This window comes from Crocuta crocuta, unplaced genomic scaffold (assembly GCF_008692635.1).
Source record: "Crocuta crocuta isolate KB4526 unplaced genomic scaffold, BGI_CrCroc_1.0 scaffold246, whole genome shotgun sequence".
NCBI lineage: Eukaryota > Metazoa > Chordata > Mammalia > Carnivora > Hyaenidae > Crocuta > Crocuta crocuta.
In genome coordinates, this window is record NW_027531902.1 from 518,869 (window position 1) to 587,988 (window position 69,120).

The following is a 69,120-nucleotide window of genomic DNA, read 5'->3' on the forward strand; positions in this document are numbered from 1 at the left end:
CTCTGCCTTTTAACCACCCTTAACATGTAATTATTGGTATACTTGGATTTATGTCTATTTTTTGTGTGTTTATCCATTGCTCCCTCATTATTGACTTTTTTTGATTACTTGAATATGTATGTTTTAGTACCACAGTTTAACTTATATATTGTCTTTTTGGGGCAATATCTCTTTTTATTATTTTGTTAGTGGTTGCATAGAGATTATAATACACTGACTCAAACTTCCTGATTCTATTGTACCACTTCATGTGGTACATGTGGTTCATACAGAACACTTGCAGCCCTTTGGCTCCCTTTAATTCCCTTCTACTGTTCCTTATGTTATAGTGGTCATATGAATGATATCTTCATACTTTGAAACTTCTCCACATAATGTTATCATTTTTGCTTTAAACACATACATGTATTTTAAAGATTAAGAGGAAAAAAAGTCTTGCATATTTACTCATATATTTACTATATACCATTCCTGCAAATTCAGTTTTCTCTCTTATTATTGCCTAGCAATTTGAAAAAACTTTATCATTTCTTTTGGAGCATGTCCTTGAATGATGAATTGCCTTAGTTTTTGTTCATCTGAAATAGCTTTATTTCACTATTATTGCTGACATGTATTTTCACTAGACACAGAATTCTGTGCTAACATCTCTTTCTTTCAGAAACTTTAAAGTTATTCCACTGTTTTCCATCCTCCATGGCTTCTCGTGACAAATCTGTAGTCCTTGCATCATGGCTCCCTTCAATTTCACATGTTATTTTTCTCTAGCTCTTTCAAACAGTTTTTCTTTATCTTTGGTTTCCAACAGCTTGATTATGATGTGCCTAGGCATGGTTTCTTGACTTTTCAAGCTTCTTTGATTCAAAGGTTTGCTTCCAAGTTTGGGAAGAATTTGACCATTTCTACAAAAAACTTTTTCTGCTCTACCATCTTGATCCTCTCCTTCCAGGCCTCCAGTTACGCATAAATCACACCTATAGGTATTGTAGCACATGTCCATCTAAGGCTCTGTTCTTAGTCTTTTCTTTCTTTCTTTCTTTCTTTCTTTCTTTCTTTCTTTCTTTCTTTCTTTCTTTCTTTCTTTCTTTTTTCAGTTGGATACTTTATCTTCTTTGCTCTTATTTCACTTACTCTTTCTTCTGTCATCTTCATTCTGCTCATAAGTCTACCCAGTGAATTTTTTTGTGTCACACTTTGTATTTTGCAACTCTAAAGTTTCCATTTGTTTATTTTTTATAGCTCCCATTTCTCCCTTGAGGTTGCCTATCTTCTCATTTATTTCAAGTATCCTTTCCTTTATTTTATAATAGCTGCTTTAAATTTTTTTTTTCTGATTCTGTATCTAGATCATTGCAAAGTTGTCACCTGCCAATTGTGTTTTCTCTTGAGAATGGTTATATTATCATAGTTCTTTAATTTGAGTAGTTGATTATATCCTGGACAAAGTCAATGTTATGTTGTGTAGACTTTTTGCTCTATTATAATTTTCTGGAGAACATTGACTTAAAAAAAAAAAGCAGGAATCAACCCAATTAAATTCAGACTATGCATTTGAACTCACCTTCGATGAGGTGCTAAGTGCTTAGAAAACTTTCTCAGGATCATGTGGCTAGTAAGGGGCAGAATGAGGACTTGAGTTGGGATCTTCTGAAGTCATTTAACTTTTTGCATCTTTCCCATATGTTAATAGGACTGTTCCAAAAAAAATATTTAATTGTCATATTTATATGAAACCCTGAAAGCAAACTTAAATAAGTGTTTTTACTTGTTTGTTTTTTGAAGACTTCTTAGAAGAAGCTTTTGTGAATCTCCATAAGGACTATTTGATATGAAATATTCTCCAAACCACCTTCTGATCTGTTCTTTATGGATACTTCTGCTCCACAGAACACACTTGAAAATAGCTGATGTGTGGCATTCATTCCACCAACACTTACAAGAATTTTATAGAATACCCACTGTGCCAAGCCTGGCACTAGGTGCTGGCAGACCAAAGATACTATCATCTAAGACATTTCTGCCATTCAGGAGCCCTTATCTTTCCATGAATTTGAATAATATTTATATACTCAGTGCTGTTGGGTCATTTTCACTTGTGTTTACTGCCATCCTTCACCTAATCCCTGATATGCTCTCCCTTTCCTCATTGATTGCACACTGCCTAAAATATGCACCCAGGGGCAGAGAGTTGTTGTGACAGCCTGGGGTTAGTCATGACTATGAACTGAATTGTGTTCCCCCAAATTCATATAGTGAAGCCCTAACCCCCACTGTGACTATGTCTAGAGGTAGGACCTTTAAGGAGATGATTAAGGTTAAATGAGGTCATAAGAGGAAAGCCCTAATCCATGGTTACTATGACCTTATAAGGCAAGGGAGAGAGAGCATGCACTCTCTCTGTCATATGAGGACACATCAAAAAGGTGGTTGTCTGTAGAGCAGAGAGTTCTCACCAGAACCTAACTGTGTTGGCATCCTGATCTTAGACTCTCAGCCTCCACAACTGTGAGGAAATAAATGTCTATTGCTCAAGCTCCCACCCTGCAGTATTCTCTTACAAGCTTGACAGACCCAAGACAGTCACCCAACTCAGCAGAGAACACAGAAAGGACTGAATGAAACTTACTTCATAGACACTGAGGGGAGCAGACCAGGTTTTATAGCCACCAAGTGCATTTCTTGCCTGCTTCTCACCCTAGAAGCAGATTCATTCATTGTGAGCTTGATTCATTAGCTCACCGTCTCTCACATTAAGAACCTTATATAAACTCTTTGTCATTTTTCTAGCTCGTCTTGTGCCATTTTACTTGCTAGACTCAAGAGAGTACCCAGAAATAAGACAAATTTTTGTCCTGACTAGCAGGTAGAACTTCTGTCTCTCTCTCTTTTTTTTTAAATTAAGCCAGCTGAGTCTTCTCCTGCCTTTGTTTACCGTTCATGGTGAAGCAAGATGGAAATATAAAAGAAATAAGCCCAAAAAATTCCTCCCTAAAATGACAGGAGAAGAGAGTTGGATGGCTTTTTCTGCTGCACACAAATGTGAATCGTCAAGTTCTATAGACCCTTCCTGCCTGAGAAAATGAGTCTGCAGGCTATTCCCTGGCAAAACCATAAGCAACCCAGGGGGTAACAGGGTGAACCTGGTAGGTGTAAAGTCTCTGCCTGCCTGCCTTCTCTTCTTCCCCATCAGAGTTCTCTTCTCTCCCAGAGCAGTGGACCACCGTCTCCACCAGCAGACACCTAGGCCTGTTGCCTGTCCCCCAGAATCTTTCTTTTCCTTCCTGGGCTCTCAGTTGGTGGGGGCAGAGCAGTAGCAAAGCTAAGCATAAGTATGTGATGCCTCACCCCTGCAGGCTCCTCTGAGACTAGCTATCATTCATAAGAGCAATCCTCATCTCCAAAGGTGTGGGGCTCTCTGCACAGAGCTTTCATAATTGAAATTATCATAATAATCATGCTAAAAACCACTATTTATTGATCACTTTCTGTTTACCAATCACAGTGCTAAGTACTTGACAAGCACAGATTCATCTGAGTCTTAATTCTATAACATGCACATTGTCATTATTTCATGAATGAGGAAAGTGAGGCTTACACAGGGATCCCTAAAGTCAACCAGTCCACTATGCAATAGTGAGCAGTGGGCGCCCCACAGATGGCCTGGGAACTGATCCCTAAACATAAGGCCTTGGCAAGATTCTGGTGAAGAAATCAAGACAAATTCTTTAGATTCACTTTTACATGCAATTAAAGTCTGTCCCATAATTGTGTTATTAAGAGTAACTACTATTTGTGTTTCCTAAACTAAAATCTGCTCAATACTGGAGTTTATGACACAATCTCATTCAATATTTTACTGAGAGGTAGGTGTCCTGGCGATGCTGTCTTGGTTCTCCTGTCGCCGAGAATGTGTGGAGCTGAAAGACCCATAATTTTCACAACTCTCCATTATCAGGTGTCATTGCCTTTGTCTTGAATTGGCAATCAATTTCTATTACCGTTTTCTTGCTCTTGAATGATACCTTACTGTTATTTCAGCTTTTTATATAATCTGTGGTGGGCTCTCCTCTTAACCCTGTGGTGAGTGGTGAGGCATATTGACCTATTTTCACCTGTTATTTTCCAAGAACTTGATTGAAGAAAAGTGTGTAACATATTGGGCTAAACCAAATGAAACATTTTTTACCTTAGGTGAAACCATATAAAATGGACTATATTCAATAAATTTTTTTAAGTTTGTTTATTTATTTTGAGAGAGAGACTGTGTGTGCATGAGAGCAGGGAGAGGGATAGAGAGGGAGAGACAGAATCCCAAGCAAGTGCTACACTGTCAGCACACAGCACAACATGGGGATGGACTTCAACTCATGAACTCACAAACCTTGAGATCATGACCTGAGCTGAGATCAAGTGTTGGATGCTTAACCAACTGAACTACCCAGGCACCCCTCAACAATTTTTCACCTAAAAAATGGCTGTTTCCTATTGTCTAACCTAATAGTTCAAATATAAATTATTTTTACTTCATTTGCTAGACATTTGTATGCATAATTCCCTCTGCATATGCATGTACAGTGACACTTTATAGATGAATTCTGCCTATGAATTTGTATTCTCTAAATAATTTACAACATGTTATTATTATATGTTAACTGTAAGAACATTGCTAAGTTATTTTAAGTTTGTACGGGTTTTTTTGGGGGGGGTATGATCCAAGATCTTGAATGTAAGATCATATTCTTCATGAATTGTTTATTTATTTCCCTCTTTAGTTCTTTATCTTCACTTGATTCCTTTTCCACTGTGAAGCAGGAATGGATAGGTCCATAGGTCTTGTGGTCTTGAGGTCTTCTGTGCCCTGCTCAAAAAAGTTTGGAAAGCACTACTTCAGTGGTCAAGGAGATTTTTCAAGTCCCACAGCCAGTAGATGTGTATTCAGAATTGAGATTCAAGTCAGCTTCCCTCATAAATGAAGGATGTGATACACATTTTGGTCAATGGAATCAGTCACACCCCTATGGCTTCCTGAATAAGAAATCCCAGATTTCCTTAACATATCTTTAGGGAAATTGGGAGGCCAACATTTATTGTGTGCCTACTCTATGCCAGCCATTCTGCTCCTACATTAGTTTGAACCTCATTGAATTCCACAACAAACCCTATGAGATTGGTATCATTGATCTGTACAGATGGAGAAATAGGTCTGCAGGCTTGAATTCTAACTCCATATTGTGGAACTGGTAGGTAGGTGGTGAAAGCAGAAAGCAAACTTTAATACCCATTTAATTGTTCATCAGTCTGGCTTTTCTTTCTCCTGCCCCACATCCCCTTCCTCTAACTCTGTATTCGATTCATCACGGAATCCTATTTGTTCTGCCTATAAAATGACTCTGGGATCTATTTCTCCACCATTTTCACTACTAATGCTCTAACCCTGTCCCTCTCATGAACACATGCAGCAGCCTCCTAACCTCCTCCTTGCCTCAGTCCCTATTCATCCCTTCTATGTGGCCTGCAACTCACTCCCCAGTCCTTTACAGAGATCTGATCATGGCCTACCTTTTCAATGGCCCCGAAGTGCTTGCAGAGCATAAAACGTGTCATACTCATACTCCAGCTTTCCAGTTTACTTTCCTGACCTCCTCTGCCAACATTCCTTATCCCCAGCCCCTACCCCCACTGACTCCGCCAGACTGCCCACCCCTCCATTCTCTCTAACACCCATGACCTTTCCAGCCTAACTCCTGGGCCTCCGTGCACTTGCTACTCTAAATTAGAGAGAGAATAATTTACACACACACACACACACACACACACACACACACACACACACACACACACCTCTCCACCTNACACACACACACACACACACACACACACACACACACAGTTCTCCACCTGGCACAGTCTGCTTCCTTCAAGGCCCTATTCAAATGTCACTGCCTATGGGAGAGTCATCTCAGACTTTCTCCAGTAGTTCATAGCCCCTCCTCTTTATATCCACAGGATTTTGTACACATTTTTAATTAGACAGTTTCTGTTGAATGATAGCTAGTTGTTGAAATGTCTTATCTATTTTTCTCACTTGATAATGAGCCCCTAAGGGAGAAAGATCATGTCGTATTTATCTTTGGATTGCCAGCATGCAGAAAAGTGCCTGGCACCAGGTCAGCACTCAATAAATGTTCATTAATGTACAAACACCCCCTGTAGTCTCTCCTGCACATAAGAGCATACTGAGTAGCTCTTCAGTACAGCGGTTTGAAAATTGGAGTGGGAAGAGATTGCTGGAATTCTAGTCTGGGATCACCCACCAACTAGTTGTGTCACTGGGGACTGAACATTTCGGGGTCTCAGTCCTCTTGCTTGTAAAGTGGGGAGAGGGACACCTGAGTGTACTTTCCAAGGACACCTTTCCAAGGCTAACATCTAATGATGCAAAGGACTTGACAGCTTATCCCTAAAAATATCTCTTTCTTACCAGAAGGAAAAGACTTTAGGTATCTTCTAAGGAGAGTCATGGCACACAACCAGGAGACTCAAGCCAAGACCCCTGTCATCAAATTCAAGGGCCAAGACTTCAACTTCTTGCAGGATCATTGCCTAAGCAGAGGTCTGCTGTTTGAGGACAAGACCTTCCCTGCAGAGACTTCTTCCATAGGTCTACAGCTGCTCCAGGGAAAAGATCTCTCCAGCCTGAGGTGGAAACGGCCAAAGGTGAGTGAGCCCCTCAGAAACACACCCAGCTTCTGGGCCCTCTCAGCTACCTGCCATAGTACCTCCCACTGAAAGAAGGTTAGGCCCATGACCTGTTTTTCAAGGATGGCCCACACCAAACAGGAAGGAGAATGAAATTTATCTGGTCTCTCAAGTATGATATTTTATCTTCAGTGGGATGGAATCGTCCTGTACCAGGAACCAGGATCCCAGAGTTCTAACCCAGTTCTAACATTGAGCATATCACTAGATTGCATGCCTCAGTGTTCTCATCTGAGAAATGGGAAACCGTGGGTATGATGATTGTAGTAGTTAGTCTCTCAGGTCTCTTCCATCTCCACAATTGATCCCATTTGCCAGTCTTCATTACTCCTTATTCTCTTCAGGTATCACTGTCTTTATTTTTCTTTTCGTTTGTGAGAATTTAGTCAAAGGGAAGATATCATGTCAGTCACTGATACAATAGGATGAATTTAAATAATTGTCTCACCTCTCTCCTTTATATTTGTATTGTCAGTCTTGCAAAGGCTTGATTACTTATAAAAGAATTTTACCCATCAAAATTAGAAGATCTTTCAGGGCAATGTTCAAACCCTCCCCTCTCCTACACCAGCAGTTGGTCACTAACTCAACCTTGTGGTGAGATGAACCCTGTTGGGTTTTCTTTTTTTTTTTTTTTTTTTTTTTTTTTTTTTTTTTATATATTTTTATTTATTTCTAGGAGAGAGAGAGAGACAGCGTGAGCAGGGGAGGGTCAGAGAGAGAGGGAGTCACAGACTGAAACAGGCTCCAGGCTCTGAGCTGGCAGTCAGCACAGAGCCCGACGCGGGGCTCGAACCCACGAACCGCGAGATCATGACCTAAGCGAAAGTCGGACGCTTAACCGACTAAGCCACCCAGGCGCCCCCCCTGTTGGGTTTTCTAAATTATATTCACTCCCAAGAAATACTTCTCAGCCCACTGACCATTCTTATAATCTCTTTTTTTTTTTTTTTAATTTTTTTAATGTTTATTTCTGAGAGAGAGAGAGAGACAGCGTGAGCAGGGGAGGGTCAGAGAGAGAGGGAGTCACAGACTGAAACAGGCTCCAGGCTCTGAGCTGGCAGTCAGCACAGAGCCCGACGCAGGGCTCGAACCCACGAACCGTGAGATCATGACCTGAACCGAAGCCGGATGCTTAACCGACTGAGCCACCCAGGCGCCCCATCTTATAATCTCTTTAGGGCTACTTTGATGCCAAGAATCTAGGTGAGGACCACTCTGAGGATTCTGATGCCCAACCCTCCTGTTCTTGCTCCCAAAAGCAACCAGCAGAACTTAGAACAAGAGAAAAAAAAAGATACTGGCTAGTAAGCTAATGATTACGATATCAGCAAGTGTTATCAAGCACCGATTAAATGCCACTCTACTGAGCACTTTCGATAAAGCCAGGTTAGGTTATACAAAAAGTGTATTTTCTGATAACCTAGAATAAGACATTAAGCTCTGGAGGTGCCAACTCTTGCCCTCACGTGGGGCAGATTTGTAGTTTTGGAGAGGGAAGGGTGAGCAGGGAGCAGGTGGGGCTCAGGATCAGATGGTGGTGCTTCTAGGATCCATCTCACCAGCCAAAGGCAGTAAGTCCCCAGAAATGATCCTTTTCTTCTGGCCTTCCCCTCTGATGGGAGCAGAACAGAGAACTCTATTTAAAGTTTGGAAGGGTTATATTTTTTTCCCTTATTATTTTTAGAAGCAGAGATTCTTTTAGAAACTTTTTTTTACAAGGTGCTGAGCAATAGATGCGAGGCCATATTTATAGTGTTGAAGAATTTATAACATTTCTATTTAGGAAGGGTTGAGAGTCTCTTATTATCTGATTCTGGCAACATCTCAAATTTTGTCTTTTGGGGGCAAGGAGAAACTGAGGCAAACAGAAGTAAGATACTTCCACAGAATCCTGCCAGGAACCTGAAATAGAGGCAGCTAGAGGCAGATACATGTTATTCCCATTCTTCTCCTCCTCCAAAAGCCGAGACAAATGTCTTTGTGTCCCCCATCACAAGTTCACATTTTCCTGGGTTTTCTGTGTGTCCTGTTTTACTTTGTCTCCTTTGTTCTTTCCCAGTTGTATATAGAAGAAAACAGATTCAGACAGGGAATATGACTTGCATAGGTAACAGTCCAGCCTCCATATGCTGCACTTTCCTTCACATAGGATTGTGTGCCCAACAGCACTGTTAGGATTTGAATGAACAACCGAGTGAGTGGATGGATGAAGGAATAACTTTATCTACAAGCCCCTGACATGAGTTTCAAGTTCCATATGTGCAACTGAGATTCCGTAGATTGACTGGTTCAACAGGTAGGATGGTAGACAAGAAGACCACTGGATTTACCTCTTCAACATGGTGACATCCTCAACTGCCACAGCTTATAGTTGTGCCTGAGAAGAGCCTTGGAAGAGGAACCATGGCCAGTGTGGCTCAATCCTAGTTGGAATGGCCAACACTTAGAAGGTGCTGACTCTATGGTAGGCCCAACTTTAGGTGCTTTGACTCATTGAGTCCTCTCAGTAATGCTATAAGGAGGTACTATTATTAGCCCCATTTTACAGATGAGAAATATAAACAGAGTTAAGTAACATGCCCAAAATGGTAGAGCTGGGATTTGAACCCCGGAGTCTATCTCCAAGACCTGTACTCCTATCACCACACTATATTGTCTCCCTAAGACCTTATCATAAGCTCATGTTGTGTTCTGGGTTTCTATTTACCACAAATAATATTTTGTGCACCAATAGACTCCTAGCTCATCTGGATAACCAGGAATCAATCTCTATGTTGTGTTCTCATTCCATTTTTTAGGAGAAAAAGAATGAGGATAAGAATGAAATGTTGTACCTGTACCTCATTATTTTAAGGAATAAATGAAGACAATATTTAGAGTCTAGCACATTGGAAACACTTACAAAACACTAGCTATTGTTGCTATAATTAATTTGGGAGGGATGGCATAGGGTAGCAGTCTCAGGAGCTGTCCTTTTGGATGCATGGGCTTTCACAGTCCAGCCAGCATCAGCCCTCAGCTGATTTCAGCAAACACGTTGAGGGAGAAATGTAGGTCAGGTGAAACCATTTGAGATCCTAGGGGAGACTGTCAAGGAGTGTGGAGAGAATTTCTTCTCATGTTCCACTGCCTGTCACCACTTTCAGAAGGTTGCTTTCCACTCTAGAGTTTGCCCAGTCACTGTCCAGAGGTCTGGCTGACACTCCTTATATTAAGTTCACCTGCATAATGGCTGAGGTGGCACCAAGGCTCCTGAGACAATTTCCACATTCAAGGCTTGGAAGGACAATGGGGAAGCTCCATGCATTAAGCAACACCTGAACCATCATGGATATCATTCCACTTTGAATACTCACCTGGGCTTGGTAGATTCACTAACAGCCCAAGAGTCAGGGCATAAAACTAAACTATGCCTGGCACAGAAAAGTTGTTTAATGTCCCATAATGTCTTTTTTTTTTTGCCCATAATGTCTTCATATCTCTTCTCTTCCTCCCTCCCTCCCTCTCTCTCTCTCCGTCTCTCTCTCTCTCCCCTTCCCTCCCTCTCTCCTTCTTGTTCTCCCTCCCTGTAACAGTCAACCTAATCCATTTGCTGTTGGAACTTTGAAGTAGAAACTCCTTCATATCCTGCTTCATTCAGTTTCTCTTTGTTTAAGAAATTTATACCCCACCTCTCACATTCCTCCCCCACCCCCAGTGACAGCCAGTCGGGTTCTGCAACAGCCTGTGACCCTGCACTGAGCAAACGGCACTGATGGGACCCAAATGGCACTGATGGGACCCATGAACCTCAGCACCACCTACTACCTAACCCCCTCCTCATGTCAGCAAGAGACGTTGCTGAGAATTAAACTTGTACATGGAATATTATTTGATATTTCCCTGAATGAAAGTTGATGCTAGAGTGACTTCCTTTTAGAATTTTAATTTCATAAATAATGATAAATCCCATTAATCAAGTATGTACATGCATTAAGTATGAATCTAAGCACTTTATATATGACATTTCATTTAATTATAGTCCTGTGAGGTAGATCCTATTATTTGTTCAGTAGTGATCACTGTCCAAAAGAACCTTTCTATCATCATAGAAAGGTTCTTTTGGTGTTGTTCAGTACAACAGCCATTAGTTATATGTGACTATTGGGTACTTCAAATGTAACCAATGCCACTGAGGGATCGAAATTTTAAACTTATTTATTTTTTTAAGTTTTTGAAAGTTTATTTATTTATTTTGAGAGAGAGAACATGACAGTGAGCAGAGCACGGGAAGAGAGAGAGGGATAGCGAGAATCCCAAGCAGACTCTGTGCTGTCAGCACAGAGCCAAATGCAGGGCTGGAATCCATGAATCAGGAAATCATGACCCAAGCCAAAACCAAGAGTTGGACGCTTAACCACCTGAGCCACCCAGGTGCCCCTTAATCTCATTTAAAGTAGCTACATGTGACTTGTGGCTATCATATTGGCCAGCACAGAAATATAGATTCAGATCTTCATAGCAGGGTCACCAATGTGTGTCAGATTGAGAGATTGCAATTTCATCTCTGACCCCATACTTTGTATGAATCATTTCACTTCTCAACTGAAAATTGGCTGTGGGCCCAAAACATGCTCTCTGATGGGTGCTCAGAGCTCAGAACCCAGCCCCATTGTGGATCCTGGCCTGTGGCCATCCCAAAATGAAGTATCACCTCCCCAGATAACAACTTTCATCTTTTAAGTAGCCAGAGTGGAGTTTCTGAAAGGATTGTTTGCTACAGATGGTTCACCTTGGGATCCAGAGGAGTTCTTCAGGAAAGGAAAGTGTTAACAAAGTAGACACAGGAGTGTAGGTTATGAAGGCAACAGGTGACAGAAGGTGACAAAGTGAACATGCCAGCAAACAAATGTTATTGAGCCAAAGAACTTTGATGCCAATAAAACAAAGCTCTCTAGCAAAAATAGTAAAGGAGTGACTGCCACCTGTGCCAGCCTGAACTCTGGCCACCCTCTGAATGATATATTTAGTCCATATCTGAATGCCAAGATGCTAAACCTGGTGTTCCCTCATCTAAGAGCAGCCTTCAAAATGATGGAAGAATCACTCCAAAATATACCAAGTGATGTCACATTGGAAGAGACCGCTCCAGAGTTGGTTGCAGGAGAATGCTTGGCTTGGTACCAGTTCACAAAGGGTATTTGCTAAGATTCCAGGGGTTCTTGCATTATACGTGCTTCTGGCATGCAAAATACAACATAGATTGCCTCAAAATTTGCCTCGAGAAAGGACTTCATAATGCAGATGTTGTGAAGATTACTTAGTATGACTATTGCTGATGGCTTCTGTATTAGTCAGGGTTCTCCAAAAAAAAAAAAAAATCGGGTGTGTATGTGTGTATACATCTATTATGTATCTATATATCCTATTGGATATAACCAATATCAGTCAGGAAGAGAAGGGGCAAATTCTCCCTTCCTCTACCTTTTGTTTTATTCAGGTCCTCATTGGATTGGATGGTGCTTATTCACACTGGGATCAGAATCTAATTTATTGAATTCCGATTCTAATAAATGTTAATCTCATCTGGAAACACAGACATACTTAGAACTAACGTTTAGTAAATATCTGGGGACTCCATTAGCCAATCGAGTTATAAAATTAACCATCACAAACCTCCTTCTGTACAAATGTTTCAGACCCTCCAAAGGGCCCATCTCATAGAATCAGAGAACACAGACACTGAGAAGCCCCTATCTGCAGGCATGGTCTGGTGGGGGAAGATCTGAGCCTCAGAATCTTCTGTGTTACCGTGTTAATCCTAAACGTTACCTCTGATTAACCTACTAAATCCAGATTGTGGGAAGTGGTGGCCAGCAGCTGCAAATGTCTCAGGTGATTCTGAGTCACACTCGGTGCCAACTGCTACTTGCCAGTCTTGTCACACCTCACTGCCCTGTGTGCCCATTCCACCTGGTGAGACCTACAGGGCATTGTCGTCTTCCCAGATGGAAATTTACATTCCAGTTAGTTAACACAGTATAATATTAGTTTCAGGTGTACAATTTAGTTATTCAACACTTCCCTACGACACCTGGTGCTCATCCCAAGTGCACTCCTTAATCCCATCACCTGATTAACCCATCCTGCCCACCTCCCCTTTGAACAGTTTGTTCTTTACAGTTAAGAGTCTGTTTCTTGGGGGGGTGGGGGGGCGCCTGGGTGGCTCAGTCTGTTATGCGTCTGACTTTGTCTCAGGTCATGATCTCACAGTTCGTGGGTCCAAGCCCCGAGTCGGGCTCTGTGCTGACAGCTCAGAGCCTGGAGCCTGGTTCGGATTCTGTATCTCCCTCTCTCTCTGACCCTCCCCTGTTCATGCTGTCTCTCTCTCTCAATCTGTCTCATTAAAAATATTTAAAAAAATTTTTTTTTAATTTTTTAAAAAGTCTGTTTCTTGGGTTGCCTCTCTTTTATTCCCTATGATAATTTGTTTTGTTTCTTAGATTCCAAATTTGAATGAAATCAAGGCATCTTCTTTCCCTGACTGACTTATTTTGCTTAGCATAATATACTCTAGCTCCATCAATGTCATTGCAAATGGCAAGATTTCATTCTTTTTTATTGTCGAGTAATATTCCATTGTTTGTGTGTATTTATATTTGTGTGTATATAAATATAAATATGTATATATAGTACATCTTCTTTATCCATTCATCTTTGTTTATTCTCTCAGCAAACCAACCCAGCAAACTAAAATGTTTCTGGGTGTAATTTCCATCTCTTCCTACCTCTGCTCTTTTCACATCCAGCACCTCTCTAAAGCCCAGGGTGGTGAGGGAATGGGCAACTCAGAGGATATGAAATACAGATGCTGGTCTGTGCCCAACATTGATGAAGACAGTTCCAATGTTTGCCCATACACTTTATGTTGAATATTGGTTTGCAATAATTGCCATTTAATTTTCATAGCATTAAAATATTTTTCTCCTCCTATTTTAATTTTTAACATTTTGGTAAATAGAAAAAAGTGGACATTTATTAAATGCCTTTGTGGCATTTATTAGAAGGATATAAATTATTTCTCCTTTGGTGCATGTAAATGCTATTTTATATTATTATATATCCTGACATGAAATCATCCTAGCATCCTTCATTTCTAGGGCAAACCCTGTTTGATTACAGTAGGTTAAGTCTTAAAAATTTCTTGTTGATTCATTTTCTGTATGTTTTATTTTGGTATATTTCCATAAGTGAGATCAGTCTATAATGTGTATGTTCTTGTGCTTTCACTGTCTAGGCTATACTGGCTTCTTAAAATAAATGGTGGTGGGGCCTGCCTGCCTGCCTGCCTGCCTGCCTTCCTTTCTTCCTTCCTCCCTCCTTCCTGCCCTTCTTTCCTTCCCTTCCTTCTTGCCCTTCCTTCCTGCCTGCCCTTCCTTTCCTTCCTTCCCTTTCATCCTTTCCTTTCATTCTTTTCACTGAAACTGTAAGTGATACAAGAATTGTCTATTCCCTGAAAGTGTGAGAGAACTCCACAGGAAATCATGTGTACTTAGAAGCCTTTACAATGGATAAAGGACCCGAATGTGAGACAGGAAACCATCAAAACCCTAGAGGAGAAAGCAGGAAACAACCTCCTTGACCTCAGCTGCACCAATTTCTTACTTGACACATCCCCANTTTGTGGGGATGTGCACTGGGTGTTATATGGAAACCAGCTTGACAATAAACTTTTTTTTTTAAAAAAAGAAGCCTTTACAGAGCTGTCAGGGAGATGTTCTTTTATCATTTGAAAATACTATTACAAAATTATGGATTTTTAGAAAGTATTTACTGACTTGAATCATTTTGGGGCATGTTAATTTTAGTCAGATAATAATCACTACTTTTAAATTGGTTAGTATAGGGGCGCCTGGGTGGCTTAGTTGGTTAAGCGTCCGACTTTCGCTTAGGTCATGATCTCGCGGTTCGTGGGTTCGAGCCCCGCGTCGGGCTCTGTGCTGACTGCCAGCTCAGAGCCTGGAGCCTGCTTCAGATTCTGTGTCTCCCTCTCTCTCTGACCCTCCCGTGTTCACGCTGTCTCTCTCTCTATCCTAGAAATAAATAAAAATATTAAAAATAAATAAAAAATTGGTTAGTATAGAATTTTACATCATGTTTTTACATTGCTAAAACTTCACTAAAATTTTTTTAACTTTTTTTTTTTTTTTGAGAGACAGAGCATGAACAGGGTAGGGGCAGAGAGAGGGAGACACAGAATCTGAAGCAGGCTCCAGGCTCTGAGCTATCAGCACAGAGCCCAATGTGGGGCTCAAACCCATGAACCATGAGATCATCACCTGAACTGACGTCAGATGCTCAACCTACTGAGCCACCCAGGCACGTCCCTTCATTTTTATTTCTAATTTTAGTTGGGTTTCCCTACTGTATTTGCCAAAGGTTGGGTCTCTGTAAACCTTCCTTCTCCCGTAAATGGAACAAGTTATTTGCTTTATTGGTCTTGCTGTTTTTCTATTTTAGAATTCACTAATTGTCCTCTTTTATCACTTTTTTCTGCCTATATTTGAGACTCTTTTTGTCTTTCTAACACCTATGAGTTGACTGTTTAATTCATGTTTTTATTCTATCATGTTTAATAATGAATGTATTTGAGACTCTGGGTTTGTCTATGAGTATGGTCTTTTTAATTTTGGAAATGTTACAGAAGAGAATATTTATTGAACATGTACCTTGTCTGATGCCCCGCTAAGGATTCACATCCTTCCTCATTTGTTAGGTAGAAAGATTCCTGCTCTGCAAGGCTAGTGGGTGACAGTGGGTGAGTGAAGCCCCTGGACCTTAGCAAGGCAGCCAGTGCCTCGATGGCTTTGCCACCAGAGCCTCCATGTCACACACGAGGTAACAGAGGCTCAGCTAAGTCGAGGAAGCAGTACAAGTCACCCAGGGAGAAGGCAGGACAGAGTCCCGCACCAGGTCTGTCTCCATGAATCTCAGCACACCCACCTGCCTTCTGCAGTCACACCGCAGGGAAGACAAGAGCAAAGAGCAGAGGAGAGCTGGGGCTCTGGGCTGGTCAGAAAGGCCTAGCAAAGCTATCTTTGTTCCCAGTCCAAGCCCACTGGCCTCCTCTCCCTTCAATTCCTTTGAGTGGAAGATCTTAAGCATCTCACTTAACAAATGCTGGTGAGATCTTCATTTTCAATAGTAGAAAGGGTGGGGACAGCTGGTTGAAGTGCCCCAAGTTTTTCTTGACCTGGGACACTCCCTCCCTCCATGGCCCTGCAGAGTTCTCCCCTGCTGGCTTGTGTTGGGGAAGGTCCTCATGTCTGCCCAGATATTGTTACTCAGTGGGCCCAGCTTGGGGACATGGCACGTGGGCCTGGTGCCCCCACATGGGGAGGGTCTGAGTCTGAGTGCACCTCTCCTGTGAATGTGAGATGGCCAGTTATTTGTAGAGAAGGCAGTGGGAACAGGTTTAGTGAGCTGATTACCCCTCCCAGGTAAGCTGGGCCGAGGTGTTTACAGACATGCACACCTTTGTTTTCCTCTTGGCATCTCCACCAGGAAACTGGCAGTTTCTGAAAGGGCCGCCAGGTCTCCTAAGGCACAGCACTCTGTACATTCATGGCTGTTGAGTAAATAAATCCACTTCCACTTTGCAGGCCTGTTCTCTGGGGACTTATTTGTCAGTGTGAAGAGAAATGATACAGGAAAAATGACCAAAGTATGCAAATGCAAATTTATGCAGTAGAAATCTGGAGACAGATGCAGAGAGAGGGTGCTAAGGGTAATCCTGCAGCCTTCCAGTAGGGAAAATGTGTGGGGCTGCCTGGGGACCCTTGACCCATGGGAACCCCTTCGGGAGCTCTCACAATCCTGTGTCTGCTGGGAGTTCCCCAAATTCTCCCTAGACATTGCAGCACTATAGAATTCTCTAGCAAACCCCTTTCTGTGGCTGCCAGGTGCTCTGTGTGTTGAGGTTGGGGCAGGACTGGGCTCCAAGTAACAGTACTCAAGACAAGGGACCCTGAGGTCTTCTAGAATCAGTTTGTGAGTTAGCCTGGGAGTGGACAGAGGTCTGAGTAGCACATCTTGTATCCTGTAGAGCATGTGGCTGGACTTGAACTTGGAGCCCAGAATACCCTACTGCTGAGAGAGAACCCTTCACAAGGAAAGCTTTATAATATTTATAAAAGTGTCTTCTAATAAATGTATCTTTTTGTTTGTTTATAACCTGTTACTAAAACACTGCTAGTTGGGACTAGGATGGCTGACTTTTTGACATAAGGATCCTGAGCCTTTATTTATATTTATCTTTCCTTGCATTTTGCTTATACGTTTATTGCCTGTCTTGCCAGTTACTTATACACCCCTTTGACATCTGCCTTCCTGATAGCAATAAAATCTGAAGAATGAGGGGACTTTTCTAACTCAGATTTTAAGCACCTATTTAAGAATTAACCTCTACCCCTCAAAGACTGAGTGATGTCTTGGGTACCGCACAGGGACATAGAGGAATGAAAGATGCTCATGGCTTTTCTCCCTCTTGCCTAAGGATATATTAGAAGGTAAATCAGAACCTCACTTCATCCTGGAAGGTGCCAGCAGATTTGACATCCAACAAGGAAACGCTGGTAAGGACTCAACATCTTTCCTCCTGGCCCTGGATCAGGGCAGGCAGCCTGAAGTCAGCCTCCAAGTAGGGAGGGAGGGATGGAAGGAGGTGCCCACCCAGACCCACAGAGTTCTACCCCAGCTTCTGAGGAGGCAAGGTCAGCACACTTGGTGCTGTGTGGATGGACACTGGCAACAAGATTTCCCATGACTTCAGCTCTGGGCTCCTCTGGCAAAATAAGAATCAGAGGCAGGTTGGCCCAACAGACATGTTGAGGCCTGGCTGGGGCTCCCCCCCCCCTTTTTTTTAACTCCCTTTTATTTGTTTATTTATTTATTTATTTATTTATTTATTTATTTATTTTGAGAGCATGCACAGGTAAGCAGGAGAGGGACAAACAGTGGGAGACAGAGAATTCTAAGCTCTGTCCTTGCAGAGCTTGAGGTGGGGCTTGAACCCATGAACCCTGAGATCAGAGAATTCTAAGCTCTGTCCTTGCAGAGCTTGAGGTGGGGCTTGAACCCATGAACCCTGAGATCATGACTTGGGCTGAAATCAAGAGTCAGTCACTTAACTGAGTAAGCCACCCAGGCACAGGATGTCTCTTGATTTCCCTCACCATCACCAACCCTCCATCCCCCTTTACCTTTCTCCTAGCCACCCCATCACCCCTACTCCATCACTACTACTCCCATCACCCACACACCACTGCCCCACATCATCACTAGCTCCTCTGTCTTGGTTAAAATGGGCCCCCGTGAACCCTTCCCTAGTCCCCCTTTCTCAGACAGAAAAGGAATGTATTATTCAGAAAAAGGTGTAAAATGTGTGGAGTGGGGCTTCCAGATGTGTTCAATAGACCTCTCAAGGCTTACATCTCCTCACAGGAGATTGCTGGTTCCTGGCAGCACTGGGTTCCTTGACACAAAACCCACAGCATCTGCAGAAGATCCTGATGGACCAAAGCTTTTCACGTCATTATGCAGGGATCTTCCGTTTCCGGGTATGTGCACCTGTGGGACACTTCTCACCTGGGTTCACTGTAAGCACAGGGAGGCGAATGTCTTGAATATTCCCATGGAATACTCAGATGGAAGAGTCACATCTGTGTTAATTACTTTGCGTACCTCTGAGGAAGGGTTTGAGCTCAAGGTCTGGCAATGCATGGGAGAGATGGGAGTTAAATGTTTTCATGTAAAAAAATAAAAAGAAATGGCAGAAACACTTAGCAAAAAAAAAAAAAGGTCATTAATCAAGAACGCTGCATACCATTGAGCTTTTGTCTGCTTTGATTCCTATGCCATATCTTGCCATTTTGATTACAGCAGCTGCAGAGTAAGTTGTAACATCTCATAGAGTAAGTTTTCCTTTGTTATTCATTATCCTTCCCTCAAAAATATCTTGGTAATTCCTGCACAGTTATTTTGTGATGAGAATTTTAAAAGCATTGTGTCTAATTAAAAAGAAAAGGCACTGTGATGCAGAGTGGAGTAGCATTAAATTTATGTATTTACTTGAAAATGTTACATTTTTATTATTTTAATTATTCCTTTCCAGAAACATGGTATATCTTTCTATTCATTCAGAACTAGTTTTATGCCCCTCAATAAAATGTTATAGCTATGCTTCCATATTGCTGTGACACCCTTCTTGTTAAATGTATTCTCAAATATTTTACAATTTTGTACCTAATGTGAAGGAGATTTCCCCCTCATTTCATTTCTTTTAATGTTTATTCATTTATGAGAGAGAGAGACAGAGTGTGAATGGGGGAAGGCCAGAGAGAGAGGGAGACACAGAATCTGAAGCAGGTTCCAGGCTCTGAGCTGTCAGCACAGAACTCGCTGCAGGGCTTGAATTCACAAACCATGAGATCATGACCAGAGCAGAAGTTGGACTGCTCAGCCGACTGAGCCACCATACGTACCACCCCCCTCATTTCTATCTAGATGTTCCTGACCAGAGGGAAGCCACTCCTTACTAAATACTAAATTGTATCTAGCCATCTTACCCAATTCCTTGATTAGTTCCAATTTTTTTCCTTTAGTAGAATCTGGATTGTTTAGTTAATGAATATTCTCTGCAAATAAAGATAATTTTGTCACTACTTCTAATATTTATAGAACTCACTTTGCACTTTGTCCTTGTCACATTAGTTAGAAGTTTGGACTTTTGAATAAGAGTGACAGGACTAAAGTCTTGCCTTCTGATTTTAGTGATGTTTTCTCTTCCTGTGCCATTCTTTTAATGCACTGTGGGATTCAATTTGCTAAAAATGTTATTAGAATTTTTGCATTTATATCATGTGTAGAATTAGTTTCTAGTTATTGTTTTTACCATGTTTGAATTACGCTGGCTTTTTAAAATGAACCTATTGAATTTTGCAGATCTTGATCTGTAATAATTTGAACAATGGTTATTAATCATGGATTATCTGATCTTTGAAAGTAAAATAGACAATAATTAAAAGATCTGGTACTACTTCTTTTTTCAACATGATTTCTTTAACTCTTCCAATTTGTTCAACAGCTACTAAAATGGTGTCTCTTATTTCTTCTGGAGTTAATTCTTGAAATTTATATTTTGCCAAGGGAACCAATTCTTACTTCTTCTTCTTCTTCTTTTTTTTTTTAATGTTTTATTTATTTCTGAGAGAGAAAGAGAGAGAGTGAGAGAGAGAGAGTGAGCAGGGGAGGGTCAGAGAGAGAGGGAGACACAGAATCTGAAACAGGCTCTAGGTTCTGAGCTGGCAGTCAGCACAGAGCCCGACGCAGGCTCGAACCCACGAACCGTGAGATCATGACCTGAGCCCAAGTCAGACGCTTAACCGACTGAGCCACCCAGGCGCCCCCCAACTCTTACTTCTATAGGACTAAATTTATTGCCTAAAAGTTGCTCCTGTGATTCTCTGAAAATTCATTTAATTTCTTCTAATCTATGGTTAAATCTACTTTATCAATCCCTGTACTATGTTTTCGTTTTTCCCTTTCTTCTTAATCCAAGTTTTCTTGATCAAAACAATCTGTTTATTGGCTTTTGAACAAATCAACTTTTGATTTTCATTATTCTTTCTATTTTTCTTTTGGAGTTTTGTTTTCTATATAATTTCAATTTATTTTTATTCCTTACTTTCTCTGTTAATTTTATTTTTTGTTTTCTGAAACTATATACATTTATGTCTTTTTAATTTAATAATGAAAGCTTTAAGACTTTAAGTTTTCTCTGAGATCTTCTGTATTTATAGGTTTCTATATAAAATGTCTTTTATTAATTTTAAAGTAATGTACTTTTAATTTTGATTAAGTTTTGGTTATAGAGTATTAGATTTATTAAACTATGGTCAGAGAATATATTCATTGAATCTTTACATTTTAGGAAATTATTAAAATTTTATTTATGGCCAAGTCTACAACAATTTTGGCAAATGCTTCATGGATATATGAGAAGAATATCAAGTGGTCAGAGGTTTTACATATGGAATCAATATTTCTGATTTGCAGATTGTTGTATCTCCAATTAGCTTTTTATCTTGACTTAATTTGTGTCTGCTTGATTTCTCAAATTCTAAAAGAGATGAATTGAATTTCTTTCCCAAAATTATACCTTGGAGGGTTCTTGTGTTTTCTGATGTTCTAGCTTTAAACTTTTCCTATTATATTCTGTGGTGTCCAAAGGTTTATGTCCTTGCTAACTGCTTGTTGGAATAAAGCTCACACAATATCCCTCTTTGTTGTATTTAATGTATCGGGCTTTGCATTCTTCTTTATCTGATGCTCATATTGCTAATTCGGCTTCCTATTATTTACATTTTTCTATTACATCTTTGCTCACCCTTTCCTTATCAATTTCACTTCCATATTTCTATAAACATATCTTATGAAAGCATATTTTAAACTCCTTGCTCACCATTCTTTCATCTTTCTTTTCCCCTTAAGATTTTTGTTCTAATTTATTTTTTTTAATCTTTATTTTTGAGAGAGAGAGTGTGTGAGCAGGGGAGGAACAGAGAGAGAGGGAGACACAGAATCTAAAGCAGGCTGCAGGTTCCGAGCTGTCAGCACAGCGCCTGATGTAGGGATCAAACTCACTGACCACGAGGTCATGACCTGAGCTGAAATCAGATACATAACTGACTGAGCCACCCAGGTCCCCCTCTAATTTCATCCTCATTAGGTAGTAGTTCCTTGAATAATTTCCTCTGATCACATGAGTATTTTTCATTTTCTCTTACTTAAGAATGATATGTCAGTTGGGTTTGAGATTCCCGGATCACATTATTTTCCTCAAGAGTCTGTAAACATTATTCCTTTGTCTTAGAGCTTCTAATGTTGCAGAAGAAAAATCCAATGCTAATCTATGCTCTTGGCTTTGTGTGCAACATGTTCTATCAAGTTTATAAGAGATACTTTCTCTCTCTTCTGGTGTTCAGAAATTTCTCTGAAGTGTGTCCAGATATGTGCCTTTTTGAAATTCATCTTGGCTGGAATTCAGTGAGCCCTTTCATTCTGAAGACTTTCCTCCTTTTTCTGCTCAGCTAAATTTCCCTTTGTTTCTGGGTGTCCTCCTTTACTTTGTAGTCTTTTCCTAAATTCCAGCTAATTGCATACTGGGTCTTCTAACAAGTCCCCAGGTGATGCTCATCCTGGTGGTCCAAGGATCTGACCAAGGAATGAGCTAGATGATGGAAGGTTTACTGTCTGAGATCACCTTAGACTGCAAGTATTGGTAGTAACAGGTGGTTAGGAGAAACTGAGGTACAGGAAGGACACTTTATGCCCTTCTGAATGATGAGAAAATTCCACAATTCTCCAGAAACAGCTGTGGTATTTACTTCTGTACCTCTCTTCTCATCACTCTGAGCTTGGCGCTACTTTCTAGAAAGAGCCCAGTGCCCAGGCAATAGGGCTACTTTGCTCAAAATGCTTCTCACTTCCCTCAGACACTTGGGTATTGACAAAACAGCACCAGCATGCTTCTTGGAGGGTCCAAACACTATTCAGATGCCAGCCTTCCTCAAGTACAGACGAACCAGGAAATGCAGACTAGTGGTCTCATTCTTTTTTATTTTTTTTAAAATAGTTTATTGTCAAGTTGCTTCCCATATAACACCTAGTGCTCATCCCAACAAGTGCCCTCCTCCATGCCCATTATTCCCCTTTCCCTCTCCCCCACCCCCATCAGCCTTCAGTTTGTTCTCNTTCTTTTTTTTTTTAATGTTTTATTTATTTCAAGTAGAGAGAGAGAGAGAGACAGCGTGAGCAGGGGAGGGTCAGAGAGAGAGGGAGTCAAAGACTGAAACAGGCTCCAGGCTCTGAGCTGGCAGTCAGCACAGAGCCCGACGCAGGGCTCGAACCCACGAACCGCGAGATCATGACCTAAGCGAAAGTCGGACGCTTAACCGACTAAGCCCCCCAGGCGCCCCTCTTCTGCCCATTTCTTCACTGGGTTGTTTGTGTTTCAGGTGTGGAGTTTGGTGAGTTCCTTATAGATTTTGGATACTAGCCCTTTATCTGATATGTCACTTTGCATCCTTTCTGGGAACGATGATCTTATCTGGTGTTCCCCTTGTATAAGGAGGGCAAGTGTGATAGCATTACTCATGTGGGACTATTGGGGGTGAAGGTTTATTCTAAGGAGGAACCAACCAGAAGAGCTCATTCAAGCCAGGACTCCCTCATTCCGGATAGTCTACGATGCACCAGGTACTATCCAAGGTCCTGAACAAAGATGCTATAATACTTTACCACAATTTGGCAGATGAGGAAACTGAGACAGAGAAATCAGTGTCTTATCCAATGCCTACTGCTCAGATAAATAAAGGCAAAACCAGTATTCAAGCACAGTTCCACTAACTGACCACTGTCTACTATAGTTTGCTATCCAGTTAAACCCCAAATCCAGATCAGGCTCTTTTTCCAGTACTCTACTTCTAGCTTTCTTTGGTGTGCCAAACATATTTCATGACCTCCCTCCTAGTAACACCCCTGTTGGCTCTTAACCTCACCTGTCTACACATTTTACTGCAGTAGGGACACAAATCCACAGCTGTGCCAGAACCAGCTGCAGTGCACTGAGCTTATTAATGACCATGAAAACATCTTCTTTGCTTTGTCTCCACTGACATCTCTGTCTCAGTCTCCTTCTTTACTGTGAAGTGTGTCCTCAAATGGATGCAACAGCCCAACATCTGGGACATCCAGCTGTGGGAAAGGCCATGTGGATGGCTTCCTTGGTGTCACTGCCAAGCAGATGACGGATCACATCCACCCAGCTTTACTCTGAGCCCACCTGTCAGAGACTTGCCTTCATCAGGGCTCAAGCCTGAAGCTGGAAGCCCTGCTGTTTATCCAGCACAGGGGAGATCAACAAAGAAACTCCAAAAGGCTGGCTTTGTTATGAATTTCCCTCATTTGGTCATGTCCCCAGGTGAACCATTAAGAGTTGAACACTGAAGATTAAAGCAGTCTGTTTTGGAAAAGAACATCTGGTTCATTTGTGCCCTTAGCAGTAGCAATGCTAGCCAGTTTCATTTCTGCTACTCTGATGGCAGGATCAGCTTCATGTGAGCTGAGGAAGGCCAGAGCGAGGCTCTCACTGCTGAGTCCTCCTGAGAAATCTTCATCATTTGGCCTCTGGGCCTTTGCCCACACTGTCCTTGCCATCTGGGATGCCTTTCTTACCTCCTTTGCCACCTGTTTAAACCCTGTCTCCTCTTTCAAGCCTTTAAACCCCTGGTAGGCTCTCCTATCCCTCATTACAACACTCTGCATCTACCATTCTCCTTGTTATTCAGCAACTGTTCCCTGTATTGCCCTTTTGTGCATAAGATATAACTGGAGAGTCTCCTGTGTGTCTGAAGCTCATAAAGGACCCGCCAAAGTGAGGCCAGAGTTAGTAGCAAAGTCAAACTAAAACCCAAGTCTCTTTCCTCCCAGCGTGTATTTTCTTTGACTCACTTGGTCTGTGACTCATCTATCCAGTGAACTTGACATGCCAGACTCCTGACCACTGACCTGGGCTGGAATTTTGTTCTGGATAGAGTTTGCTGTTACATAGAGGAGGTCATGTGGTGACAGTGGTTATTGTTTGGTATGGGTTGGGGCTACAGAAGCTCCCTTTCCTCCCAGCTCTACTAAGGCATATACTCATCTCTCTTCCAGTTCTGGCAGTGTGGCCAGTGGGTTGAAGTGGTGGTTGATGATCGCCTACCTGTCCTGAACAGGGAATACCTCTTTGTGCAGCCTCGCAACAACAACCAAGAGTTTTGGCCCTGCCTGCTGGAGAAAGCTTATGCCAAGTAAGGATGGATTACCCCTCAGCACAGAGCCTTGATGCTGGCTTTGCCTGCTCAGCTTCTTGCCCCGACGGATTCTCCACAGCAGCTGGCCCCAGGACTTTACGCAGCTCTGCTGAATGCAAGTGATGTCCTGGGAGCATCAGAGCCTTTGCCACCTATCTTGGCATCCTTCATAAACAATCATTGTATGTAAGGCTCTGTTAGAGCCATGGGAGGAACCCAGAGGCACATTGCAAGGAGTGGGCAGGGCAGGGCTGGACAGAGATATGTACTAACAACACCATTACTGCAAGAGCTGGGATAAGAGCTCAAATAAAATATAATATCATGGTCAAAGTCTGATGGGAGGACAGAGAAAGAAAACAATCTTGATTTTCTGACTCAGAGAGAGTCAGGCTTAGGCTGTATAGAAGACATGGCATTGAATGAGGTCTTGAAGGATGGGTAGAATTTCAGCAAGGAGAAGGGGGATATAGATATGATGGAGAGTTATTTCCAACCATAGGAAGGATTCAAGCAAAGACCTAGGGGAAGGACAGTTCAAAGGGGTTGGGCAGTTGGGGGCCTGGTGTGGCTACTTTGAGATTGTATCTATGTGTGGTGACAGGGCAGGTGTCCCCACACATAGATACGGCCCAAGAACCATGATTCGAAGACTACCTTCTAGTGTTAACAAATTCAAGAACTTACAAACACCCCAATTCATATGTTTTATTTAACCTCTTTGACTAGCATCTATTCAGAAAATTTTTATTGAGCATTTAACCATAGGCTAGGCACTGTGCTTGGAGCCAGGATAAACACTCTGAGACTGGCTTCAGTAGGTGTGAGCAAAACTGTGTGTTGTGTGGAAGAGGTCACTGTCATAGAGACCTACACAGGTGAAGGACACATCAGAGCTAGAAATCAATGCTAAGGGACAAAAGGACCATCACTTTCAAGAGCAAATGAATTAGTGTAGTGTCACAGAATCAGGTTCCCCAAAGATCATTGTGACCCACCACATTTTACAGATTGGGAAGCCAAGACTCCAAAGAGTGTTGTGATAGTAGTCACTAGCTGGAATCTGCTAGGGTTTTCAGTTATTTGACCCAGAGATATCATTGAGTAAGCCTGAAGACCCTGCTGAGTCCAGTCCTGAGCCACAAGGGTGCCAGCAACCCCACAGACTGCCCCAGTCCCTGTCCTTCTGGAGGTTACAATCTGTCAGCCATGAATCTTGAGAGCTATTTTTTTTTTTTACATTCTTTCTGTCAAGCCTACTTGTGAAAAACTAAAGCTGTTGCTCATTTCCAGTGTCAAGAAGAGCTGTTCATTAGCATTTGAGAATGAATCCCAGATAACATCCAAGGTTGTTGAACCAATCCATATGTTTGGGGAGGTTAATTCGCTTCTAAGCGACTTACACAAACACTGCCATTTCTTTCCAGTATGGATTCAGCCCTCGCCACTTCAGGGTTTTGTTCTTCCCTTATGTGAAAAAGGGAGCATGCCAGTTCACTTGGAGAATTAGAAACCTTATGGAATGAAATGATGACTTTGACCCCATTTTGTTAACAGTCGACCTAAAGCAATCATTCAGCTTGAAAAGAAAATGGGAAAGTGGACCCAGAATCCACATCCACTGCCTAAAGAAATCTAGTGGAGGATAAAATGTTTCAAACTAGTAAGCTGTTTAAAAGCTTTCCTCTCCATCCAAAGAAGGAAATCATTGAATGCAGGAGTGAGCACAATAGAATTTGAGCTATCTGAGCTGGAAGGGACTTCTGTCAGCCTCGAGCCCTACCTCCTTCTTTGAAGGATGAGGAAACTGAAGCTCAGAACACTGAAATGAGCATCCCAAGGTCAACTGTTCCCCTGGTCATGTGCTTTTCCATCATCCCTTGATGCTGTCAGTTCTATAGAAAAAAGATTTGTCTCTTTGCTTCTTTGGGACTCAGTGTCTGCCACACAGTGACCGCAGCACAAACATGGAGAATGCATCGATCCAGGTGGAGATGACCTTCCTTTCCCCCAAGAATGTAGGCCAATGAACACATGCACTCCAAACTCTCAACTCTTCTTGCAACTGGGGAGTCTGGAAATGAGTCAGTTGAGTCCGTCAGATCTACATTGGCAAGGTTTTTTCCCCAGAAGTCATAAAATAGGCGATTGTGGAACAAGATCTGATAGGCTATATATCATCCTGTATGGAATCTGGGCAATTAAGAGTCATAGCATCTCAACATCCTTTCTGGTTCTGATTTAAATGTCTGAATTCATCCCTCTCACCTAGCATTGCTGGGCAGATAGAGACTTCCCCCAAATGAGGCTGAAGCACAGAGATGAGAAAAAGACGTGCTCAGAATTCCTGGGCTCAGGTGACAAGGTGTAGTGACAGGTGTGGTGAACACAGTTCTCTGTATCTTTCTTCCCTTTCTGTTTCTTGTCAGCAAAGGGGGCTAAGAATAGTGCCATGTTCCTGAACCATCAGCAGGCTTCATGAGCTCATGTTTGTGAAGCAAAGAGATAGCTCCTCATCAAAATACCCAGCTGCTGCTGAGACAGGCTCTGTGGGCATTGTGGAGAGACAGTGAGAGAGGGGTGGCTGGCCTTCCCCATGCATTGGGCATCTCTGTGGCAACTGTAGGGTGGTGTGAGTGTAAGACATCAGAGGAGGCTCATAGACACTGAAGCGGTGGGCCGATGTACCAAGACAGGGCCTGGGCTGCTTTTCTGGAATGGCTCTGGTGCAGCCCTGTTTAAAGCCAGAGAGGGCCCTTGAGGACATCATCAAAAAGGGGCTGTTGCAGTGTGGGAGGTCATGCAGGTGGGCTCTAGAATAGGTTCCAGAACCCCAGTCTTTGTTAACTTCCAGTACCCTCAGCAAAGCCCCTCCTAATCTAGGACATGAGCCAGAATACATGTGGAGAATCAAGAGTTGGGCATTCTGCCCCAACTAGGCATGACCATTATTAAAGGCAGGCTTTGCATTTGACTAACACATATGAGGCTTCCACATGCCTTGCTTTGAGGTCATGTTATGTAGGATGCATCCTCACCTGTGTTACCTTCACTCAAGTCGACTAACATCCCTGATGATCCTGAAACAAGTGGGTTAGTCCTAAGAGTAGGAATTCTGTACCATGCTTTGTACTGCATGAGAACAGAGACTACATGTGGCCACAGCAGGCATTGGGGTCATTGGTTGAGCTCTTAGAGGGCAGGGACAGGGGGTTGCCCATCTTTGAACAGCCCATCCTTAGCATGGTACCCCTCACATGAGTACTTAGCACTGTCATTAAACTGAACAGGAAACAGTGGACATTTATCACCAGAATATCCAGTGTTTACTGAGGGCTTGCCATATACCAGGTTAAGTAACTTGTCCAAGATTAAGCAGCTAAATATATGGAAACGTTGGGATTCAGCCTCTCCCCTGTGGCTCCAGCCTTGCACTTCTGACCTCTGCACAACACTGCTGCTTGTGAGGCTGCCCAACCCTGGCCAAGCAGGGGAAGGACAGTGGCGCTTTGCTGGAAATGCCATCTTGGTAAATGGAAGGCAAGTGGCTATAGTCCAGGCACAGATCAGGTAGTCCTCTGGGCAATATGCATATGTCAGGTGGGCAATCTCTCTGTCTGGGGCATCTCACCAAAGGCACTACAGGGGTGGTTGTGACTGTCCTCCTCCTAGGTTTCATGGATCCTATCTCAACTTGCACTACGGCTTCCTTCCTGATGCCCTGGTGGACCTCACAGGAGGGGTGGTCACTGGCATCGACCTGCACTCCTTTCCTTCTGACCTGGTAATGATGGTGAAGACAGCAGCCAAGACAGGCTCCCTGATGACCTGTGGCACCCCGGCCTCAGTGAGTAGACTCCTTAGACTGGGTAGAGCCTTTCCTCACCCAGGGATGTCTAGCCACCAACCCATTCAACCAGTCAGGGGCATGGCCAGGCAGATGTCACAGAGCAAGGAGGCCATGTTTCACTGGGGTTGTTTGATTGAATCCTCACAGCAGGCCCTCCCTCTGAGAGAAAGGTTGCAGAATTCACTTACAGAAGAGTAAAATGGCCTCAGAGAAACTAAGTAAAATGCTCACCGTCACATAGCCAGCAAGTGGCTGAGCAGCATTCAGATACTGCTGCCTGACTCCAAAGCCTTTATCTAGTACTTTAATGTGACCAGGGATAGCAGGGTCTGGAGTGACTGGCCACTCTTTTGATTCACACTGGTTCCAAAGGCGGTATCCCAAGGTCAGTGTGTCTCATTTATGAAAAGCGTGGATGACCCTCCAAATTATTTTGAAGTCTATTCTGAGACAGCCAGCCCCCTATCCATGAGGATGTTTCCTTTGCCTTGTAATCACGTGAGCTTTTAGTCCAGCACACCTAATCTGAAATGCTACCTCAAAACTAATATGCACTTTACACTCCAATTATCCATAGCATGGGGCTGGTGGGTATTCCCGGTTCCCACAAAATGCCCCATAGACATGTTTTGTGCTCTGTGTCATTGATGACCAGTGATTGGAGAGGCAGGCAATCCGGGTCAGCCTCAGGACTCAGTGGGGTTCTATCAGTAATGGGGCAGTCTCCTAAGGTATGAAATGCCACCCAGCAGCCTTCAAACTCTGACTCTCTAGAAAAGAGTTCCAAGAACATATGCCATTCCAGTGTGAGTCAGTGGGATGCTTTTCATCCCGGCACAGCTTAGCTGCTGATTGAATTGTGCTTTTCTGTTTTTCTGAAGAGCCTGTGAATGCTTAATGCTTGGTCTGCTTTCCTCCTTTGAAGCCGACAGGTGAGGCCAGGAGAATGGAGAATGGGCTGGTGAGTCAGCATGCCTACACAGTGACTGGAGCTGAGCGGGTAAGGGTACCGTGGGCTGAGCCCAGTTTTCTTGCTCCTCTAAACAAGGGTCAGCATCACATGCCTTCAGCAAGCTCAACATGGACAGCCTCAATATTCCTTCCATTCATCCAGAAATTTTGGTACCCAGTATCTTCATCCCCAGATGCCTACCTATGATCTTGCCATTCTTGAACTGATCTCAGGCAGGCTGAGTGTCTAGCTGGACTGTGGGATTAGCCTGAAAAGAAAGCAGAATGAGCCACCCAATTGACTGTGGCAAGTTTTGCCCTGAAAGGGTTTTATTTGTTATGTACCGACTAAACATCTACTGCAAACACTCCAAAATACAGGGGCTCAAACAAGATACAGTTCATTTCTCTCTCAGGTAAGTGGGCAAATCCAGAGCTGATAGGTGGCTCTGTCACCTGCAACATGGGGCCTCTACCTGTGAGCCCAGGGCAGCTGCTCCAAGTCCCTCATCTCCCAGCCAGGGAAAGAAAGAAAGGCCAGGGGACACATATATCCATATAGAAGACACGCATCAGAGAACACACACACACCATTTCCTCTCAGATCCCATTAGTCCGAACTCAACCAAGTGCCACACCAAGACCCAAGGGAGTCTGGGAAACATACCCTCTAGTGAGGCTGCCATATGCCCAGCTAGACTTTATTCCCAAGGAAGGGGGCCGCGGCAGCTATAGGAGGACAGTGCTGCCCATTGATGCAGGAACTGGGGTGGACAATTGATACAGGGGTGGACAAAAGTGTATGTGATTGCTGTGTGCAGAATCATTTGGTCTGAAAAACACTACTCAAGTCCAGCTTCCTCCATTTATAATTGAGAAGCTGAGGTCTGAGAGGAGAAGGTCAGGGTTAACACAGCTACTTGAAATGGCTGGGCCTAGACACCATGTCCCCTCAGTTCCTCTGTGCTTATCACACAGCTGTGTGGTCACAGTGCTTTCTGGCCTCGTGCTGATTTCCCACACACGTTCCCCATCTCTGTATTTCCCGCACCTCGTGAAGCCTAGTAATGTTTTCCAAGCTCCAGGGTACATTTTTCACAGGTATTTATGAGCCACAAAAGGTAAGGTGTCAGGTCCTGTTTCTGGCATTCTTTCTAACAGTTGCCTTCTTTCTCCTTGTATCAATCCGCCTCCTGTCCCATGACCTAAGGCCAGTCGCTCCATCATTTTGTGTTTTCATAAATGTTCCACAAAATAAGTAGTATCTTCTGCCTTACTCTCTTCTCCTTAAGGACATCCATAGCGAAATGCTCCCCCTGCACAGCACCTGGGAGACGGGAGGTACCTAATAAATGCTCGTTGGATTAATGGATCAGTACACTTGCATGAGTGAGTGAATGCATGTCTTTAGTCTGTGAAGATGACATCACTGAGCCTCCACCTCCGTCATAGAACTTATACGAAGAGCTCAAAATACATTTCCCACCAGCAAAGAGGAGGTTGTCTTGATTAACCTCAGCCAGGAGAGATCCTAGACGCAGCAGCCCCAGGTTCTCCTCCCCTGGATTCTCCCAAGCCCATCTCAGATTTCTCAGTGGGGGCCCCCAGTACCATCGTCACACCAGGCTGCATACAGATACTCTGCTTGCCATGACTCCTAGCCCCAGGTGTGGAAAGTCTAGGCTAGGGATAGCAAATCGGTCTTCTTGTGGGCCAACCTTGATCCATTGGCAATGCTGCTTGGATTATGTGTGAGCAAGACTTTGGTGCCACTTCCAGATTTGGTGAAAAGGCTGTGATCGAAGAATGATGTCTGTGCTGGGCATGGAATGAAGGGGCCATGGGACCTGCCTGCTGTCTCTGCCGCTCCTGGAAAAGGCTCTTTATACATAGAGATGATCTTTGCCTCTCCTCTCAACACAGGGGAGAAGGGGCTTGTGAATTAGGAGGTCCAGATGGCTGTGGAATGTGCATCCCCACAGAGGCTGGGCATGGGGATAACAGTGACTACCAGGTTATAGAGCGATCATGTGAACACCTAGGGTCAAGGCCATACAGGTGAATACAGGAGTCAGGGTTTGGGCTCCTGATGAATCTACTCATTGTCTGAACGTTTGCTTCCCCCACAGCACACACTATGAGTTGTTCTTATAACACGGTGAGTGGTCTAAATAGGACACCTTTCCTATAATGTTGGCCGTCAAAACTGCATGTCATAGGTGGTCACTTCCTGCCTCTCCTGCCACTTGGGGCCTGCTGACACTTCCCAGCATGTGCTATAAGGAGTCCTGCCTGGTGAGATCCTCCATTAAAGCAGCTTTCCAAATACACTTGGAAAATGCTGCTCACTATAATCCCTTCTTGGAGATTCACAATGGACATTAGCATGTTAAAGCCTCTGAAAAGGCCAGTACTGAGATACAGGTACAGCTTGGTCTTAATCTTCCACTAATCATGAAACCACTTTTTAGAAGAATTATTAACAGCCTGCAGAACTAGCATTTAAGAGAATACATATGAGACTAAATAATGTGAGTCACCTCTTGCCCAGGGGTACCCTTTCTGAGGGAGCTAACCAGGACCATGGGTATAGTGAGTAGCCATGAGAGTGAAACAAGTGTTCGTTCTCAGAGGCGATTGTGACCTTGGCCTTGAGTGTGACTCCTGAGCCTCCCTGCCAAGACCCAGGAACTTGACTTGGTTAAAGATTTCTCCTCCAGAAAGAGGAGGTTATAACTGACCACGAGTGCTAAGATTAAACCAGCCCATAAATGCAGCATGTTTTTTAATCTATTCATCCTCCTCCGGGCGGGACACAGACAGGAAGATAAATGAAATTGGCATATTTTATTATGCACCTAGCTCAGCGCTGCCTCCCCTGGGCAAGGGGGTGAGTGTTTATCTGCATGCCTCATTTAGCCCTGCTTGCGGCTCCTTCCACTTGCTGGCCGTTCGTCTCCCCTGTGCCCAACTGAGCTCTGACTATGTTAGGCACTGAGGGTGGCTCATTAAGATTTCTGGACCACCAGGCAACCATTTCTCATGCCCTTGCTCCATCAGGCACTGTCAGTTAATATATCTACTGTGTGCAAGGCCCGGAGTGCCCAGGGGTGGGGCAGATAGGGGTGGGAAACCCAGGCATGTGCCGGGAGCCTCCCCTCTCCCATGTAGCATTAAAAGCCAAAGCACCTTCCCCTAGAGTGCCAGCCAGATAGAAGTAGATGGAAAAGAACCTTCTCCATGCCAAGTTCTTTGGCCCTTGTCTCACTGTGCTGTTCCTTCATGGCACTGCCCTGCTGGTGATGACTGACGTGGGCTGTGGCCAGGTGGCCTAGGGCTGAGATGCGAGGTCAGGGTTGTGGCCACACCAGAGAGTAGGCTGTCCCTGGAGAGCTTAAGCCCTTATCCACTCCCATCCCCAAATCAAGAGCCTGAGCTTAGGAGACTGACAGTGGCTGGGATGAGAATTCTTCTGCTACTTACTCTGTGGCCTGGAGAAAGTTGCTTAACCTCTCTGGTGTTCAGTTTCCTCCCATGCAAGACAAGGGTTCTATAAACATCTACTGCAGGGGTGAGGGTGGGGGATAAAGGATGTGATGCGCCCAGCCGGTGCCTGGCTCCCAGCCTGTCTCCACACACAGGTTTCTTTTCTATATGGTGATATTGCACTCAGGTTTTCTCCGTCGCCTCTGACCTGCAGCCACTGAGCAAGTGAGGTCCTCCCCTCACCCCTGTAGGCCTTGGCCTCCACAAATGACCTTAGCACAGATCAGTGTCACAGCCACAGCACAACAATGCTTCAATTCCTCCCACCAGGCCGAGGGCTTCTGGATCTGGGAATGGAGGGTCAAAGGGTTGTGATTGCTCTGGTTCTGTTGTAACTTGTCAACAGTCCTTCCTTCTGGCCTCTGTGGCCTCAAAGGAGCAAATGTGCCAGCCTCTGATTCTGGGAGCTGGTGATGAGGTGCCTGGGGGAGGAAGAGAAATCCAGCCTTTTGAGGCATCTGCTTGTGGGCAGAGGCTAGGTGATGGGAGTCTGGGGCAGTGCTGGGGTGCAGGTTGAGAAGGGCTATGAGGGGCTCTCCTGACCCCCAGGCCATCCCACTCCTGTTCAATTCAGCCTCCATGTCCTTGCTCAGGGCTGCACCATGGGGACCCCGACACAGCTCCCCATAGCTGTGGGAAGGGAAGGCAGCCATGTCTGTGGAATGGAGATGCCGGTGGGGACAGGGCTTGCAGGAGGCCGGGGACTTGTCAAGATGTCCCCTTGGCAGCCCACAGGAACACCACACACTGTTTACCTGCTGTGATGTCTCAGCCCACATTCCAGGAGGCACTGGCACGGAATGATGAGGCTGTGCCCACCCTTCGAGGTGCTGAACAGAGAGCGGTCCATTTTCCCCTCCCTCATTCCAACCCCATGCAGGCAGCAGAGACACATTGATTTGTTTTTTCCTTTCAATTTTTTTTTCTGGCTGCAGCCAAATGAGGTCAGAAGTTAAATTAGTTCTTGGAGGTAAAAAGCAGCTGCATTCATATCCCCTCTTTCTGCTGACTTTTGCTGGAGAGCACTGACAGTTTCTTTTTCTGTTCTTTGCAGATTCAGTACCGGAGGAGCTGGGAGGATCTTATCCGCCTGTGGAACCCCTGGGGCAAAACAGAATGGAGAGGGTGCTGGGGGGATGGGTATGGCTTCTGAAAACCTCTTTCTACCCTTTCAGAAGACCTGGTGTGCAGAGAACACCCTGCCCCTGAAGGGTGGCCTCTGTCTCACCTGCTGTGGATCTCACACCTGTGTGCGGCCGTTAGCCCAATTCATGTTCCCATGATGCCATTCACCAGACATCTATTAGACACTGACTGTATGTTCTCTGCACTAAGTGCACTGTGTTAGGTGGTACTGTGGGAAATGTACAGATGATAAGACCCAGTATCTATCCCCTAGAAGGCTACATTTCAGTGCTGTGAACCCACATACCCAGAATTAAGGTAGGTTTTTTTTTTTTTAAGGGTTGAAGAGGGAGTAGGAAAGAAGCCAAGTTCTACTTGGCAGAGAGAGATAGAGAGGAAAAGTCTCATCCCATAAAGGAATCTCCTGGAATTCTGATCCTGATGACACCATCAGGAAAAGACTTCATTTTGAGGGTAGTTGGAGAGCTGAAGATATGCCACCTGGGCTGTCATCCTCCCTACTGACCTGGACTCCCACGTGGTGTCTGGACTCACACCTTGCTCATAGAAGTGAATGGAAATAGGTGTCAGATGCCTGTTGGCTCTGTCCCAGGCAGCTTCTCTCTTGACCTGGCTGGCCAGTGGGGACCAGCTCTGTGGCCAGTTGTTCCCTGGAGCTAGGCTAGCATTTCCCAGCTGCCAGGAAGACCGATCCCTGGTCCCCACCTCCTTGCTGATTAAGAATAAGATGGCAGTGCCGGGAGGGCCAGTGATCGGTTACCCAGTGACAGTTTACCTGCTCCCCTGGCAGCCGACAAGGGGCAAGGGGAAGGGAGATGGTGGGAAAGAGAGGGAGACTTAAAAGGAAATGGAAAGCATTCAGACAAACAGGTGAACAGGACCTAATGAGCAGTAAAAATCAATACAGTGAGAAGTGTGTTCTGGAAGGCAAACACAAGTTTGGCTACTGTCCCTTCCCTGCTTCTTGGCTGCCCAGAGCCAGGCATGATGCCACAGGCTGGCTATGGCAGGGGCCACTCTGATCCTCCTTGAGCCCCAACAGCTGGCATGTGCTTGCTCACGTGGGCAAAAGGCAAACATAAGATGAATGTCCATTGGGGTGGAGGGTAGTAAAGCAGGGGCAGGCGAGAGGGAGGAAATAAGCAACATGGATTGACAGAATGAACCTGGTGGGTTTCTGATGCCTCCTGGAGAGAGGACAGGGCCGCTGAACCCCCTCCACAGAAGGGGGTGAACTTCAGCAGGAATCACTGGGGAGTGTTGTGTTTTTATTCCCTGTTCCCCTTTCTCCTTTGATCTTGCCTCTATTCCTGCCTCTTTCCCTCTGGTATCCTTTGCCCCTCCCAAAGTAAATCTTAACCTCTGGCCTTTGCCAGTTCTTCTCAGTCATTAACCCAAGCTGCCGATATGGCCCAGGGGTGTTGTGATTAGTAGAATTCCTGATTCTGGGTTGTCTGTTGGAGTTGAAGAGAAGCAAGCCCCCCCCCCCCCCCNTGTAGGAGAAGAGGCAACAGATGTAACTGAGTTGATAATTTGCCCACATCCCTTATGCTAAATATCACATGAGTGGTGAAAGCAGCAAAAGCACCAGAGATTAGGGAATAGAAGCTTTCCCTGGGCTGGTATGTTCTGGGCAATCTTCACAGATAGAGTCGAACTTGAGCTCAAGCAGGAAAAAAAAAAGTATGACTCACCTGGGAAGAGATCACCAGGAAGGAAGGGAATGTAGATCTCTGTGCCAAGCCGGGATCACTTACAGTGTGTTTGGGGCCGACAAACTGTGGCAGAGGAACCTGGAAAAGAAGTACTGGGGGCTGGGGCCAGAGAGCCCAATGCCACCTTAGAAATTTGGATTTATGCGCTACAGGCACAGGATTTGTAAAGGCCTTTCCGCAAGAGAGACGTGTACAGAGCAGGGAATGGGAAGTGCACCTGGCCACACTAACTGAAGGATCACACACCAGGCTATGCTTAGGCTCACCATCTCCCACCAGAAACAGGGCGGGAGAAAGGCAACAGGACCGCATCACCACGTCTCCATGCAGGTGGTTGATTTCCCCCGTACTTTTTAAGGAGTGGAGATGGATAGAAAGAGCCAGGTGGTCTAATCTCCGCCATAATTGAAATTTCAGATGCACACACTTAAAGGCAAACTTGCGTGAATTGATAGTATATTGATTTATACTACATTTATTTTCCCTTACACACTGCAGAAAATGAAATCATCACTTAATTATAAAATTGCTATTTTACAATAACACGTCTGACTGGCTCGGCCCAAAAGCCCAAAGCCTGAGTAGTGGTCCCTGCCTTGCTTTCCCAGCACAGAGCTGACCCAGGCCCTCGGTGCAAGCCACTCCTAGAGATAAATCCATTATATGTTTGTGCCTCTGGGGCCTGTTGCTTATGTGCATGTCTCTACCACAAGGAGGGGGCTAAGGAAGGGATAGCTGCTCCCTTCTGCCTGTGAGGGCCTTCTCCTTCCCCACAGACCCTAGGACTAGCTTCTGGAATACATGATCCCAGTGAACAGGACAACTATATTAAGCAAGCAGAAAACTACATGCCTGTGGGCCAAGGCCTTTGCCAACCCTTGTGATCAGGTAATAGTGACAGTGGCTCATTGGGGTCCTGGAACTCGGAGTCCAGTGAGGGACAGTGAGAAATACACAAGCACTGGAAACACAGAGCACTAAGTCCTGAGACAGGAGTGGTAAAGGCTGCTGTGTGGGTTCCAAGGAGGGACACTGACCCTGGAGGTGAAGTGGAGACACCACAAGGGGACAATTAGGGTTCCCAGCAGAGCTGCCTTTTAGGAGGACAGAGGAGTGGCCTTGGGTTAAAGGACTGAACAAATGAGGAGTCTCCCAGGCAGAGGGAGCCTCATAGTGAAGGCCAGGGTGGGGGCAGGACAGTTATTTCTAAAGGGATGAGAACATGTTTTGGGTATAGAATGCAAGGGTGGGGTCTGTAGGGAAGTAGGGAGCTGCTCAGGTAGAGCTGAAGAAGTAGGCAGAGGCCAAGGTTCTGATCTGAGAGCTTGAACCTCATCTGAGAGGAAAAGGTGTTTTAAGCAAGAAGATGGCAGAATCTGATTTCTGTTCTAGAAAGATCATTTTAATGGCAGAATGGAGAGGGAGGTGGAAAGTCCAACAAGGAGATGAGGGCTTCTAAACTAGGAAGGCAGCAGGAGGGAGGGAAGTAAGTGGATGGGTGTGAGTGGGGTTTCAGAAGTACAATCATAAATTGTCACTATCTGGTGATTGCTCGGATGTGGAGGGCACGAGGAAATGGCTTCTCGAGTTCCCACTTGGGCATTGGGAGGAGACAGAGGTCCAGTGTGTTTTGGGATAGTTTGGTTTCCAGATCACTGTGGGCTCTGGTGGAGATGTGCCTTGGCCCATAGCATGTATCTATCTAACACTCAGGAAAAAGGATCATGCTTGGGGACAATTTGGAAGCCACCAGCATACAGAGAATGACTGAATCCTGTCACTAGGTAGAATGACCCCTCCACCTGCATGCCCAGAATGAATGGAGGACAGGGCTTCTGCTGGAGCATGTTTTGCTGAGATGAAATGCTTTGGAGGATGTCACTCTGTGGTCTGTCTCCATGTGCGCAGGTCGCCAGAATGGCAAGAAATCCATGGCCAATGGAAAAGACTGCTGTATGAGAATAAGGACGATGGCGAGTTTTGGTATTTTTTGTTTAAAGTTATAGTTTAAATCTTTGACTCTTGGCCACACCCTCAATCCCTCCCCCTTTCCCTACACTTTTGTGAGACTAGAGATTAGCTTTGCAGAGACCTATGTAGAAGGAGACTGTTTTTTCCACAAAGACATGAAAGCTTTGGATGGGAAATTATTTGTGTGCTTTCTCTTTGGGTGAAAGGTATTTCAGTTCTGAAATATTGGAACTTTCAGGAAATATTGATGGTAAAAGGGAATATTGACACCAAACCTTTGAAATCCACAGTTTCCTGAAAACCAGGATGCCTGGTTATCATGTCTGCTTCTTCTGTGCCATCTCATTAGGACCTACAGTCTCACCCTGGAGCTCCAGAGTCTTCCAAAAGAGCAATTCAGTATTAATCTCCAAGCCCTGACTCTAGAGTTCTGAGTGAGACATCCATGTCCTCACCCAGCACCTATGTAGGACTAGGTATTTTAAGAACCTATCCTCTACCACGTGTTCACATCTTAAAGGATAATATGGACATTTTCCTGAGAGATTGTGTGGTTTACTTAATAACATATTTAAATGAAATTTAGCATTTGTGAAGAGGAGGCTGAGTCTAAGTAATTAAGAAGCAGAGAGACAAATGTTAATTAGAAAGGAAAAAATATTTCCAATATCTCCACTGTAATCACAGTATGGGGTGGTGCGTTTAGGTGTTGAGCCCATTTTATTTTGACTCAATGAATTTGGCAAAGGAACCAAGGGAAAGGCAATTTTCTTAATGTGTAGGACCCAGAGCACAGAGAGAAAAGAGCCATCCTTCTGGCCATGAGAGGGACATGCAGGACTCAGAATTTTATTCTGTCCTATCTTCTCAACCCCTGGAGGGAACAGAAGGGTACTTGACAGTGAATGAGCCAGAATGAGGCTCTGGTCTTTGGATAGGACAGTGTTAAGTCCATGGAGACTAGAACTGACAATGGTACAGTGGGGAGATGAGAACCCCCACCCTAGAGACAAAACCAGTGAAATGATGTGTATCTGTTTATAACAGGATGTCACGTCGAGATTTCCAAGACAACTTTTCCTGCCTGTACATATGTAACCAATTTCCAGTCAGTCTAAACCGTGGAAACTTGCCTCCTGAAAGATGGTCCCAAATGATGTTTAGGAATCGTGCAGTTCCAGGAAACACCACAGGTAATGATGACATTGGTAATGATTCTGCCAGATGGAAGCTGCCAGCCCTAGCCCTGTGCTAGCTTCATGTCTCAGTGGCTTTTGATTCTGGACCATCAGCCTGAACTTGAAAGGAAAGGAATCTGTGATCCTAAAGGGACAGCTGTGCTTTTCTAAGGGAAACAATTGCTGGTAGTCTGGGTGGGAGAATCTCAGGTGTGCCTCCCCTGCCCTCTCATGCTCTCCTACTGTTCTACTGACTCTCACCTGCCTTCCAGGAAAACAGACTGACTGCTCTTTAGTCACTACCCAAGGTGGTGGGGAGCTATAGAAACAACACTGGGCAAAAGTCAGGGCCTGGGTTAAACCATCACTTTGCCCCATGAAGCACCATCCAAACATAAGGGAGAATAATCCTGCCCCATGTTGGTTGGTTCATCCTGCAGCAGCGTACTGAGATCCCAGAGGTGGGCACCTCAGAACCTGTCTTTGGGCTCCACTGAGATGAGTCTTGTTGAGTGTGACCTTGGGAGGATCACATATTCTCGCTGCCCACCTCCTGCTCCCCATTTGCAGCACAGATGAGTGAAATAGCTTCCTCTAAACCTGAACATGAGCATGCTTACACATCCTCGATACGAGAATCTCCATATACAAGTCTGCATGTATGTGAGTGTGCATGTCGGTGTGTTTGCACCTACATAAGAGACATTCCCTCTCCCCGGCACCTACCTGTTGAGACTGGTTTGCTTGAATGACCCCAGGGTGCCCCTCTTTTCAACCTCCAGGATCTTCACACTTCTGGTGGTCACGGATGGACTCTAAGAAATTCTGAAGTCATACTTGGGCAGCAAATTTACTCATTCACCTCTAGAGCCTCATCTATCTGACTGTGGGGCCAAAGTCTCCTTCCCTGCATGTAGTGCAATGAACTAGCCAAAGTAATATATTGGGGCTATTCTTAGTGACTCTTTGCAAGGGAAAGAGAGAAGGGAGCCAGCGCATGAGCACCTGCCCTGCACTGCTAAGTACACTTGAATGTGTCATGTTGTCCAACCCTCACAGGAAGCCTCTGTATCTCCACGTTCTCATCTCAGAGCTTCCCGGTTGTGACCCGAATCTGCTGATGTGTATTTATTCAGCTCTATCTTCACTTCTCATTCTTCCATGTATCTGAATCTAAAGGTTCTCACCGTCCTTCTGTGTCCTGGCCTGGCTCTGAGGAGCACACTTGGGTGGTGCAGTGCTAGGACTTGCTATCTCTCTGCCTATTTTCCACTGTCTCCACTGGTGCTTGCAGACTGACATCATTTCTAGGCACTGATGGTTATAACCAATGTATAAGCTCATACATACCTGAGGATGCTGAAATTCCACTTATCATTATTAAAAATAGCCCCCAACTTTATAGTTTAAGAAGCATTTTCACCAAGTGGGGAATATTCTTCCCCTTCTTATTTTTAAGAGGAAGAGACAGAGGCTCACAAAACAAAGAAGATTGTGCTATAAGTAGTAACTGTGAGGCCTGGTGCCTGCGCCTTAGTCTCCAGATCCAGAGTGTCTAGTACAACCCACCAGAGCTTTCTGAACCAACATGGCCCCATCTGGGAGTTGTAGGAACTGAGCTGAGCTCTAGTGACAGCTCTTTCTTGTGCAGAAGGACTTCTGAGGGACACGCAGTATATCTTCTCTGTGCCGGAGAGCATGGAAGACAACAGTGTCATCATGTCCTTCAACATCATGCCACAAAACTTAAAGGCAAAAGACAATAAATTTCCGCTAAACTTCAAGGTATTCAAGGTAAGGCAGCCTGCTTCAGGGCTTTCCCTTTCAGATATTTGTATATTCCTTTCAGAGAGAGAAGCTGACCAGGCTGGGAGATTTCACTGAACTACAATTGGCTAAACTTTGGGAGGAGTTTAAGGGGAAAAACAATCCTGGATCTAAAACCAGGAGGTATGTTTTTCTCTTATATTTAGACTAAAATCCAGTCTTGGTGGTCAGCTTGCAAGCATCTGCTTGGCCACTCATCCAAGGCCAGGTTTTCCTCTCTACCCAGACTCCTCTCCCCGCCCCTATGGCCCTCCCAACTAGCTTTGCAGCTCCTGAGGGACCATCCTTCCACCCACCAGCCCTCACACACCACACTGGGAGGAGCTAATCAATGAATTCAGTTTTTTTAATACTACTTAAAATTGTTACTAAAGAAAATCTGATACATCTGCTCCCACCCCCCTTTACCAAATAATTTTAATTTTTATTGTTTACTTATTTATTATTGAGAAAGAGAGAGCACATACAGGGGAGGGGCAGACAGAGGGAGAGAGAATCTGAAGCAGGCTCCAGGATCTGAGCTGTCAGTGCAGAGCCTGACGCAGGGCCCAAACTCACAAACTGTGAGATCATGACCTGAACTGAAGTTGGTTGCTTAACCGACTGAGCCACCCAGGTACCCCACCAAATTAATGCATCCCAAAGATAAAGTGTATGGTTCTTAAATCATATACTCCACACCCTATGCACTGACTTGGATAAGATACCACACCCATCAAATGCTGGGATCCCCTGTCCTTATAGTGGAGTTGAAGGAACTGAGGCCCAGCAAGGTGAAGTGACATGGTCAGAGTCAATGGCAGAGCTGGGGATTGGGCACCAGATGTCCCCCAAGCCTTCAGTTAAACATACCCATCACCTCTGTGACTGGGTCTCTGATTATAGCATCCCTAGGAATAATCTTCATTCCTCTTCACTGAGACTAAGGCAATAGTCAGAACCATGGATCAACCCATGTAGACAGGGAGGGCTCCTGGGTACTCTGCTCATGGTGGAGCTGTCCTGAGTCCTGGCTGTAGTTCACTCTAATGAGAAGGCTTCATAGAGATAGTGTACTTCAGAGCTCAAAGTGTATTCACATTTATTGCTTCAAAAACCACTTAGATAGCTGTGAAAGCCAAAGCTGAGAGAGCAAGAGTGACCTGCCCGAGGTCCAGCTAGGAGGTGATGGGAAGGTACTTGATACCAGAGCTCCTGGTCCCAGGTCTGGGTCTCTTAGTGAGGCATAGGCACTTGCTTTCTGGGTGATGCTCACAACTTGGAGGAAAACAATGATCCTGGCTCTAGGAGGAGGAGAGCACTTTAGATTCCTGTTCTGAGCCCATTTCTGCTTCCCAGTTGTATGAAATCAATGGAAAAGAAATTGTTGGGGTTTGGCATAGTATTCTGAGGTGCCTGAAACCTGTTGAGGCTGGCAGAGAACATCTAAGGATGTAATAATGGACAATTGTCATCTTCCTCATCACCAGATACCTGAACGCTCTTTCACTTGGTAGAAGGCAGGGCCTAATTCCCCACTGCAGCAACCAAAGAGACCAAATACTCCGTCTCCTCAGCCCCTGACTGCAGTGGTATAGGTGTATGAGCCAGACTTGTCCAATTAGATGCTCTTCTCATGCCTGTCCCCACCCACCCACCCCCACACACATTTGCTCACTCTGGTTTTAGACNGCCAGCTGAGGGATTATGTACAGCAAATGCTGGGGCCCAGCAGAAGCAGTGTAGGCAGATCTTGAGCTGGTGTCCAGCTGCATAGCTGTCTCACCTCCTTCCCACCCACTTTCTCAACTACATCCTCTAGACTTCCCGTAAATGGCTTTCTGCTCACCCCACCCTGGTTGGTATCTCTTGCTTCTAGCCAAGATTCCCAAGTGATTCAGGTGCCTTATGAGAGGACTCTCATCCTCAGAGTCCCCCCAACTCTTATTTCTGAGAAGAACAAAAAAAGGGGTGGGGAAGGAATTGAGACATCTGGCCTACCTAGCCATGATTGGTAGTTCAGAGCACCAGACAGGACTACAACCCTCTCCTGATAAGTGACAGAAGCCCAGAGAGGGAAACAGGGCTGCCTCAGTGCACAACTGGAGATGCTGTTCACATTGCCATCTCTGAGCCTGGTGCCCCAGAACCAGGCATCACAGCAGCCCAAAGTTTATAGTTCAGGAGCCCTGGCAAGATCATAATCCTATCTGGTTTTAAGCACTGCCGAGCCCATTTATCTACTTTTCAGCCAGAGATGCATTTCTCAGCTGTATACTTTGCTTAAAAGGCACTCAAACCTGAGGTCTCCTCAGGCTCCCTAGAGGTCCCAGTGGATCCTGCAGGATCCTGATTGAGTTGAACACCAAGAACCATCTAGATTTTGGCAGCTCAAGACACTTGAGTTCCTTTCATGGTTCAGCTGAGAAACCAGCTATGTGCATGCCAGTAAGCAGACCTCCAGAAGTCTGCAGGGCTCTGACCGTGTTTGCAGGTAGTGCTGCTTGCATGACTGCTGTATATGGTGCTCCCACCCTGGTGTGGTCCATGACTCCCAACTCTTATGGAAGCACTGCTCTGCCTTCCATCAGAACAAACACAGGTGGTATGGAAATAGATGACAGAACAGAGAAAAAGGACAAGGGTGGACAGGTCATTTTATCTTCACCCCACAGCTCCTCTCTCACGCTGGGACCTTCCAGTTCATTCCTCGGCTCCAGAAAAGTCTGCCTGGGTAAATCTCGTGGTCTGTACACATGGTTGGCGTGGGGGGCAGGATCAACAAGGGTAAAGAACTGAAACCCACACCAACTGTAGAAGACAGTTCCGGGTGGTGAGTCTTAATCACCAAGGAAGCAAAGTAGCTTGTTTTATTCCCATCTCTGCTACTTAGACTGCTGGGACTATTTCCACATCCATAAAACAGGGTCCCAGTGTCTGCTTTCAGGGTCACTGTGACAATCCAACACATTACACAGAAGTACCTTGCAGAGAACAGAGTGACTTAAAAATAGGGCTATGTCCTCAGTGCAACATTCAGTTCAAGATTAAAGGTAGGTATTTCCCAATTCAGATGCACACAGACATTCCTTATAAACACTGGGGGGCCTAGAACAAATTCCCACCATATCTTACAGTGGTATGATGAAATAAGAGAAGTTTCTTCACATTGGAACTCCTGATGTCGAGAAACTGACATCTGATCTAGGTTCTGTCTTACCTCTGACCCTGTCAACATCTCCCTCTTCCCTTGGTTTTATCATCCTTGCTGTGAAGAGTAGAGGAGGCAAAGATTGGAATCTCCTCCTCGGTTTCCTTCCCCCTCAAGCTCCCTACAACCTACAGTGGGTCAGGTTTCCTTTCACATCTCCGCACAGGGAATGAGTAATAGTCCTGTCCCCTGGGGGGTACAGGAAACAGGCTGGCTGCCCAGGAAGAAGGAACACAGGGCCCTGAGCTGGGCTGCTAGGATCTGATTGCCTCTGAGTTTTGGTTTACGTCCCTGAACGTGCTTTCTTTTTTTTCTCCCCCACAGATTGACCCTCAGGTACGGTTCAGCCCCTTCTCCTGCCTCTGTTGCTGTGCATCGGTAAAGCATCACACCTCTTCCAACACCGTAACTTTGGCACATCTCTTGCTTTTCAGTGGCTGCAAATTCAGTCTTGTTATATCTTCTGACAGAGACAAACTTAGAATCTCCAAACAGGTCAACAGTGCAGGGCATGTGTCCTGTTTGAAGGTTGGACCCCTTGAGCTATTCTCCGGTTTGACATCAAAGAGGGGCTGCAACCTCCGATAGATAAGACTGATGCAGCCCTTTCTTTCCCATTTAAGACAAGAAATAGAACTAAGGGCACCTTAGGGGAACTTTAGCCTCAGAGTCTTTGTCAGCCCCCAAATCCACCACAAACAGGATGCACACTCTGCAAATTCACCTTCGGGGGCTTATCTAGCTCCTTTTACAGCCAAATTTGCGCTCTCTCCTAAGCAGGCTTAGTGCTAGTGCAGGGTGAGTTAAGAGTAAGGATGGAGAAGGACAGCTGGAGTTATAGGCATTCAGACTTCTGAAACGGATGTGGGCTCTGTGGGACTATTGCTGCCGGGGCAGATACGGGACCAAGAATGGCAGAGAAGGAGCAGGATAAAGTCACAGCCAATGGGTAGTCCCTGTAGCATGCTGGTAGGTCCAGGGAAGCTCCTCCAGGCCTTCCAGGAGCTCCCCAATAGGTAAACAGAGGCCAGGACAGGGTGTCTCCAAGCAGGCGATAGTCAGAAGGCCAGGCAGAAAGTGGGCAGCAAGGAGGCTCCTGACACCAGTGGTCCAGCCACAGAGCTGGGTTTAGGAACCGATTTTGTTTTCAGCCACCATGTTCACGGAAGTGGAGCTTCTGGAAGGGCTTCAAAGGGAAGCACTCGGGTACAAGGAAGAGATCAGTGTTTTAATTCCCAGAAATGGAGAAAGGAATGGGGACTCAACCCAGGAAAATGCATAAGCTCCACCCCTAGAACTACAGGGTTAGGCCTGTGTTAATTTGATGCTGGGTTCTCTGAGAGCTAGACCATCTTGCCACATACTCACGCTTCTTGCTGCCACTGAGCAAATCTGCTCTGAAATATAGACAGCCTGGAAAAGACTGCAAGAGTCCGGTCTAGGGAGGAGAGCAGGGAAGCAGGGAAATTTTGGACTACAGGAGGCATACCCACTTCTGTACAAACACATGCACTCACACACACACACACACCCAGAGCCACAAGACAGTACTGGCTTTCTGGAGAACAATGGTTCTCACCATTGCTTTTTCCAGAAAGGCTCAAGCAAGTGAGGCTCCAAACCTGCTGGGACCATTGTTAAGTGTAAGCAAAGTCACTAGAGGTTTCACACAGCTCTTTCTGCCCACCTGGGACAGTGACCTATCCCCCATCTCGTCTTACGAGAGATCTCAGCCCTGTCCCCACCCCTTGAAAAGAAACTCTCCCTTTCTCCCTGTTTTTCCCCAAGGCAGAGCTCACAAATAATCATTTCACGCCACATAACCATTCTAGATGGAATCCCCATGCTTGACTGTATGGGGGAAAATTTACTTAGTAAGGGGTTTTTATTATGTAATATGTATGTGACATCTGGTAATGGGAACTGCATTATATTTATTGTTTTATCTCTAAGAAAATATTGAAATAAAAGGAAAATGATCAGGGCCTATTATTCTCCAATGAGAAGGAATTCTAGGGCTCTGCTGGGAATGAAATGGAGAGAATAAAGGAGTCCAACTCTCCTGTGCTATATACAATCCAAAGTGTGTTGCAGAAGGTTCTGGAGGGAAGGGGCTTCAGGGGCTCCAAAAGTCATTCAGTGTTGGACCAGCTTCACTAGTCTTTATATATGAGCAGAGGCATAAACGCCCAAATCCAGGCTACTGTGGGTTTAATGAGGTGAAACTGTGTGCTGTAATTTTTTAATGTTCACTGTGGTGTCAGTTTCTCTATTAAATGACAATCTGAACTCTGTTGCATTTTGAAAGTCCAGGTAAGCACTGCCTCCCTTTTCATAGCCTGTAATGCTGTTTTGGTGAACAGTGCAGCGTCTGGAAGCTGGTGGGCTCTTCTGGGCCCGTGCACGCAAGGGGCTTTCTGACCATCTTCATGTTTCCTCCAGTTCCAGTCCTTTTGGAAGAGCTTGCCACCCACCTTCTTTTCTCAGTTCAGAAATGCCGTCAAGGGCATAGTTTCTAAAACCAAGTGTAACCTCACAAAGTACTTTAGTCTGAGCCCTGGGACCTACGTGGTGGTCATCTCCGCATACAGAGAAGTTGAGTTTTTGCTCCGGATCTTCCTGAAAATGCCAGATGGTGACAGGTACAGAAACTCTGGGTTTCGAAATGTTTTATTTCACTTAAATTTATAAGAACACAGTGTGTCATCCTGTGCATCATGTACTGTGTTGGGACATGGGCTCACTTGCAAGAAGCCCACTACAAAGGATGGCAAGAGAATCTGTACCAATAAGTAGATTATTGAGCAGGATGTGGCCATTGCTCAGTGGAAGTGCAGAGTCACATGTGAGGACAGGGTAACGGGACCTACCTCTGGCAAGAGGGATTGAGGAAGGCATTTTGCTATTTCTTGATGGGAAACATAATCTAATGTTTAAAGGAAAAGGTGGTGCAGGTTAAATAAAGAAGGATGAGCAGAATTAGGGAAGTGGGTGAGCATAGAGCCTACTGAAATATAAGTGATGTCAGCCATATGCACAGGAAGGTGGTTCATGGCATGGCAAGCAGTTATCTGAAATGTGACCAGAAGGTGGGGTACATCAGGGAGACAGGGAAATATGGGCCTGAAAGACAGAGTCCAATCATGGAGTGTCTTTAATGCTAAGTCAGTGGTCAAAACTGGGATCAGCAAGTTTATACCCCTGTTGGGCACCTTATCCCCGGTTGAACCCAAGGCAGGCATTGCTATCATCATGGCCATCTTTACAGTTGAGCTGGGATGAGACCTCAGTCCAGTATGCCAGATAGCCACTGTACCACCAGAGTTGGAATGTAAGAGAAAGCTTATCTGCCATCTTGGCAATGGGGGTCAGTGTGCATGTGTATCTGGTTGTGAATGGAACAAGTTGCTAAATCATTTGAAGACCAGATGATGCCCAATCAAAAGATGAGACAGATGGTTATGGTGCTTATCTGTCTGCTGACTGGCAAGGCTGCCCACTTCACATCCTACTGTGCTGAGGCCTCTCCACTCAGATCCTTGGTTTAAATGTCCAATGCCACCTTGTTGTCCTCCATGTGCAAGCCTCCTTTAAATAGTGAGCTGTTCATCCTTTGTCACACTGTTTCCCTGGTTTTCTAGGAACCTGAGCAGCAATTTCAGCCTTACAACACTAGAGGTAGGTATGTGGCAAGGTTTGATTGGCAAGCTTCCTTGAACACATCCCATCCCCCAAGAGCTTCTGTCTCCTCTCTTCCCTTAAAGCACTGACCAGTGAGAACAGAGACACCATAATGGGCCAGTGATGGCTCAGAGGGGCAGGGCAGTGGGGAAAGACCAAGTCTGCATGGCCATACTGGAACCAGTCCTCTTCCACAAACTTCATTCCCCTACAAATTTTATTCAATTGTTAGATAAAACCTCTGTCTCAGATCTAGGTGTAGGGAGTGGTTCTTGTGCCTTCGCTGTACCAGACAGGTAGCCTCCTTCCCCAGAAATTTGATGTTGGCTATTTTCCCTTTGATCCAGGCAAGTCTTCTGGAAAATGACTCCCAAGAAAGCATCTTCCACAAATATGCTCACCAGGTACAGTCCTTAGCACTGGGACGAGTGATGGTGGGACTAGAGGAAAGGAAACCTCTCCCAGGCCCTTATCAAGATACAGAGAAAAAAAGTGACTTAGTTGGTCATTTTATCAGCCTCTCTCCCTGTATGTCTCCAGAACTGATAGAGCTACCAAACTGGAGCTAGGTAACATCTGAGATGGAATGTGCAGCTTGGTAAGGATGGGGCTAATTATGGGATGAGGTTAAATCTTTATTTTTTTTTATTTTTTATTTTTTTTATTAATTTTTTTAATGTTTTATTTATTTCTAGGAGAGAGAGAGCATGAGCAGGGGAGGGTCAGAGAGAGAGGGAGTCACAGACTCTGAAACAGGCTCCAGGCTCTGGGCTGGCAGTCAGCACAGAGCCCGACACAGGGCTTGAACCCACGAACCGCGAGATCATGACCTAAGCGAAAGTCGGACGCTTAACCGACTAAGCCACCCAGGCGCCCTGAGGTTAAATCTTTAAACAAGTAATTGGCAATGCCCCCTGAAATCTTTCCTTCTCCTCCTCTGCCTCCCACTCCCACCTTGACATCATTCTTCACGGGAGCTAGCCAGCTTCGTTGAAGTCACCAATGATGTTTTTCCTGCCAAGCCACATAGGTGCACAGAGGATTTTCTTAATGGTTTAATAAACCGTTATAAAGAACTCCTTGACTTGCCAGGATAAAAACATCTGCCAAGGGCTCTGTACAATGGGCTTTTTGCCATTAATAGTCATGTTGGTTTGGGAAGTACAAAGTGATGGATAGATATCATGTGTCCCGTGTTGGCCTTAGGCCAGGCAGAGGCCAAGGACAGGAAAGATGCCAGGTATTCAGAGGGCTAATGGGGTAACTAGGAGGCTGCTGAAAGGGAAATTATTCAGGCATCCTGGGCCCAGAGGAAAAAACAAGGAGAGATGAAGAATGTGGCTGTCATGAGGGGAAAGTGTTACGAGGAGCCGCTCAATATGGACCTCCTTAAAATCAATAATGGCCCAGGATTTAGGTCCACATCTGGCTGATTTAGAAGGCACTTCACTTGATGCAAGACAGGGTTTGCCCAGATGATAATTCTCAGTCTGCGAGCTCTTGGAGGAAGGGATGGCATCATATGCATTCTTTGTCCCCAGTACCTATCAGTGTCCTTGGCACAGAGAAGGTGCTCAGTCAATCTACATTGAATTAAGACAGATTAGCTTCTCCAGAGCAGATGTCCAAACTAAGTTTACTGCCCCAAGGCAACAAACAGGACCTAATTAGGAGACCTGAGACCTATCTTCCTTCAGGGGCAGATGGCAAAATCCTCAACATGGTTCATGCACCTGCACATCTGAAATAAAAAATGTAATTTGTCACATGACAAATGGTACAGATTCCCTAATCAGGGTTTTTCCAAATAACAACCAAATGTCTCCTCACAGGATAACTGGAAGCCCATATGGGGCCTTTGTAAGAATTAAAGTAAAAGACACATGCAGCTTTGTGCCAAGGTGCACAGCTCGGAAGTGAAACAAACGGGACTGCAGCCCCTTTTCAGACCTTGGCTGGGTACCTTTGAACAGGGCCAGCCTGGGATAATTCTGCATAGCTTGTAAACAGTCCTCAGAGGCTGTATCCTCAAAGGAAAGTTGAAAGCAACTTTCCCTCCTGATCTCTTGTATCTGTTTAACTAGCCTCAAGCGAACACAGTGATTCCTACTACCACTACCACTACCATGAGCTACCTTCATCAGCCATGATAGTGGTGATGGTACTGTAACCTGGGTCTGCCTGGCAGAAAGGAATGACCTACTCAGCCTCTGAGTCAGGTCATGTCCATCTGTCCACCATATATTCAGTTGGCAAACATACACAAAATACCTAGGACATTCCAAGTACCACACAAAGTTTTGGCATCAGTTCCTTTAGGAATCCTACATTGGAGTGGTAGAGACAAATGTGCAATTATTTTGGAATTTGTTTAAGGCAGCCTTCATCTCTATTCCTCATCTCCTCAAACATTTTGGTGGTTCTTGGGTGCAGGGTTCAAGTCAGCAGCAGTCCTAGGATAGAGAGACATGGAGGAGGGAGGAAACACTGTCCATGTCCCAAAGCCACTTATATTCTAGTTGGTAACTTATTTTCCCTGTAAGTTAGAGTTCTTTACCAATTGCTCTGCAAGTTGGGTGCCATGATTCTTTTAAGGAAAAAATCTCTGTTGCTAGTGGGCACACAATTCTGATTTTCCTAATATAACCCAGTCAATGAGATGTTGGAGGGATGACCTGAGAGCCAGTTTCAAACACTGTTAGGATGTTTTCCTTGGGGGCATGATGAGGGATTCTCCCATGAGGACAGACTATGGGGATGCTTTTGCCTTCAGTTGAGTGGTGAGGCCATCCCTGGAGACAACGTGCCTGTCACCTATGGGATTCTGGTCCTTGGAAGAACCCAATGAGACACCTTCTACTACCTGACACAGTAACACTCTGCAATGCCACCTGCTGAGGGACCTCACTCTGGCTCCCTTCCCCATGTAAAGCTTTCCCAGGGTGCTGATGTGATATGACATCACCCCTTCAGCTTTTACCAGCCTACATTTAAGAAATGGCCATGAACAGCACGGCTCTGCTTCTCTATAGAATCATCATGGAAGACACCGCCCATAAAGCTGCTTAATGTCCCTAGGAGAAAATCGAATACAGTTAACAACTTCAGAAGTTCAGCCTGGGAAAAGTTTCTCTCCCCTCAACCTCCACTGTTTCCTGTTTTTAATCCAAGGAAAACCATGTCTTCCTTTTTGCTTCAGTAGCTAGGAGGACTAATGCTAAGTAATGTGCTCAATTAGGCTAAGGCTTTCCTTAGCCTAGATTCTTGGCACTTTCGTCTCTTCTTACCACACACACACACACACACTTACACTCATGCTTACACATTCAATAGTTACGTTTTCTCTATATACCTTCTGGGAAGCAGATGGGGAAACACACCTACAGGGCTGAGTTGATTCATTCAACAACACTTCTCCTGAGGGGCTCCTAAGTGCCAGGGAAGGTGGGGAGGAAGGAACTACTGCTGTCAGCCCCATAATAAATGAAGAGATAAATGCAAGGTGACCCACACATGGTATCCAGTGTCTGGAGTGATGAGAATTACAGATGTTCAGGGGAGGGGTATCACCATGTTTGGGGCCATTGAGAAAGGCTTCGTGGCAAAGGCTAGATGGGGGCTGGGTAGGAAGCAAGGGCTTAGAAGTCTGAGTGCTTTTACAGAGTAAGGCAAGTATGCCCTTTGGCTCCTGAGCACTGATAGGATTCCTACGTTCCTCTCTTATTTGTATCAGGGGCTGGACATTGATGCCACTCAGCTTCAGAGCCTTCTCAACCAAGAGCTCCTGAGAGGTAAGGTCAGACCCACATGATTACTGGCCCCAACCTCATCCCCACTGCTGAGCCAGTCTAGTGTCACCCCCATCCCTGACATTTCCATCCTTCCTGTTCTCTGCCCCCAGGAACGCCAGGGGACATGTTCTCTCTGGATGAGTGCCGGAGCATCGTGGCCCTGATGGATGTATCTTTTGCAGTCCCCCACACCCTGACTCCTCTTGCAGCCATAAGAGCCCATCTGCTCTGTGGGCTTCCCCAGGGGTCTAACTAGGATGTTAGGAACTCTTTTTACTTTCAGTGTTCTCTCTTCTTCAGTTCTAAGGGCTCACCAGAGAGCCTGGGTGCCTGTGGATTCCAGACCCTCTGGAACAACCACTGCAACAGCGACAATAGTTACCATCTATCAAGTATCTATGGCATACCAAGAATAGTACAGGCATATAGACTTTTCCTTGTAGTTATTGCAAAAACCCCCATGATATAAGAAGTAAAGAGAAGGAGTTCAGAGGGGTTAAGTAATTTGTTAAGTAATCACACAGCCCGTCTGTGCCTGGGTTTGAAGACTTTTCAACCTCCACAGTCCATGTCCTACATCATTCTACACTACCTCCTTGTAGCACCAGTGGGCGATATTTTTCTTCTACCCCTCCCTTTGCCATTGGTTGAGTCTTCATTAAGTTCCTTATTCACCAAGCCCCCATTAAGTAAAGATAACAACCACTGAAACTTGGAGAAAATGCTTTACACAGCAGCCGTGCTCCATGATTGCTACCAGACTGCAGCTGTGGAGGCTGGGGCTAGAGCAGTCCAGTGACATGCCCGGGCTCCACCGACACCAGTGGCTGGGTTGGGACTAACACTCAGGTCTCCTGATTCCTGCCCTGACTTCTTCCTCTGATGAGCCATTTCTCCCCTGCCGCCCCATCTCTGAACGGGTAGGAGAGACTGTCATGCACCTCAGCTGCTGCTCTGAGGCTTGTCCCTCTGTGTATGCAGCCTCTCTGGAGTGAGACAGACCTCTGTTCCTTCACTGTTAACAAGGCCCGATTGGGAATGGGAGGCTGGCCATTGTCGAACAAGAGAGCTTCTTGATGAAGTCATAAATCAGGCCCTGTCTCTGCTGGCTGTGGTTTGGACTTACTTGGAGACACTGCCCAACCCCCCACCGATGAATGAAAGTGGCCCATAGCACCTCACAGACTGGGGCAGGTGGCCCTGGGGGAGATTGGGTCTGCCTTACCCCTGCAAAGCAGACACATCTGTTCTACTCTTCCTTCTACCCACCCACCACTCCCCTCAGAGATAGATTCTTCTCCTCACTAAACCCATCTTACGGGGTGATCAGGGCTGGCTCTGATGCCATTCGTGCCTGTGCACACTCGTCTTTCATGCTGCTGTGGGGACTGCAATGACCGCTCATGCTCCTCCTCATTCCCCCCTACCAGGGGCCTCACCCCTCCCGGTGCAGGCTGTGTTTGGGGCTCTCTCGTCCCCTGGATGCAAGTGATGTTGGCCTCCTTTTCTCAGGGCTTCTTTCTCCCTCTAATTGTCCATTTTCCTTTGTAAATTAAAGCTAAGCCAGGTCCCTTTCAGACACAGCGGTAGCCCGCTGCTGTGGGGCCATGTCCAGGTGACACTAGACTGGTTGATGGATGGAACAGCTCCTGGCTCTGTCGGCAGGGCCTCTGCTCCCTGCACGCTGCATGGTTAACTCTTAACTCCCCACCAGCTGAAAGCGAATGGGAGGCTTGAGCAAGAGGAGTTTTCAAGGCTGTGGAGCCGTCTTGCCCAGTGCCAGGTACCGACATGTTCTCTTTTTGTCCAGTTTAGCAAATATGCTTGAGGCCTGAACTGCACGGGATTGAGGGGCAGGAAAGAGGAACCCACCAGGCCTGCCCTCAAGAAGAGCCACATTTCAGGGAGACGTACACACACCACTAGAAGACACAAGGCAATGCGCGAGCAAGTGGCGGGGTGAGGAATGTTCTAGGAGGTTGGAGGAAAGAAGGGTCACCGTGGACTATAGGAAAGCCACCAGCCCGCTTTGCCCTTCTCAGTCCTCCCTGGGCCCCAGAGACATTCCCCCAGTATGCTAGTTCATCTCATTCCCTTTCCATCTACCTGCCAGATACGACAAAATCACAGATGTGGCCTGCGGCCTCACCGTCATTCTCAGGATGAGGTCTGAACTCATCAGAGCTGTATACAAGCCTTTTGAGCTGAGACCCTATTTTGAGGCCCAGGAGAAGCCCTCGTACTCATCCCACTCACTTTTTTCAAACCCTGGCTGTGTGACATAGAGCCTGGCCAGTGCTTACCCCACTGATTGTCCAGCTGCAAGAAACACTTCCCTGTGAGGCCTTGACTGCCACCTCTAGGCCTGGGTGCTTCCCCCTTAGGTCCTAACACCTGAATCCAGAATAATAAGGTGAAGCACTCTCATGTGGCTATACCAGGGTGTGTCACCTCATCCCTGGCTTGGGTTCATTTGGTTTCCCTCAGGGCACTGGAATGGCTGATATGTCCCCCAATTAGATTGCAGGCTAGGACTTCCTCATTGTCATCTGCTTCCATCAATGCCTTTCTTAGTGTCTAGTCCACCATAGGCTCTCAAAACTGCTGAACCAATGACCAGACTAATGACCAAATGAGCAAGTGAATCCCAACTGAGAGTTTTTTTATACTCCCCAAAAGTCAAAGAAGGGCTGCTATTTCACAGTGATTCTTCCTCCAGTCGCCTCGGTCACACGCACACGGGCTGGGGGTATTTTGCCTCAGGTCAGCTGCTGTGGGGCAGCAGGGCACAGGCCCAGACAGGGAGCTCAAGTTTAGTCACGTGGCACTTGCATGCCGACTCCCAGAAAGTCACCTGCCCAAGTGCCTGTTTCCTCACCTGGGAAGTGCAGTGCTGCTCAGGGCTCTGGGAGAATTAGAGAGAGGCAGAAGAGTCCCAGGTGCATGAAGAGCCGCCCCTACAAAGCTGAGCTGTTAGAGTCACTCCCTCCTGCAGCTGCACTAGGATACAAACTAGAGTCCTTGCCTGCTGGCCACACAGCGCTCACTACTGTGCAAGGCGCTCTCCTAGGAACTCTATACAGACTTGTTTACTGACCCTGAGCAACAGTCCTAGGAGGCTGGTGCTGTTATTATCACTGTGCTCCAGGTGGGGAAACAGGCCTGGAAAGATTAAGTAACTTGCCCAGGGTTACACAGCTGGTAAATAGTTAAGTCAAATAGGATTTAAACCCAGATGTTTGGTTGCCAAGTCTGCGCTCTTAACCACCACCCTATGCAAAGTCTTTAGAGAGCTCTATGCCTCCCAAATGCAGCAAGCTGCCATGTGTCAGAAGGCCAGTCTAGGAGGTGAGGAAGGAAAGACAGGAGGTCAGAAGAGAGGAAGGCACAGGCCTGGTAGGGAAACCCATGGCCCCACAGCTGGCGGCCAGGGTGATCGGCATCACTGAGCAGAGCCCACTCCTGCCTTTCTCCCACCTTATCTGAGCCACCTCTGAGCTGGATCTACTCAAGGTTTATGGAAGCAGGGATGCAAAAGGGGTTTCTGAGAACTCTCTCTGCCCAGGACATCCTCTTTAAGGTGGGCAGTGGCACTCACATGGACTTCTTGCTTCTTTTCCCAAATCAGAGTGTTTTCCAGAACATCCAGAAGTGCTCTGGGGTTTTCCTGAGTTTGGATTTGTGGAAGGCTATAAAGGATACAGGTAAAGCAGGGACCCCTTGGGGGCTGTCATGACTGGGGCAGGTGATGGGGGAGGTACGCTTGTGTGTGTGGGAGAGAGAGAGAGAGAGAGAGAGAGAGAGAGATGCACACTCCTAGCCTGCTGTAGGCAAGGCTGGTGCAGCAGTGCCCAGTCAGGAGAAAACAGAGTGGCAACTTCCATGTCCTGGTTTACACCGGTATCTGTGGGCCTCCAGGCTCAGGACTTAGTCTCCATCCTCCCCAACCTGAGTTTCCATGTGCCAGTCAACTTTCCCAACTGCCTTTTGTCCCTGAACAGCTCTAACTGTGGGAAAATAACCCCATGTGATTGATACCCTACCAGAATTCAAGGTTGCCTTAGAGACACTTCTATGTCAACATCTGGCTGTCAGGGTTAATCACTCATGAGCAGGTGGATGTACTGTCCTCACAGAGAGTTTGGAGCTAAATGAATTCAAATAACATCTGTCTGCTTCAAGAATGCAAGTCCTGGGATGATGATAAGCATACCCTAGGGCACCCTAGAACTTCAGAGTTCAGGGAGAACCTGTATTCCTGTCATCACATTTGATTGTCTCAACTATTCTGTGATCAGGAGTCATTATCTGCCTTGTACCAGTGGGGGAAATGGATCACCAAAAGTTAAGTCCAGAAACTGCCACCTTCCTTGGGAAAATGTAAGATCAGATTCCCCCCAGGTAAATGCTGGGGAAAGAGGGGCTCTGTGGTTCTTTCCCTGGTGGCTCCCAGCCTGGAGACAGGCAGAAGCATCTTTTTGCCTTAGCATCTGTCCTCAGATGGTAGAGAGCTTCTCAAACCTGGAAGCTTCTGGAAGCTTGTTAAAGCACAGATGGATTAACCTTATCCCTCACCCAAAGTTTCTGATTCAGGAGAGCTTGGGTGGGGCTGAAGAATTTATATTTCTGGGAGGTTCCTAGGTGAGACTAATGCTCTTGATCTGGGGACCACACTTCAAGAATCCTTGAATAGCTACAGAAAAATGAAATCACACTAACAACTCCAGAATAATAAAAGGGAGAAAGATAGAGAATAGTTGGAATCCAACTAAAAAGTCTTCAAGGACCAAGCAGATAACTAAAAAGGGTAATGGAGCTAACCCTAAGAAAAGAGGGCAATTCTGAATGTGGCAAGCTGGAGATTACATATCCTATCTAAAGGCATTCAAATTCACATTTTTTTAATTCTGCTGGAGAAACCAAATGTCTCTGGTGCATGGGGCCCACAGGCCACCAGGCTCATTCCCCTGATGGATAGTTGGGCTTGCAAGGTTCTGTTGGTCCACCGAAGCTTGCAGACATGGCCATTTGCTAGTCTGCTGTTTGCTATGCAGTTGACACCTTCCAGAGCTCATAACTAAACATGCAGGACAAGAAGGCCCAAAGAGAGCAAGGCACCTCTGTCGTGCCCACCCATGGCTGTCTTCTGACTGTGTTCTCCCCTCTGAGGACCAGCCTCTTTCCTGGTCAAGCAACTTGGGACTGAACCTCTCACTTCCAGGAACCACACTTGCTCGCACTGTAAGATCCACACACAGTCATAGGGTTGGGGAAAAAGATTGTATTACATGGTCACCAACAGAAAGAGGGATGGCAGAAGCAGGGCTTAGAAGTAAATCCCAGGTGTTCTGGAAGCTCCCATCTCACATGGGAATTATCAGATAATTGTCCCCAGCCCAGTTCGTGTCTTGAGTATCTTTAGTTGATATCTGGCCAAACTCTGTAACAATGTCATCGGGGCCCAGCAGCCAGCAAGAAGGCAGCAACTAGAGAACCATAAAAACACAAAGTGGAATGAAGCATCTAGGTGGCTCAGTTGGTTGAGTGTCTGACTTAGGCTCAGGTCATGGTCTCATGATTCAGGAGTTCAAGCCCTGCGTCAGGCTCTGTACTGATAGCTTGGACCCAGGAACTTGCTTCAGATTCTGTGTGTGTCTCTCTCTCTGCTCCTCCCCCACTTGCACTCTGCCTCTGTCTCTCTTTCACAAAAAAAAAAAAAAAAAAAATTTAAGAAAATACAAAGTGGAATGAAATGACCCCTGAGCCAGGCTTAGTAGGAAACAGTGGTGGAAGGCCACCACTCTGAGCAGGTTTCTCAGACTTTGCACATGAGAGGACCAGACCTACTCCAGCCTCCTCCCACTCACTAGCTCATCCCGTGGCCCAGACTTCCTTGCAGGAACCTCCATTAGCAATGAGCTGCTGGATCTCATGACCCTCCGGTACAGTGACCACAGTGGCAGGGTCAGCTTCCCCAGCCTGGTCTGCTTCCTGTTGCGACTTGAAGCCATGGCAAGTAAGTGTCACCTGGGGGATATCCTGTAAACCTTCACAACGACCAAAAAACACAGGAGAGGACCAGGAATGCACTCTTGTCCCAGGTTCAGGGAAGGCCTCAGGAGCAGGATGGGCTGGCATCTTGCGTGAGGACCCTGTGCTCCCAGAGGCAGAAACAACATTAGCCTGTGGAATGGTGTAATCGGCTTGGGTGCCTACATCCTGTACCCTTTCTGTCCAGGACATTCCTCCATCTTAGGTCTCTCGTTTCCTCAATTCCCTATTTAGTGCCTTTTTCGGGAACGAGGTTCATTTAACTCACTGTGTCCCTTCTCCATGAGAGTAGTTAAACCTACTCTATAGTCTTGCAGTGAATGACTGGGGTCTCTGCTGAAAGTATTCACACACAGGTGAATAAGTGGGGGCAGGAGGGCATTCCCAAGGCTCTAGAAATTTGACTGTGTAGGTCAGACATTTGGACACTTTAGCAGACTACTCCTTTTTCATAATATAATCCTATGTGAAATCCCAAGCCATACTATAGCTCAAGACTTGTGGGGTCTGGCCTCATCTTAATCCTTACCCCATCCCTGGCCTGAGGCATCCCTCTAACCCCCCAGCTCTGAGCTAGGTGGTTAATAAAGACTGAGGGAATAGAGCTCTGGGAGCACAGAAAATAAGGCTGAGGCATAAACCTCCAGAGAATTCTCAGTTGGACAAGAGAAGTTCCACAAACTGTGCCTATGTAATATTTTATAAGATGGGCCCACACATCCCCTTGGCCATGTGTAGAAGAGTGCAAGGTGAAAGGGCACTGTAAGAGCAAGAGGTGAGTGTGGGCCAGAGCAGTGATAGCTCTTCTGAGGAGGTGAGCCCTGGGCTGACCCACAGTGTGAGGTTTCCTGGGAAGAGACCAGGAGGGAGGCTGGGCATACTGCAGAGAGTGAAAGAATACTTGGAATCACCATATTTGCTTTTATCTCCCTTGGCCTGTATTGATTCCTCTCCTCCTTTTTAGAGACTTTCCAGAACCTCTCCAATGATGGAAAAGGACTCTACCTGACAAAAATGGAGGTGAGGTACCTTCCCCTCCTAGACACAGGACACAGCCCCAGGTCACCCCTCCTCTCCTGATTCCAGGGGGCATTTTTCTCCCTGAGGATATTGGATAGTTTGTCAAAGACCAGCCAAGCTGCACCCTGCCCCCCTGCCTCCAATTACTCCCTTTATATATTGCCGGCTGCCAAGGCTGCTTTAGGATCTTGGCAGACAGATTTTATTTTTTTTCCAATAGCTTAATAAAGCAGAGGATTATGTGGGAGTCATAAATCCAAGAGGGAACTGAAGAACACCTGCTGAGCTCACTGTACATTAAACTTACGCCCATTGAGCTTTAGAAAGAGCCTCCTGGCCCAGCCAGCTGGTCGACCTCAGCCATCCCTCTCACTGCTTAGCTACTCAGAGAGTAGCAAAAGATATACTGTGATGGGCAGGTTGAGGCCTCCTGAGGGGTTCAAATTAGCTGGAAAGGTTTGATGAGACTAGACTGAGATCTTTCGAGGGAAGAGGGTACCATTTGTCCTGTTCTGTATTAAGCTGACAAATGTAAAGATAAGTCATAATAATGTTTATTTCTCAGTGGATGAACCTGGTCATGTACAACTGAAGCAAGAAGTAGAGCAGACTCCAGAGTCCAGGTAAGACATGGCAGGTTTAGAATCATTTCCTTCTAAGAGCACAGTCCCTCTTTTCCTCCAGGAACTGTACACAAGACTCTCTTCCTGGGAGCAACCTCCCCAGAGATTACAGAGCCCTTATCTGTGTGGGCCAGGGCTCAAATGCACAGGGCCTCTGAATTTCAAGGCCAATGCTGCAGGTTTCATCCAAGCCATGGTTGGAATGAGTAGTGGACATTCATGAAAGCATGTGGCCTGAAAGTCATGAGTGAGGGATTTAGAATTTTTATTTGTTATTCATTTCTTTTTTATTGAGATATAATTGACATTTAACAACATATTAGTTTTAGGTATGCAATACAATGATTTGAAATATATATATATTATGAAGTGATTACCACAATTAGTTAACATCCATCACTACACATAATTAAAACTCATCTTCCTTGTGATGAAAACTTTTATGATTTACTCTCTTAACAACTTTCAAGTACATATGCAAACAGTGTTGTTCACTGTAGTCACAGTGCTGTGTGTTACATCCCCAGGACTTCTTTGTCTTATAACTGGAACTTTCTACCTTTGGGTCACCTTCATCCATTTTGCCTACCACGCCAACTTCTGGCAACCATTAATCTCTGTATCTTTGAGTTTTGTTTCTAGATTCCACATATAAGTAAGATCATACAGTATTTGTCTTTCTCGGACTTATTTCACTTAGTATAATGCCCTCAAGGCGCATCCATGTTGTCACAGATGGCAAGATTTCCTTCTTTTCCGTTACTAATATTCCTTTGTATATAAAACAACTTTTCTTCATCCGTCCATCTATTGTTAACCATTTAGGTTGTTTCCATGTCTTGGCTGTTATAAATAATGCTGCAATGAACATATGGTGCAAATATCTTTTTGAGTTAGTGTTTTTGTTTCCTTCAGATAAATATCTAAAAGCACTTGCTGGATCATGGTAGTTCTACTGTCAATTTTGGGGGGAAATTCCATACTGTTTTTCACAGTGGCTGCACCAATTTATATTCCCACCAACAGGGCACAAGTGTTCCATTTTCTCCACATCCTCACAAACACATATTATCTCTTGTCTTTTCTATAATAGCTATTCTAACAGGTGTGAGGTAATCTCTCATTGTGATTTGGACTTGGACTTCCCTGATGACTAATGATGTCCCACACCTGCTCATGTACCTGTTAGCCATTTGTATGTCTTCTTTGGAATAATGTCTACTCAGATCCTCTCTGCTCACTTTTAATTGGATTATCAGGGGTTTTTTGGTGTCTGTTGAGTTGTATGAGTTTTTTATATATTTTGGATATTAACCCCTTATCAGATATATGATTTGCAAATATTTTCTCCCATTTGGCAGGTTGCCTTTTCATTTTGTTGATGGTTTTCTTTACCTGTGCAGAAGATTTCTCTTTTGCTGTAGTCCCACTTGATTCTTTTTGCTTTTGTTGCTTTTGCTTTTGGTGTCAAATCCAAAAAAATCATTGCCAAGATCCATGTCAAGGAGCTCATCCCTGATGTTTTCCTCTAAGAGTTTTATGGTTTCAGGTCTTACATTCAGTTCTTTAATCCATTTTTTGTTGACTTTTGTATGTGGTGTAAATAATGGTCTGGTTTCATTCTAGAATTCTCAATTTGAAATTCCAGAGAGGAAAGGCAATCACTCATCACAGGAAAGGCTAATGTGTGGAGAAATAACAGTGATCAGACCTTGAGGAGTCGAGAGCTGGGTCCAGTCTCAGATCTACCATTACCTTACTATGAAGCTATTCAGATATCTGTAGGCATCAGCAACTAAATCTCTAGCATGAGTGTGCTGAAAAATCAATGCCGATGTCACATTTCTTCTACATATTTATTTTCAAAGAACAGGCTCTGGGGTTATATAATCCACATGACCCTACAATAGCCCTGACAATCTGCTAGAATCTTCCAGGACTGGGGTTCTCAACATTTTGTGCTCCCATTGTTGGACACCTCCAGGTGTTAGGTATTCTTTATGGAGAGGCAACAGTCTACTTCTCTGGAACTTTCCACCCATGCTTCAAGTTCTATTCTGAACCACCATAGAAAAAAGACTGGATGTGCAAGAACTTCTCATACTTGAGGATAGCTCTGTTGCCTCATCAAGGCCTCTCCTTACTTATCCCTGCTGGTTCTCATCTGAGACCTATTGGTGACCATTTTCTAAATGCCAGTGTCCCCTTGAAATACACAGTTCTAGAGTGTAGCAGTCCCATGATCAGCACCTTCGGAAACCCTATTATTTTTGTAAACCACTTTTTTAAATCTCCCAGTTGTGTACCTTAACGTCAAGAGGCAGATCCTGTCTCCATAAAAAATAGTATTTTAGCATAAATATTTCCTGATGAACACTTGGTGCTTCTGAAGGAGTACAAGTTAACAAACATTGCAGAGATCAAAGTTAATTAGATTCACCTGCATTTTCTAGCATTCCCCTTTCATTCATTTCTAAAAGTAGGACATTCGAATATTTCCCATTTCCAATCTGCCTGATTCCTATTTCAGTCTGCGTGATCTCTAATGTCAGGAATGATTCTTCAATTGTCTTTAAGCTAATTCAGCATGCAGGACCTAACACTTGAACTTCTGAAATAACTGGACAGTTCTCATTATCCTTTCTCCTGTACAGGATCCCAATTCCCTCTTAACTTATTTTTCTGTACTTCCTGTTCTGAACATTATGTAAGATGAAAGTATAATATAAGATGCATAGTTATGTGTGTTTCAGTCTCCTTCATTAACACCTGTCATCATCCCTAAGGGTGTTCCCATTTTCCTCATTAATAGCTGCCCTCTGACGTCATATTCTTAAAGTATATCTACTCACCCTTGGCTCCTGGGTTGCTGTGCAGGATTGGAAGTAGGAGGATGAAGTTCTGCCTCCAAAACTAGAAACTCACCATCTCACACCTTCCTCCTGTTATGCTAGAGGGCATATGCCTCTGAGGATGTTCTGGATCTCATTAACTTCCCCCTTCTCAGGGGCCTGATTCAATGAATTCTCTCCTCCATATTCTGAATACTAACTCTCTCATCTGGAGTCTTCCACTTCCCACTGAAACATGCTTGTCTTTTAAACTTCCTCCATCTCATATTCCCTTACAGCTACAACTCCATCTCTCTCTTCCCTTTACAACCAAACTTCATACAAGTGCTAATTGTCTCCACATCCTCACCTCCCACTTTCCTCTCAAACTGCTTCAATTTGGATTTTTCAGACATCTTCTCTCTCCCTGACTTTTGCATTGGCTCGCTATCTGATTTTCCCATATCCACCTACTCCCCTCAAGTCAATTTCCTGCAGTCTAAGCCCACTTTTTTAAGTGCACGTCCAGGGTACCTGGGTGGCTTAGTCAGTTAAGTGACTGACTCTTGGTTTCAGCTCAGGTCATGATATCAGGGTTGTAGGATCAAGTCCCACATCAGACTTCATGCTGAACGTGGACCCTGCTTAAGATTTTCTCTCTCTCTCTGCCTTTGCCCCTGTCTCCTGCTGGTGTTCCCTTTCTCTCTGAAACTAAACATATACTACTAATAATAAATAAAAAACAAATAAATAAAATTTGCAGCCAATCATTGCACTCCCCAGGTTGAAACTCTTCAATGTCTTCCTATTGCTATTTAGGAAAAGTTTAAAGTCATGAACATAGCCTGGGTCATCTGGCCCCTACTCTCACCATCTGGTGTCTCTCCTCTTTCCTCTTTCCTTCATTCTCTTCCCACCAGACCAGCATTATCTTTATTTCCTCCAATGTTTCATTCTTTTTGTCAACCTCACACCCTTTGCCCCTACTGTCTACTCAGCACTGGGGTTACATAACCCCATTGGATTCTCATATTACTTACTGTCACACTTACTTGATCCCAACATTCAAAACCCTTCATTGCTGTTGTTGCCCATTCCTTACTTTTTTTAGGGCCTTACTGAAATATAACTTACACACCATATAGTCTATCTGTTTAAGATACAGAGTTCAGTGGGTTTCTGTACAGTCACAGTGCTATGCAACCATCACCACAGTATAATTTTAGAACATTTTTTTGTCATCACAGAAAGAAACCTCATGCCCATTAGCAGTCACTTCCTATTTTTGCTTCACCCCTTTAGTCCTGAGAAATCACTAATCTTCTTTCTGAATCTACAGGTTTGTCTATTCTGGACAGTTTAGATAATTGGAGTCATGCAGCCTGTGGTCATGTAACTGATTTCTTTCATTCATGTGGCAGTATGCGTCAAGTCTTCATTCCTTTTTAGTGCCAAATAAGATTTAATTTTGTAAATATGCCATATTTTATTCATCCTTTCATTAGTTGATGGACATTTAGGTTGTTTCTACTTCCTGACTCTTAATGGATAATTCTGCTTTGAATGTTTGTATACAAGTTTATGCATGGATGTATGTTTTCATTTCATTTGTGTGCGTACCAAGGAGTGGAATTGCTGGGTCATGTGGTCCCTCTATGTGTTACATTTTCAGGGACTGTTACAATGCACCATTTACAGTCCCATTAATAGTGAAGGAGAGTTCCAACTTCTCCACATTCTTGTCCACACCCTTACTATCATCTGTCATTTTTATTAGAGCTATCCTAGAGAATGTGAAGGGATACTCATTGTGGTTTTGGTTTTCAGTTCGTAGACTACTCATGGTGAGCATCTTTTCAGTGCTCACTGCCCATTTGTATACTCTCTTTGGAAAAATGTCTATTTAGATCCTTTGTTCAATTTAAATTGGTTTATTTTACTTTTTGTTGCCCACTTGTTATTTATATATAGATCTATCTTAACCACAAGTCCCTTATCACATATGTGATTTGCAAACATTGCCTTCCATCCTATACATGGTCTATTAAGTTTCTTGGTTGTATCATCTATACAACACAAGTTTTTAATTTCATTGAAGCCCAACTTGCCTACTTTTTGTGTGTGTCATTTAAACTTTTGGTGTTGTATATAAGAAATCATTGTCTCATCTAAGACCATGAATATTTACTCCTACAATTTTCTCCTAAAAGTTATATAGTTTAGCTTTTACAATTAGATCTTCGATCCATTCTCAGGTAATTTTGGTGATGTAGGAGTTCAACTTCATTCTTTTGGAAGTTTATATCCAACTGTCCTAGCATCACTTGTTGAAGAGACTATTCTTTGCCCCATTTTATTGTCTTGGCACCCTTCTCAAAAGTCATTTTATCATAGTGTAAGGACTTATTTCTGAACTTTCAATTCTGTCCCAGTGATCTATATGTCTGTCCTTATACCAGTATCACACTGTATTGATTCCTATAATTTTGTAGTAAGTTTTGAAATCAGAAAGCTTGCATCTTCTAACTTTGTTTTCTTTTTCAACATTGCTTTGGTAATTCTGGGTTCCTTGCATTTATGTGTGAATTTTAGGATGAACCTGACAAATTCTGCAGAAAAAATAAAGGCAGCTGGGATTTTGATAGCAATTAAATAAATCTGTAGATTAATTAATTAAATAAATCTGTAGATCAATTTGGGGAGTATTGTCAACTTCACAATATAAAGCAAGAACATGATCCATGAACATGAGCTGTCTCTCCATTTTTTAAGACCTTTAATTTCTTTCAGCGATGTTTCATTATTTTCAACATAAAAGTCCTGCATTTCCTTTGTTAAATTTATTCCTAAGTATTGTATTTTTTTTTAATGTTTGTTTTTTTTTTTTGAGAGAGAGACACACACACAGAACATGAGCAGGGGAAGGGCAGAGAGAGAGGGAGACAGAGAATCCGAAGTAGGCTCCAGGCTCTGAACTGTCAGCACAGAGCCAGATGTGGGGCTTGAACCCACAAACCATGAGATCATGATCTGAGCCCAAATCAGCCACTTAACCAACTGAGCCACCCAGGCGTCCCTAAGTATTGTATTTTTAAAAATGTTTATTCATTTTTGAGAGAGAGAGAGAGACAGAATCCAAAGCAGGCTCCAGGCTCTGAGTTGTCAGCACAGAGCCCGATGTGGAGCTCAAGCTCATGAACCACGAGATCATGACCTGAGCCAAAGTCAGACACTTAACCAACTGAGGCACAGGCATTCCCTAAGTATTGTATTTTTGATGCTATTATAAATAATTTCATTTTCAGATTTTTCATTGCTAGTGTAGAGAAATAAAATTGATTTTTGTATATTGATCTTATATTCTGCCACCATGCTGAACGCATTTATTCTCATTGTTTTTAGGGGATTCCTTAGGATATTATATATACAAAATCATGTCATCTGCAGTACTGCAAGTTGTTTTATGTCTTCCATCCCAATCTTGATGCCATTTTTATTTTTCTTATCTAATTGTCTTGGTGAGAATTTCTAGCACAACAATGACTAAAGATGGAGAAAGCAGACACTCTTGTCTGCCTAGTATTCCTGATTTGGGGAGAAAATACCTAGCCTCTTGCCAATAAGTATAATGTTAACTACGGGATTTTCATAGATACTATTTGTCAAGCTGAGCAAGTTCCTCTATTTGTAGTTTGCTGATTTGACACACTTTTAATTACCTGCTTGATATCTGTATTCCTCTCTGGACTGCAAGCTTAGATATGTCTTTTTGTTGCTATCTCCTTAGCACACAGCAAAATCCTGGCATACAGAAACTACTCAATAACAACTTCTCAAATGACTAAAAGAAATTGCCCTTCCAGGTTCATGTCTTCCTTTGTTCTTGTCTCAACTTTTGTAAATGTTGTCTTCAACCCAGTTCTTCCTACTACCAGCTATCTGTCTACTTACTTGACCATCAGAACTACTGGAAAATAGATAATTAACATTATCTTGTTATAATCTCCCAATATGTCATGACCTATATATTTTTTCATAAAAGGCTATTGTCTGACCTGTTGATCCTCTCACCCTTTTGAAATATGTTTTCCTGAGTCCAGAGCACACTCCATCTCTGCCCAACATTCCCTTACGTTGTTATCACAAAGTCAAAGTCACCTTCTTCCAGGATTTCCACCACTCCCAGGTTAGCAAAGGGACATTAACTATTGGCCAGCATCCAGCACAAGGAAAACTCCCTCTCCTTGTTCATTTGGCCCTCTGGGCAATGAAACTGTCACTGGAACAAGCAAAGGCCTTGTCACATGAGCTAAGTGAGCTTCTCCCCAGGGACTAGGGTTGCTAAAGCCCCCTCATCAGTCTCCTTGGACCCACCAGGCATGCTGGCATGTTCTCCCATTGAGGCAACACTTCTGTTCCTCTCTCATATTCAACCCATCTGCTCTGCTCTGACTTAGTAAATTAGGATATAGAAATGTGCAATCAGACAATTCCTCTTCCTCCCTTCACATCATGTCTTTTTCTTTTGAACAAAGCACATACCTCCATTATCATATTACAAGCAATATTTATGTTAACTTATTTTAAAATGTCACATTCATATTTTTAAAAATACTAAAACTCAATGCACTGGTATATGATGCTTGGAGAATTAAGGCTATGTTGATCTTAATTGATTTCAAGTCTAGAGGTTTAATGTACTGCAAGTCACACTCTGCTGATTGTCTAGCTAATGTCATCTACATTCGTGTTGATCTACCCTCAATATGACAGTGAAGTACTTTACTATTTATAACAATCTACCACTACATGAAAGTGAACTGTCCTGTGCAAGGGGCCAGTTTCCCTTACTCTGCATGAAGGTGAAATGTGAGTGGCAATGGCCCTGATCCTGCTGATTTACCAACAACATTTTTCTGCTGTTCTAGTAAATCCATCTCCCCTATCCTGCAGACCAAAGACATTCTTTTTGAGAGGTAGAAGTCTGGATTTGCCTGTAGCAGGGTAAAACGCCCAACCTGCTTTGACCAACATATACCTGGAGATTACTATAGAACACAGGATATCCAGTCTTCCAGATCTGGCTTTTTTTTTTTTAAGTTTATTTTTTTATTTTGAGAGAAAGACTGTGACTTGGAAGAGAGAGAGAGGAGAGAGAAGGGAGAGAGAGGGGGTGAGAGAGAGAGAGAGAGAGAGAGAATCCCAAGCAGACTCTGCATCATCAGCACAGAGCCCAATGTGGGGCTCGATCTCACAAACTGTGAGGTCATGATCTGAGTCAGAATCAAGAGTTGGATGCTTAAGCAACTGAGCCACCCAGGTGCTCCAGACCTGGCTCTTAAAGAGAACTGTATCCAGCTAGAAAAAATGACTTTGGTGCTCCAAGGGCATACGCCAAGAATGGGGAAGAGTTGGCATCCAGGAGACAGAAGAATCAGAACAAGACCCTTCCCTGACTAAGGGAAGTCCCACAGAAAGGGAGAGAAAGAAGACTAACAAGGAGCAAGAAGAGTGATCTTTAGGAAAGATGGAACCAGCAGCTTATCTGATTACTTAATCATGGATAAAATTGTGCTCAGAAGTATTTTAAAATTTTGCTGGAAAGTTTGGAAGAATTATTAGGATAATGACATAGATTAAGCAGATTTTTAAAATGAGGTAATTATTAACTCCTGGAAGAACAAAGAATTCTAGAAAAAAAAGGAAAAGAGATCCTAGAGTTTTCTCAGTCAGCAGTGAACAATACATACATAATTGTAATAAAATAAAAATTGAATATTGATTTAACAAAAAAATGTGACTTAAATATGTTGGGAAATGGAACAGAGAAGTGCAGGTATGGAATAGGTTAGGAGCATGCCAGCCCGATCTTCCAGCATAAGAAGTCAGTAGACATTTAACATTGACAAGTCCAGGGATAACTGTGCAGGCATATCACTTAAATATATGGAGGCATCACAAGAAAGAGTCTGAAGAGAAGAATTTAGGACACAGATGGAACAGGGGACTGCTATTCTTCCTTCATGTCTTGTTATACTATTTGGATTTTTAAACTGTGTATATCAGGCTAGATTTTTATGAAAAAATAAATAAACAAGCTAGTAAATAGACTGAGAGACAAGAGTTTAAGACTCAAGAGAAAAGGAGGGAAATAGAGAAGAAGCAAGGCTGCTTCCTTACCACGTGGCCAGGAAAGGTAGCTGATTATAGCTATAGAAAAAAAAATGTTCATGCAAGAACTCTTTAATCCAAAAGATGGGCACTTGAGAAAAGCCACTCTTGCACAGGAATCCACAGCCATCAGACCAGCATTCTGTTGGAACAGAGGACAGAGCTCTCTTGTTATTCTAACTGCTCCTGGTCTCAGCCCTTAAAACCTGCCCAGGGAGTCAGAAGAACATTTCCCCACCTTTCCCTCTACTGCCTTGGGCATTCAGGTGCTCAATGGGCTGCAGTTTGGACTAAGGGCAGAGTAAGTGGGTAGGGTGCCTCTGAGGAATTTTGGAGAATGGGGTGGAGACATTCCCATCCGCTGGGGAGCCATGGGTGTGATGGCACTGGTCGAGGCTCACCAGCAGGTGGTACAGGTGCTCCTCTGTTGTCTGGTGGTCCCAAACAGTATCTGTGGGAACAGGTCCAGGCATCTGTGATCACTCAAAGGAAGAAAAAGCTTTTTTACTCTCCCTTAGCTTTCTGCATTTGAGCATCTGTGTCTTTCTCCAGGACAAGCTCCCATTGGGTGCTCAAGAACCTGACTTTCATTGGAATGGTGGTGCTGCCTCTATGGTTGTGACCCATTGAAACCTGCCCTGCCTGAAATGTCGTCAAAGCTGCCTTCAAGGAGCCTGGGCCAGGTCCTCAGCTGGCTCAGATTTGAGTAAGCCCAAGGTCACAGAGCAGGTCCTCTGGATACTTTAGGACTCCAGCCTCTGGGACATCCTGGGATGCCCTGGAGGATGAAGCAGGAGACATTCCACTGTGGGAAAGAAGGGAAGAAGAGGCATCTCAGCCTCATCCCTCCAGTTCAATCCATTTCCAGGAAAAGCCAGAATGAGCCAGTCTTCCCTCCCAGGAGGCCCCGGGGCGGGGGGGG

General features: G+C 44.6%; 1 protein-coding gene across 1 annotated transcript; it reads left to right on the top strand.

Moving 5' to 3' along the window:
• Positions 1-6,519: 6,519 nt before the first annotated feature.
• Positions 6,520-59,165, top strand: CAPN13 (calpain 13). The gene is made up of 21 exons (XM_077774224.1): positions 6,520-6,717; positions 17,297-17,375; positions 18,244-18,359; positions 24,517-24,653; positions 28,329-28,503; positions 29,432-29,506; positions 34,058-34,143; positions 37,773-37,847; positions 38,883-39,043; positions 40,668-40,807; positions 44,355-44,366; positions 46,473-46,672; positions 47,672-47,708; positions 48,059-48,115; positions 51,445-51,502; positions 51,613-51,671; positions 53,217-53,285; positions 55,131-55,206; positions 57,390-57,518; positions 58,518-58,573; positions 59,139-59,165. Exons 1-21 carry the CDS (start codon positions 6,520-6,522, stop codon positions 59,163-59,165), a joined length of 2,022 nt encoding a protein of 673 aa, XP_077630350.1.
• Positions 59,166-69,120: the final 9,955 nt, after the last annotated feature.

Coding starts and splice junctions, on each gene's coding strand:
- CAPN13 (XM_077774224.1), top strand. CDS start 6,520: ATGGCACACAACCAGGAGACTCAAGCCAAGACCCCTGTCATCAAATTC. Junction 28,504..29,431: donor CCTGTGGCACCCCGGCCTCA/GTGAGTAGACTC, acceptor CCTCCTTTGAAG/CCGACAGGTGAGGCCAGGAG. Junction 48,116..51,444: donor TCCACAAATATGCTCACCAG/GTACAGTCCTTA, acceptor TATTTGTATCAG/GGGCTGGACATTGATGCCAC.